This window comes from Durio zibethinus, chromosome 22 (assembly GCF_047325235.1).
Source record: "Durio zibethinus cultivar Kanyao isolate XHJ-2024 chromosome 22, ASM4732523v1, whole genome shotgun sequence".
In the NCBI taxonomy this organism is placed as follows: domain Eukaryota; kingdom Viridiplantae; phylum Streptophyta; class Magnoliopsida; order Malvales; family Malvaceae; genus Durio; species Durio zibethinus.
The window spans coordinates 21,501,311-21,573,209 of NC_143183.1; the positions used below are offsets into that span (position 1 = coordinate 21,501,311).

Here is a 71,899-nt window from a genome sequence, read left to right on the forward strand (position 1 = left end):
CAAATGTTCCTTACATGATGTAAATGCATGCCCCAACCATGATAGAAATACAATTATCAAGGATTTAAATACAATGTAAACACAATGTATGTAATGCAGATGTTAATACATCAATGCCATGAAATTCCAATTGTAGTAACAAGGTTCTCAAAACTCCCACATTCATTTATTTATCATTATTCTAATACATGACAAATATAATACATTTTCTCAATTCATCTAGGGGATGCAAACTTCGTAAAGAATAAGGAAAATGAGTATTCATTAAAGAAAATTTAGTCAAAAACAAATCAAGGATGAATAAAAGTAAAATATTACGAAAATAGAGTATTAACATCTAGAATAATGATTATTCAAATAATTTTAAACTCTAATTCAGAATTCTTTCTAAAAAACACATTCCATCGGTATTCTCAATCTGTAAGCCAATCATTATCCATATTCTTAGGATCCTCAAATGAAACTGTTTTCCCGAATCTCTATTTTTACTTAACTCACCCTTTTGAGTTTTTAGTTTAAGTTTTCCTTTTACCTCATTTTTTTTTTATTTTTGCACATCTTTTTTTTATTTATTTTTTCCCTTTATCCATTAGTGACACTTTGATCAAAATCTCAAACAATCTAATGGTAAACCTATTTTGGTTCAAATTATGATTCTCTAATTCGAGTATTCATATTTGATCAAAATGAATTTTTAAAAGACGTAATGTAGGTTAGGGTGAGGGGTTATGAAAGAAATGGATAAAATAAGCCGAAAATGTATTTGAAGGGTAATCAAACCAAGGATAATTTTTTTTTCATGTAAAACACCTTGATATTTTGCCCTATCAATTTCTTATTCTTTTTTTTTTCTTTTTTTATTTTTTCAATTTTCATCATTTTTCAAGAAAGATTTAAGCATCAAAAGGGTTTGCCCCTAAAATCACTAAGGATACCAACTTTTCAAGCTTATCAAACTGTGCCCTAGTGTAGGGTGATCCTTGTATAAGGTTCCTTGAAAGAAAATTTTAACAAAACTCAAATAGGGTAGCAAAGGATAATTTTACTCTTTTTGTGAATGATAGAAGAAATATGGTTATTTCTCATCTTAAATATGAATACTCATAATGAAAAACATTCATTGGCCAAAAACAAAGATTACATTTTGCATCAACTTCATCTTTCAATGAGCAAAATTCTTTGCTAATTTATCTTATTTTATTTAGCAATCCCAATGGATCAACAATCTTAATTTATCAATCATATCATCATGAATGAAGTTTTCAAAATCAAATCTTGAATTATTATCATGACTGTCTAAACATTCATTATTTGAAATCAAAGAATGGATATGAAAAAAAAAATGAGAAGGTAAAAGTATATAACAGTAATTTATACGAAATAGAAAATATCATGAAAATGCACCATATCTGTCATTTTTATTAAAATGATGAAAAAAAAGATAGAATTCAAATACATAAAAACAAATCATCATTATGAAGAAATGATGAGATAATATGCAGTTTCAATCAACCTTCTCAAAATTATGCCTCTGGGTGATCAAGCAAAAGACCTTTGTGGACATTTAGCTCTCCTAATTCATTTAAGCTCACCAAGATTGCTCGAATCAAACTTTACACTTTATGCTTGAAAACAGGGTAAGTTTTTATAGAGTGACCCATATTCCCATTATCGTAATCATATGTGGCATTAACATTATACTATATGGGATAGGGTGGCCTCAATGGTTCTAAAAGAATTAGAGATACTAAGTCATTCTTAACTAATTCTAAAAATAGCTCAGTACAAGTTATAAGGATAAGATCAATGTGAGCTTTCTCTTGGTTGCCCCTAGAGCTTCCTAAACTACTCACTTAATTGTTAGGCCTTGAAACTAGTGTATTAACAAAACTAAGCCCATATACTGGTGCTTGAAAAACTAGTTGATAAGGACTTGGGAAGATGTTATTCATGGTTGAGTAATGAGGCTAGTAAGAGACTTGTAAAATATTACTAATTGTCGAGTAGTAAACAGAATGAACATATGGTGGATATAAAGCATAACCTCTAAATTATTGCCCTTCAAAACTCATAACTTGGGTTTCAGCTTCTTTTTTTTATTTTTTTTTGGGCATCCCCCATTTTTTGGTATTACTGGCTTTTTTTTCTTCAGGTTTGCTACTCTTGACAATATTTTCAATAATCTCCCCTAAAATTACCATGTTAGTAAAGTTTTTAGTTTTGTTCCCTATCATCTTTTCATAATAGAGCAAATTCAAAGTACTCACAAATAGAACTGTTGTCTCTTTTTCAATCAATGGTGGTTAGACCTAAGCAATTATATCCTTCCACAATTGGGCATATTCTTTGAAAGACTCTGTTACTTTCTTCTTCATGCTTTGTAAAAAAAGGTGATTAGGGGGCTAAGTCAATGATGTGGTGACATTGGTTAATAAATAGCTGAGCAAGCTCATACCAAAAGCAAATGTGAGTTCGATCTAGCTAAACATATCACCTTACAACTGAGCCAATAAAGCTGTCTTGGAATACATGCATCAATAGCTTTTCATCATTGTTGTAGGTAGCTATTTTTCAATAGTACATGGTGACATGAATTGTCAGACACTTACTACTATTGTACTTCTCAAACTCTGAAACTTTAAAATTTGAAAGAATCAGAACATCTTAGACCAAACAAAGGTCGACAACATCTATGGAGCCATAAAAATCTATCACTTCAACAACTAGCAACCTCTCCTCAAACATGTTCATCTTGTAATCACCTTTTGAATCTACCAAAGCCTCAACCATTTTCAATTTCTCTTTTGGGACATCTAAATTAGGAACTTAGATCGGTGCAACTAACTTTCAACAAGGGCAAGGTTATTGTAGCTTTGGACATTCTCTTTGCTAGGTGTGGGCAGCATTTTTTAGCAAATATAGCCTATCGAAAATGCAAACTGTTGTGATAGAAAGCTTGGAGTGAATTGGGCCTGATATGGGCCATAACCTGGAGGATATAGAGGATCAACAATGTTATGTGAAATATCATCTCCTATCACCTTTCCTTTATTCAACTTGCCCAATACCTTAGGGATTTTGTTCAGCTCTCCCTTAATCCCAATGCAAAACATCAATTTCTCACAATTACAAATGTTCGAAGTAAAACTTTACTTATATAAAAGCTAATTTTTACACGATTAAAAAGAATTAAAAAAAATTACAATAATAATTTGAAATAAAAGTTTATGTAGTTATAAATCAATATATAAAATTTTATTTAAGTATAATAAAAATTATAAGAGTATCTTTAAATAAAATAATAAAATTTTAAAAAAACTTTAATATTTTAACCTTTAGACATCTACAAGGAAAAAAGAAAGGTTGGATCAACAAATAATTACATTTGACGATGTGGCCTTTAGTCATCAAAACAGACTGCAAAATTTCAATATATAATAAGATGAAGGCACATGTGCATTCCACATTGTATGATCATTAAAGCGGATGCTTTCTCAAATTCTTAATATTAGGATTTTTAGTAGGCATCAAGATTTGCCAAAAAGTAGGGTTCAATGGTCTTAAACATTCCCGAGGCCTTTTTTTTGCCTGCCTTGATTCCTTCTTCCTTGAGCTCAAAGTCTCCAATGGTGTAATACTTACTAGTAGTCTTACATATGGATCCCCTAGCTGCAAAGGGTTTTAATTTGGTCTCATAAGTTATTTTCTCAAGAGTGTTCATCAAAGCATTGCCTTCAATTATACTGTAACTATATACAAAATTTTCTTTGTCTAGTGCTTCTATCTTCTGCTTCGCATAATTGAATTGGCTTCCTGCAAGATGAAAGGAAAATATTAAGCTTTTGTTACACAAATAAAAAAATAAAAAAAGAGCTTTACTTGTAAGTTCTAATTCAATATATTATTCAAAGTATTTAGTTGCATGTATAAATTAACTAACCTTCTCCAAAAGTAACTTTCTTGATGCTCCCAGGCTCACCATTGCCTTCAATATACTCAACACTCTTAAAAGCCTGAGGAACAACCTCGGGAATGAGCTTGTCACCATCAAGGATACAAGCCTTAAACATCTTGGCTGGTGGGATTAAAGTAACAACCTCAGATTCATAAGTGAAAACACCCATATTTGATTAATAAAATATATTAAGTTAAATTATATTGAAATTTAAACTAGGATTTTGAAAATGTTCAAAATTAAACAATACAAAAGAGAGAAAAGAGGATGATGAACTTATTGTTTGAGGTGTGAGGAAGAAACTGAGAACTAGATGGTATTTATAAACTGCATTTGAGGTTGAAAATTTTAATTTCTTCATTTTTTTTGTTGGATATATCCAACTAGTCACTACTTTTCAAAGAATTTGCAATAGTCAAAAGAAGCATCCTGCATTAGAACTTTTCATAGTAAATCTCCAATTGGTCATTTTTGTTCCAATTCCTTTACTATGTATTTGCTTGATTTTTTTATTGAAAATTCTTACATATATGCGTAGAAAGAAAAATATAGGGAATAATCAAATGTGCTGATAGGGAACTTCGAATTTGACTAATTACATGGATAATATTGTTTAATTAAGTACTTTTATTTTTTCCTTAAACAAATAATCTATTAAATTTCTAGCATTTATGATATTAATTGGTTTAGACATGGCTAAAATGATAAAATATATATATCTTGAATTTTATCATTTTATTTAAATAAGCTCCTATATTTTTATTATACTCAAATAAATTTTTAACTTTTAATTTGTATTCAAATAAACTCTTAATATTTAATTTATACTTAAATTAGTCGTTAACATAATACATAATAATACAAGTAAGATGTTAGTTTCTCACTATAAAAAATGCTTGAAATAAAACCCTTACTTATATAAAAATTTAATTTTTACATGATTAAAGAGAACTAAAAAAAAAATTGCAATAGAAATTTGAAATAAAAGTTTATTTAACTGTAAATCAAAATATAAAAGTTTATTTAAGTAAAAGAAAATTTATAAGAGTTTATTTAAATAAAATAATAAAATTTAAGAATTTTTTCAATATTTTAATCTTTAGACATCTATAAGAAAAAAAAAGTGTTGGAATAGTGATTCAAATCTCATAACAGATTTGTTTGAGATTGATTAAATTTTGCTTAATGGATAAAAAGCTTACAGAAGAAGAATTCTAAAAAAAAAAAATCTTTGATAGGTAAGTTAATATGCTTATAAATATATGAAATTTTTATAGGTGTTATAATGTATAGATCTGTAGACCTATAGCTAGACCTAATCGTAGGAGTCACCATCAATATTTTTTATTAAGGTATTATTAGTCACCTAACTGAATTTATCTTTTTTTAAAGAGAAATCCCAAACTTAACTTAGATATCTTTAAAAAGTAGATTTTTTGTCTACGAAACTAAGACTAAATCCGAGAGTACAGTTATGTGTAAGGAAAATTATAGCATTCTCACAACACCTATCAAATGATGTAACAGTTTGATTCATATTATCCAAGCCTTAAAATATGTTTGTAATTTACTTAATAAATTTAATATTGAAAATTATTCTTAAAAGTACTCTAATCATTTGGTAGCAATTTAAGATAATTTTCTTACATAAGGAGTATTCATAAAGAATCATGTCTCACTCTGAAGAGGCTACATCATCGAATTTATTAATATATTTTCTAAGAAATCATTTTTTTGAAATCAATCAATAAAATATTCCAATTGTTTGGTAAGATTTATAACAATGCATATCCCACAATCGTTTGGTGAGATTTTTGTTGAAAATCTATTTATGAAAATTTTTTAAAAAAAAGTTATTAAATTCTCTAATAATTTGATAAAATTTAGCAAAAATTTGAATCCCTCAATTATTTGGTAAGATTATAAATAATTTTTTTCTTAAAATTCATCAAGAAATTCTCCAATCGTTTAGTAGAATTCATAATTAAAAATTAAAATCCTCCAATCAATCGGTAGGATTAAAAAAATATTTTTCTTTTTTTAAAATAAATAAATAAATAGAATTTACAAGTAAAATAAAAAAATCCAATTATAAATTAAAAAAATAATTGAAATTTAAATAAATAACTTAAGATAAAAATAAAAAATAAAATAATTACCAAAGAGGAAAGCTTGGATCGGCTTAGCTTAGAGGATGCAGCCCAAGACATAGAGGATCGCTTGAAGGCCACAGCTCCAAGCTTGGCTCGACTCCACATCACAGTTCAACACCTGCAACTAGAATAGATCATATGCTATGAGTTTGGTTGGCACACAAATCTTGAAGGATTTTAATTGATCCAAACGACATCGTTTTCCTCCAATATAAAAGCCCAAATTTTCTTTTTTTCTTAGATTTCCTTCATCCCTTCTCTCTCTTCCCTATCTTTTGTCTGTCTCTCTCTCTAAGAAGCTATTGAATACCAGCTAGAAACCCCAACAAAACCTAAACCAGGGCAATTATTTCTAGAAAACGACGACAGAAACTTCAAAGTTTGTCGAGAAATTGATCAAAAACTTCAACAACCCAAAAAACTTCCTAGATTTTTTTAGAAACCTAGATTTTCCCTAAATTTGCCAAAAACCCATAGACTAAATTGATTCCCTTTTTTCTTGTTTTCCCTAAATCTAAACTCTCGTAAGTCTTTAGATTTCTTTTTTGCGTACTGCTTGATTTTTCTTTATATCCCTCTCTATTGAATCTAGGTTTGTATTTATAGAGTTTCAAATTATAAGAACTTTAAACTAAAAAGAGTTTCAATTTTTTTTTAATTCAAACTTCAAACTTTAATTTAATCTAAACTTTATAATTCAAAGAAACAGTCCCAGACATATTCAACCACCCCCAAACTTTCTTAATTTTTCCTTTTTCATTTTTTTATAATATTTACTAAAAAGAAAACATATCAAATAGTTACAACTCCAGACAAATTGTGATGTCTACAATAGAGTTAGGTATGAGAAAAATATGTAAGAAAATTATAGGGTTTTATAGGATAGACAACCCATAGGACTACTGGAAATTTATGTCTTATTGGTATGTATATTTAAATATTTGTGAGTGGACTCATGAAAACTGAGAGAGTGCACATTGATATGGTGCATTAGTGCAGTATGTATTTATTTGTATTGAGAATACTCCATATAAGTAAAGGAAATTGAGAGGGTCTATGAGTATTAATAGTAAGTGAGAAAGATTTGATGTATATTTGTAATTCTTTATAACTATTAAATCTTTTCTCTCATCCATGGACGTAAGTTAGTTGGATTGAACCACGTTAAATTATTATTTCTTATATGGTTGATTAATCGTTTGATTTTACTTCTGCTGACTTAATTGGATTAGAACTTTTTGCCTAACATAAAGAAAGGTTGGATCAAGAAATAATTACATTTGACGGTGTGGCCTTTGATCATCAAAACAGACTGCAAATTTTCAATATAATAAGACAAAGGCAATTTTTTTTTAACAAAAGCAGTCGCAGTAAAAATATAAGGAAAAATATACGAAATTTAAAATTTAAATTTATAGAATGTTAAAAATAATTATATAAATTAAGTTAGTTAAACTCTGATTTTAACGAAGGCAACTTTGATTTTCTAGTTTATTATCCTAAGTGAAAAGAAAAACTAAAAGAATATGTGTATATATATATTCCTGCCATTCTAAATTATTTTAGTGTTATTAATTTTCATGGAATTAAGAAAGTTTTGAATTTAGTGTATTTAATATTAAAATTTAAATTTAAATTTCATTCAAGTATCCTGAAAAGCAAAAGGGAAAAGGAAAACAAACGAAACATAAAGTCAAGTTACGGCACAAGATTGGACGTCAATATTTATTGCCTTGTTCATACTACCTGGCATTCAAACAAAGAATTTTTATTAATCGATCTCGTAAAAGTTATCATGTAATTTTAATTTCAATTTAACTACAATCACGAATTTCTAACTTTCCGGACAAAATGTCCAAAAAGAACTACTTTACGCGTCAGAATTAGTCTCACATTTCTTCTAAAACTTGACTTTGTTATGTTCAGGATATATAACTAGTAAATCTTGAAAGATGAAGATAATGCACTCATCATTTTCAATGGATAGCTTGATCGCAAAACAACTTTTAATTTAAAGCTAAACACATTCGATACTCCTTTATTTATTACTGGCAGTTGACATTTTCAGTTCAAGCTTCCTGGTAGTCAGGACAAACTGTGAACTCTTATTAGCAATATGAAGGTCATATGGACCAACAACTGCTAAAACTAGAAACTTAAAAAAAAAAAGGTACATATGCATTCCACATTGTATGATCATTGAAGTGGACGCTATCTCAAATTCTCAATATTGGGATTTTTAGTAGGCTTCAGGATTTGCCAAGAGGTAGGCTTCAATAGCCTTGAACATTCCCGAGGCCTTTTCTTTGCCTGCCTTGATTTCCTCTTCCTTGAGCTGTAAGTCTCCAATGGTGTAATACTTACTAGTAGTCTTACATATGGATCCCCCAGCTGCAGAGGGTTCTAATTTGGTTTCGTAAGTGATTTTCTCAAGAGTGTTCATCAAAGCATCTCCTTCGATTATACTATAACTATACACAAAATTTTCTTTGTCTAGTGCTTCTATCTTCTGCTTTACGTGATTGAATTGGCTTCCTGCATATAGAAAGGCAAATATTAAGCTTTTGTTTCACAAATTAAAAAAAAAAAAGGGAACTTTACTTGTAAGTTCTAATTCAATATATTATCCAAAGTATTTAGTTGCAAGTATAAACTAACTAACCTTCTCCAAAAGTAACTTTCTTGATGCTGCCAGGCTCACCATTGCCTTCAATATACTCAACACTCTTAAATGCCTGAGGAACAACCTTGGGAATGAGCTTGTCACCGTCAAGGATACAAGCCTTAAACATCTTGGCTGCTGGGATTGAAGTAACAACCTCAGATTCATAAGTGAAAACACCCATGATTCTTGTGATTTGAGAAATGATCAGAGGAGGGGTGAAAATAGAATTGATTGATATTTTGCAAGGAGATTTTTGAGGTGTGGAGATGCGAACCTGAAGCCATTGTATTTGTAGAGTAAGAATGAAGACTAATCTAGAAATTAAGCACCTAAAAAAACTTGCACTTGATTCTGGTTTTTGTACTGATCTTACATATTCTTCAATATGCAACAGACAAGCTTACTATAAGAACAAATTTATGGATCTTGAAAGCAGTCAACATCAGAAGACGATTAAAAGGAAAGAACTGTAATATTTTAAGCACAGAAGACCTTGGATTCAAGTGCTTGGACTGTTAGGGACTCGTAGGTATGTGGTAAATTGTAATTATAACGATTAAATAATCAGTTAATATTCTCTAAAAGGCAATAAAGATGTCTTTGTCAACTCAAAAGATTAATGAAAGAAAATATAATTTGCAAAATGTTGCAGGAAAACTGCAAAATGAATCCCAATATCAAGTACAACCTTGATTTCTAGTATATGTTTTTCCTTTCATATATATGAGATAATAAACTCAAACTTATCTTTTTATTACAGTGAAAACACAGATGATCATAGCCAGAGACCACCACTCTCACTACCCAAAGTGAAATACCAAAATCACACCATTAAAACTTAGCTGACATGAAGAACAGCAAGCTGGAGCTGATAGTAACCTAGTTGTAGAGATGAGGATTTGCCAAGAGGTAATCGTCATAATGTATAGATTTGTGGATTTATAGTTAGATATAGACTAAAGGAGTCACCACCAATCTTTTGTTTTAAGGTGTGAGTGGTTACTAGACAGAATCTGTCACATTTAAAGAGGAATCTCAAGATTAACTTAGTTATTTTTAAATAGTAAATTCTTATTCACGAAACCAAAATTTAGGTCCGAAAGTATGGTTATACATGAGGAAGGTTATAGCATCCTCATAGCACCTATCCAAAAAATGGTACCAGTTTGATTTCAAGTTATCCAAATCTTAAAATATATTAAAAATTTATCAAATAATATAATATTTAAAATTTTTCTTAAATTACTCCAATATATTGGTAATAATTTAAAAATATTCCTTCATCTTAGGAGTATTCAAGGAGATTATTTGTTATACTTTGAAGAGGATTTGTCGTCAGATTCATTTAATTTTACTCATAGAAATAAATATTTATAAACCGAATTTATGACAAAAAATATCATCCAATCTGTTGGTAAGACTTTTTGTTGAAAATTATCCTCCACTCTGATGAGAGGATTTTTATGTAAAATAAAACAGGAAATCTTTTATTTTTTAAACTTGATTTTTTTGAAAATTATAAGACTCTCTAATATGTTGGTAAAACTTTATTTTGGAAAAATATTGGCCATCCAATTTGTAGATAAAACTTTTTTTTAAATAAAAAAAAGTTATAAGTTTTCTAATATGTTGGTAAAACTATATTTAAAAAAAAAATTGATTCCCTTCCAATATGTTGATAAGGCTTTTATTTTAATATTTTTTTAAAAAAATATATTTAAAAATAATAAAGAATCAAATAAATAAATAAAATAGCTAAATAAAAAAAAAACTTAAAGTAGTCTCAGCTAAGTGGCTGGGCTGCATGGCTTACTAGAATAAATCCTCACAATTCTAGATTCTACAAAGAATTCCACAAAAAAACTTATTGCCAAAAATCATATCTTTTTTCTAAATGATGTTTCTTTCCTTTTTTTCTCAAGAGTTTTTGCATAATCATTTTCTCCATCCTTGTTCTTTGTCTGCCTTAGAACAATTTATAAGGATTTTCTAGTAAAAAATTTTAGGGTTCCATTGATTGTCAAGAATTTTTAAAAAGTTTTAAAATCTCTTTAATTTAAGTAAAATCAATTTAACAAAAGCCCTAGCTTCGATGCTCTATGATCCTTTTTTATTTGATTTCTTATTTCATGCCGGTTAAAAAAAATCCAAAAATTCCTCTTTGCTCAATTCTTGTGCAAGATTTTCAAAAAATTTTGTTTGATTTTCTTTTTTATTTATTTAGTTTTTATAAAAGAATAAATGAACAAATAAAAATAAAAATATTTGTTGGGGCGAAGCCCATATCAAAATAACATACATTGGGTTCAAAGCCCAACAATCTCAACAAAATTTAAATCAAGAATTTGGATGCACACCCCGAATGAAATGAGATGTCTACAGTTGCCCTCTTTGCACATTTTCACAAAACAGAAATGATGTAAAGATATAAACAACCATTGAGTATGGTTCAACTTAAGCAATTTTAAAAGAATGCGATTTTTAAAAAAATTTAAAAGGTTCCTCTAAACAAAGGCATAAAGCTTAAAAATTTTGATAACTCTTCTAAACAGAGGTTCAACAAATTAAACTCCTCTATATAGAGGCAAAGAAATCTAAATTAAGAAATGTGCTCTTCTATACATAGGCTAAACAACTTTAAAATAAGAAATGGGCTCCTTTATACAGAGACTGAGCAACTTTCAAATTAAGAAATGAGCTTCTCTATATAAAAGCTAAAACAACTTTAAATTAAAAAATGGGTTCCTTTATATAGAGGTTAAACAATTTTAAAAACTTTAAATAGAAAATGTTAAAACACATCCATTCACCCAAGTCTAGAAAAATTTTAGCTTGAAATCCAAATATTCATAACTTGAAAATTCAAGGGTCCACAAACTACAAAGATTCATAAGGTTCCATAAAAAATTTTGAAAAATTCCAATTCTCCAAAATTTGTAAAAAATTCGCAATGATTTCAAAATTCACTAAAAGTCAAGATTTGCAAAGGTTTGCAAGAATTTTAAGTTTCACAAAGATTCCAATAGTTTGTAAATGATTCAAGATTCTCAGAGATTCTAAATTCACAAAGATTTCAAGTTTCGTATAGGTTCCAGATTCGTAAACATTCCATATTCACAAAATTTTTTAGATTTTCAGACGTTCTAGATTCGTAAAAGTTTTATTTTTTGCATAGGTTCCAGATTCGTAAGAATTTCAATTTTTTAGAGGTTTCAAGTTTCGTAGAGATTCTAAATTCGTAATGTAGGCACCAATTTTGTTCTTCTTATTTTATTATTATATAATTCTATTTATTATTATTATTATTAATCTTTAAAACAAAAAAAAAGTAAACAAAAAAAGTCTTTGATTTCAACTCTAGCAGTTGAAATCAAGCTACCAAAGTGGTCCAAATTTCTTCCTAACACTGCTTAACATGGCAGCATGAAATCTGGTGACCAAAAGTCACCGGATGACACCTAAATTTTCCATAAAAGGATCCCAAAATATCTGGGATCTTGAATCTCAAAAGCTCTATAAATAGAGCTAATCTTTGTAAGGAACGGATAAAAAAAAAAAACAATAAAAGGGAACACACACAATTATGAAAAAAAAAACAACAACAAACAAAAAAAAAATTTCGAGAATGAAATTCTCGATCTAGGAAGTTGTAGATTTTTTTTTTTTGAAAAATCTGGGCATGGAAAGGTGTTTAGAAAGCAAAAAGGATCATTGGGGGAACTTTTGAAAAAAATTTTGGGTCACCGAAAACTGAAAAAGTTTGAATTTTTTGACGACCATTGAATTTTTCGGCACCAGAATTTGAAAAGTTTGAACTTTTCGGTTATCATTGAATTTTTCGACCACTGAAATCTGGGAATCTTTCAATTTTTCGACGTCGTTGAAGTTTTCGGCCATCGGTGCAAGACGGCAACCGATCGAAAACTAGGCTCCAAGGTGACCGGCATAGGGGCTGGGTTTTTTAGAGAGAAAAGCTCTGGGTAAAGAGAGAAAAGGGAAAGGAGAAAATAAAAAACAAAAACCAGAAACAGGCCTTTTATAGGCCCTTCAAAACGACGTCGTTTTGGACGTCTGGACTAAACTCGACCCGCGCAGGATCCCCATGCCAACCTGACCCATTTCATAGGTTTTTCCTTTTCTTTTTCTTTTTATTTTCCATTTTGATTTTTACTTTTATTTTTTTATGTTATTTTTTATGATGCTATTATTATTATTATTATTATTGTTATTGTTATTTTATATTATTACTTATAATAATTTAAAAAAAATAAATAGAATTAAACATGAAAAAACTATAATATTTCTTAATAAATTTTTTAAAAACTAAATAAATATATGAAAAAACTTTTTAAAAAATTAAACGTGATCGTGTCAGATACATACCCGTATCTGACATACAACAATTACCAATAACATAGTATAATATTTCTCAAAAGAAAATGAAAAGGAACTAACCATCATCAAAGGTAACCTTCTTGATACTTCCAGGTCCACCATCTCCTTTAAGGAGCTCACCGCTCTTAATTGCCTGAGGCACAACCTTGGGGAAAAGGTTGTCAAAATCAAGAACAAAGGCCTTGAATATCTTAGCTGGGGGGATTGGGGTAGCAACCTCCATTTCATAAGTGAAAATACCCATGATTCTATACTAGGAAAAAATTGAAATTAAATAAGATAAACAGAGAGAAAATAGGATGATTGACTGACTGTTTGAGGTGTGTGAAGAAATGAGAACTAAGATTGTATTTATAGACTGAACTTAAGCTTAACCAATTAATTTCTTTAATTTTTAATGTGAAACATCCAATATAGTTACTAATTATTTTCAAAGAATTTGGACTAGTAAAAAAAAGCACCCCGCATGAGGATTCATAGTAAATTAATGACCAATTGATCATATTATATTTTGTTCCAATTTCAATATTTATTGAAAATGTTTATATATATATGTGAAAAGAAACTTATAGGGAATAATTAATTGCATGATGAAGGCATGAAGCTTAACATAGAATTTTTCTGCATCTTCCAAACAAATTTTTACTACCATTTATGATATTAAAAGGTATAAACAACTTGAATGAAAAAGAAAGGTAGGATCATGAGATAATTAAATTAGACCATTGGGCCTTTTGGCATCAAAACATGTTACAAAATTTCAATACAATAAAAGCAAATTGGATTAAAATTGCAGAAAGAAGAATCTCCACCAATCGGACAAAAGTCAAGTTGTTAAGATGAAGACAACTTTGATTTCATTATCATCATAAGTAAGAAATGAAAAAATCTAAAGAAAAATAAATACAGTCAAATGCTTGAGAAGACTTGGACTTTCTAGAAAACAAGTAGCTTAGTGAAGGAGGTAATTGCTGAGAAAAATTCAATGTCAATATATGCCATGTTACTCATATATATATATATATATATATATATATTGTAGATACCCAATTTGTCCAGGCCTGGATCAATTGGGCCTGGTCCAAATGGGTAGGCCCATTTTGTTTTTGTTTTTTTATTTTGTATTTTGTATTTGTATTTTATATTTTATGTTTTTATTTTCTTTGTATCTTATGTATTACTTATTTATTTATTTATTATTACATTTATTAATATATATTTATTTATTTTTTGTGTTAATAGATATATTTATTATTACTTAGCTATTTATATATTATTATATATATGTATTTATTATTATTTATCTATTTATCTATTATAATTTATCTATTATTTATTTTTATTTATCTGTTAATATTTTGATTTATCTTATTATTTTCTTTTAATTATCTATTAATATTTTTATTTGATTTTTATTTTTTTTCTTTTTTTTCGGTGGAGATTGGAATTATTTTTGGAGAATCCTACCGTGAATGGGGATTCAATCAGAGTTCATATTGGATTCAATGATTGAATCCCAATCCAAAGAGGAGTTGGGATTGATCAGAAACTCTTTTGATTAATCCCTATAAATAGATCTAAGGGTCAAAGGACTAAAATGGAGAAAAAAAGGAGACATTGGCTGGGAGAGAGTACACAGAGGAGAAACAGAAGCTAAAAAAGGTTTTGGTGCATTAGGACAGCTTTAGGAATCAGTGGGAATTTTTTGGAGAATTTTTTACGAATTGTTTCTGGAAATTTCTGGAAAATTTCCAGATTCTGATTGAATTTTTTGACTACGTTTGAATTTTACGGTGACTTTTTCGACTAAGTTTGAATTTTTCGGCCAACTTCCTAGTTTCCGAAGACTTTTCAGAAACTGATCTGTTTTTCGATGAACTTTCGATGAAAAACCCAGATTCTGATGAAAATTTTTAAAATTCGACGAGAATTCAATCGAAGTTCTTCACGGTTTAGAGAGAAGGCAAAGGAAAAGAAGGGAAGAGAGAGAGGAAAGCTTGGTCTGCTGAAAAAACAGAGGGATTAGCCTTTTTATACCCAGTGAAAACGACGTCGTTTTGGCATTAGTAAACCCAGAGGATTCGCGCGTTATGTTAAGATCCGACCCAACCCGAGCACCAACCCGCTTTTGACTTGCATGCGACCCGTATCTCCGAGTCGACACCCCCAAGCCTCGTCTTCGAGCCATTTTTCTTCCTCAAGCCAAGCCGAGCCAAGCCGCTAAACCGAGCCGTTTTTAATTTTTTTTTCATTTTTCATTTTACCATGTTAGTAAAGTTTGTAGTTGCATTCTTTATCACCTTTTTCATAATAGAGCAACTTCAAAGTACTCACAAATAGAACTATTATCTCTTTTTCGATTAATGGTGGTTGAACCTAAGTAGCTATGTCCTTCCACTTCAGGGCATATTCTTTGAAGACTATGTTGCCTTCTTCTCCATGCTTTGTAAAGAAAAGTGATTAGGGGCCAAGTCAATGATGTGGTGATGTTGGTTAATAAATGCCCGAGTGAGCTCATACCAAGAATGGATGTGAGTGCGATCTAGCTGAACATACCGCCTTACAACTGAGCCAAGAAGGCTATCTTGGAATACATCCATCAATAGCTTTTCATCACTGTTGTAAGTAGCTATTTTTTGATAATACACGGTGACATGAGTTATTGGACACTTACGATCATCGTACTTCTTAACTCTGAAACTTTAAATTTTGAATGAATCACAACATCTAAGACCAAACAAAGGCCGGCAACATTCATGGAGCCATAAAAATCTATCCTTTCAACAACTAGCAGTCTCTCCTCGAACATGCTCATCTTGTAATCAACTTTTGAATCTTCCAAAGCCTCAACCATTTTCAATTTCTCTTTTAGGATGGCTAAATTAGGAACTTGGATCGATTTAACTAACTTTTTAGCAAGGGCAAGGTTGTTGTAGCTTTGGATATTCTCTTTGCTAGGTGCAGGTAGCATTTCTATAGTCTGTCGAAAATGAAAACTATTGTGATTGAAAGCTTGGAGTGAATTGGGTCTGATATGGGCTATAACCCAGAAGATATAGAAGATCACCAACGTCACGTGAAATATCTTATCCTATCACCTTTCTTTTATTCAACTTGCCCAATGCTTCAAAGATTTTGTTCAACTTTCCCTTAATCTCAATGTAAGATGTCTATTTCTTACTATTACAAATGCTTGAAGTAAAACCTTTACTTATATAAAAGCTAATTTTTACACGATTAAAGAGAACTAGAAAAAAAATTGCAATAGTTACTTGAAATAAAAGTTTATTTAGTTATAAATCAAAATATAAAAATTTATTTAAGTACAATAAAAATTATAAGAGTCTCTTTTAAATAAAATAATAAAATTTTAAATTTTTTTTAATATTTTAACCTTTAGACATCTATAAGGAAAAAAGAAAGGTTGGATCATGAAATAATTAAATTCGATGATATGGCCTTTGGTCATCAAAACAGACTGCAAAATTTCAATATATAATAAGATGAAGGCAATTTTTTTCTTAAACAAACAGTCGCAGTAAAAGGACAAGGAAAAATATCTTAAATTTAAATTTTAAATTTATTAAATATTAAAAATGATTATATAAATTAATTTAGTTAAACTTTAATTTTGATGAAGACAGCTTTGATTTTTTAGTTTATTATCATAAGTGAGAAAAGAAAAACCAAAAGAGTATAAATATAAATATATATATATATATATTCCCTTTGTCCTAAATTATTTGAGTGTTATATATTGATTTTCATGGAATTAGTGTAATTTTAATTTCAATTTAACTACAACCATAAAATTCTAACTTCCGGACAAAATGTCCGAAAGGAACTAATGTACGTGTCAGAATTAGTCTCACATTTCTTCTGAAACTTGACTTTGTTATGTTCAAGATATGTAACTAGTAAATCTTAAAAGATGAAGATAATGCACTCATCATTTTCAATGGATAGCTTTATCAAAAAACAACTTTTAATTTAAAGCTTAAACACATTCGATGCTCCTTTATTTATCGCTGGCAGTTGACAATTTCAGTTCAAGATTCCTGGTAGTCAGGACAAACTGTGAACTCTTATTAGCAATATGAAGATCATATGGACCAACAACTGCAAAAACAAGAAAGTTAAAAAAAACAAAAGGCACATATGCATTCCACAGTGTATGAAGTGGATGCTTTCTCAAATTCTCAATATTGGGATTTTTAGTAGGCATCAGGATTTGCCAAGAGGTAGGCTTCAATGGCCTTGAACATCTCCGACGCCTTTTCTTTGCCTGCCTTGATTCCCTCTTCCTTGAGCTCAAAGTCTCCAATGGTGTAATACTTACTAGTAGTCTTACATACAGATCCCCCACCTGCTGAGGGTTCTAATTTGGTCTCGTAAGTGATTTTCTCAAGAGTGTTCATCAAAGCATCGCCTTCAATTATACTGTAACTATATACAAAATTTTCATTGTCTAGTGCTTCTATCTTCTGCTTCACATAATTGAATTGGCTTCCTGCATGAGGAAAGGAAAATATTAAGCTTTTGTTCCACAAATAAAAAAAAAAAAGGAACTTTACTTGTAAGTTCTAATTCAATATATTATTCAAAGTATTTAGTTGCATGTATAAACTAACTAACCTTCTCCAAAAGTAACTTTCTTGATGCTCCCAGGCTCCCCATTGCCTTCAATATACTCAACACTCCTAAAAGCCTGAGGAACAACCTTGGGAATGAGCTTGTCACCATCAAGGATACAAGCCTTAAACATCTTGGCTGGTGGGATTGAAGTAACAACCTCAGATTCATAAGTGAAAACACCCATGATTTTTTAATTTGGAAATGATCAAAGGAGGAGTGAAAATAGAATTGATTGATATTTTGCAAAGGGATTTTTTAGGTGTGGAGATGTGAACCTGAAGCTGTAGTATTTATAGAGAAAGAATGAAGATTAATCCAGAAATTAAGCACCTAAAAAAACTTAAAATTGATTCTGGTTTGTGTACTGATCTTACATATTCTTCAATATGCAACAGCCAAGCTTACCATAAAGAACAAATTTATGGATCTTGAAAGCAGTCAACATCAGAAAAGGATTAAAAGGAAAGAACTCTAATATTTTAAGCACAGAAGACCTTGCATTCAAATGCTTGGCCAATTAGGAACTCATAGGTATGTGGTAAATTGTAATTATAATGATTAATAAAAGATTTTTAAAGTTAGATTCATTTGCAGCTTTTAGCCATTAGGTATTCATTCAGTTAATTTGATTAATTTTGAATCGAATTATCTAAAACCGAATTAACCAAATTATATTATTTTATTTTTATTAATCAAATTGAATTTTTTTTTATTTCAAAAATTAACCAACTCAAATTAATTCGGTTAGTTAGGTTAATTTTTTAGTTAACTGAATAATAAAATATATTAAGTTAAATTATATTGAAATTTAAACTAGGATTTTGAAAATGTTCAAAATTAAACAATACAGAAAGAGAGAAAAGAGGATGATGAACTTATTGTTTGAGGTGTGGGGAAGAAACAGAGAACTAGATGGTATTTATAGACTGCATTTGAAGCTGAAAATTTTAATTTCTTCATTTTTTTTTTTTTTTTGGATATATCCAACATAGTCACTGCTTTTCAAAGAATTTGCAAGAGTCAAAGGAAGCATCCTGCATGAGAACTTTTCATAGTAAATCTCCAATTGGTCATTTTTGTTCCAATTCCTTTGCTATGTATTTGCTAGATTTTTTTATTGAAAATTCTTACATCTATGTAGAAAGAAAATTATAGGGAATAATCAAATGTGCTGACAAGGAACTTCAAATTTGACTAATTGCATGGATAATAATGCTTAATTAAGTACTTCTATTTTTTCCCTAAACAAATAATCAATCAAATTTCTAGCATTTATGATACTAATTGGTTTAGATATGGCTAAAATGATAAAAAAAAATCGAATTTTATCACTCTATTTAAATAAACTCCTATACTTTTATTATACTCAAATAAATTTTTAACTTTTAATTTGTATTTAAATAAACTCTTAATATTTAATTTATACTTAAATTAGTCGTTAACATATACATAATAATACATGTATGACATTAGTTTCTCACCATCACAAATGTTTGAAATAAAACCTTTACTTATATAAAAAGTTAATTTTTACATGATTAAAGAGAACTAAAAAAAATGTTTGCAATAGAAATTTGAAATAAAAGTTTATTTGGCAGTATGGCAAAATATAAAAGTTTATTTAAGTACAAGAAAAATTATAAGAGTCAATTTAAATAAAATAATAAAATTTAAGAATTTTTTCAATATTTTAACCTTTAGACATCTATAAGAAAAAAAGTGTTCAGAATAGTGATTCAAATCTCATAACAGATTTGTTTGATATTGATTAAATATTGCTTGAAGGATAAAAAACTTACAAAAGAAAAATTCCAAAAAAAACAAGGATATTTGATAGGTAAGTTAATATGCTTATAAATATGTGAAATCTCTATAGATGTTATAACGTATAGATCTATAGACCTATAGCTAGACCTGACTTTAGGAGTTACTACCAATCTTTTTTATTAATGTATGATTGACCACCTAACTAAATTTGTCTCTTTTTAAAGAGAAATCCCAAACTTAACTTAGATATCTTTAAAAGGTAAATTTTTTATTTACGAAATCAAGACTAGATCCGAGTGTATGATTACGTGTGAAAAAGGTTATAGCATTCTCACAACGCCCATCAAATTATGGTACCTGTTTAATTTCATATTATCCAAACCTGTTTGTAATTTACGTAATAAATTTAATATTGAAAATTATTCTTGAAATTACTCTAATAATTTGGTAGCAATTTTAGATAATTTTTTTACATCAGGAGTATTCATGAAGAATCCTATCCCACTTTGAAAAGGCTCCATTATCGGATTCATTAACATATTTTCTAAAAAATTATGTTTTTGAAATTAATCAATAAAATCTTTCAATTGTTTGATAAGATTTATATCAACGCATATCCCTCAATCATTTGGTGAGATTTTTGTTGAAAATCTATTTAAGAAAATTTAAAAAGAAAAAACAAAGTTATTAAATTCTCCAATAATTTAGTAAAATTTAGCAAAAATTTGAATCCCTCAATTATTTGGTAAGATTATAAATAATTTTTTTTATTAAAATTCATCATGAAATTCTCTAATCATTTGGTAAAATTCATAATTGAAAATTAAAATCCTACAATCAATTGGTAAGATTAAAAAAATATTTTTTTCTTTTTTTAAATAAATAAATAAAATTTACAAGTAAAATAAAAAATCCAATTATAAATTAAAAAATCATTTGAAATTTAAATAAATAACATAATATAAAAATTAAAATTAAAATAAAATAATTACCAAAGAGGAAGGCTTGGATCGGCTTAGCTTAAAGGATGTGGCTTAAGGCATTAAGGATCGCTTGAGGGGCATGGCTACAAGCTCGGCTCGGCTCTACGTCATGGCTCAACACTTGCAACTAAAACAAATCGTACGCTATGAGTTGGGTTGGCATGCGGATCTTGAAGGATTTTAATTGATCCAAATGACATCGTTTTCCTCTAATATAAAAGCCCAAATTTTCTTTTTTCCTCAGATTTTCTCGATCCCTTTCCTCTCTTCCCTTTCTTTTGTCTGTCTCTCTCTCTAAGAAGCTATTGAATACCGGCCAGAAACCCCAACAAAACCTAGACCAAGGCAATTATTTCTATAAAATGAGGACAAAAACTTCAAAGTTCGTCGAGAAATTGATCGAAAACTTCAACAACCCAAAAAACTTCCCAGATTTTTTCAGAAACCTAGATTTTCCCTAAATTTGCCAAAAAAACCCATAGACTAAATTGATTCCCCTTTTTCTTGTTTTCCCTAAATCTAAACTCTCGTAAGTCTTCAGATTTCTTTTCTACCTACTGCTTGATTTTTCTTTATATCCCTCTCTATTGAATTTGGGTTCGTATTTATAGAGTTTCAAATTATAAGAACCCTAAACTAAAACGAGTTTCAATTACCCTTTAATTCAAACTTCAAACTTTAATTTAACCTAAACTTTATAATTCAAAGAAATATTCCCAGACAAATTCGACCACCCCAAACTTCCTTAATTTTTTTTTTGTTTTTATAACATTTAATAAAAAGAAAACAAATCACACAGACAAATTTAAGTGTCTACAATAGAGTTAAGTATGAGAAAAATGTGCAAGAGAGTTGTAAAATTTTATGAGATAGACATCTCATAGAGCTACTGGATATTTATGTTTTATTGGTGTGTATATTTGAATATTTGTGAGTGAACTTGAGGAAATTGAGAGTGCACATTGATATGGTGTATTGGTGCAGTATGTATTTATTTGGTTTGAGAATACTCTATATGAGTAAAGGAGATTGAGAAGATCTATGAGTATTATAGCAAGTGAAATTGATTTGATATATATTTGTAATTCTCTATAACTATTAGATCTTTTTTCTCAGTCGTGGAAGTAGGTCAGTTGGGTCGAATTAAGTTAAATTATTATTTTTGATGTGATTGATTAATAATTTAATTTTATTTCCGCTAACTTAATTCGATTAAAACTTTTTGCCTAACAAAAAGAAAAGCTGGATCAAGAAATAATTACATTTGACGGTGTGGCCTTTTATCATCAAAACGGACTGCAAAATTTCAATACAATAAGACGAAGGCAATTTTTTTTTAAAAAAAAAAAAGCAGTTGCAGTAAAAAGAGAAGGAAAATGTATGAAATTTAAATTTTAAACTTATGAAATATTAAAAATAATTATATAAATTAATTTAGTTGAACTCTGATTTTAGCAAAGGCCACTTTGATTTTCTAGTTTATTATCCTTAGTGAAAAGAAAAACTAAAAGAATATGTGTATATATATATTCCTGCCATTCTAAATTATTTTAGTGTTATTAATTTTCATGGAATTAAGAAAAAAGTTTTGAATTTAGTGTGTTTAATATTAAAATTTAAATTTAAATTTCATTCAAGTATCCTGAAAAGCAAAAGGCAAAAGGAAAACAAACGAAACATAAAGTCAAGTTATGGTACAAGATTGGACGTCAATATTTATTGCCTTGTTCGTACTACCTGGCATTCAAACAAAGAATTTTTATTAATCGATCTCGTAAAAGTTATCATGTAATTTTAATTTCAATTTAACTACAATCACGAATTTCTAACTTTTCGGACAAAATGTCCAAAAAGAACTAGTTTACGCGTCCGAATTAGTCTCACATTTCTTCTAAAACTTGACTTTGTTATGTTCAGGATATATAACTAGTAAATCTTGAAAGATGAAGATAATGCACTCATCATTTTCAATGGATAGCTTGATCGCAAAACAACTTTTAATTTAAAGCTAAACACATTCGATGCTCCTTTATTTATTACTGGCAGTTGACATTTTCAGTTCAAGCTTCCTGGTAGTCAGGACAAACTGTGAACTCTTATTAGCAATATGAAGGTCATATGGACCAACAACTGCTAAAACTAGAAACTAAAAAAAAAAAGGTACATTTGCATTCCACATTGTATGATCATTGAAGTGGATGCTATCTCAAATTCTCAATATTGGGATTTCTAGTAGGCTTCAGGATTTGCCAAGAGGTAGGCTTCAATAGCCTTGAACATTCCCGAGGCCTTTTCTTTGCCTGCCTTGATTTCCTCTTCCTTGAGCTGTAAGTCGCCAATGTCGTAATATTTACTAGTAGTCTTACATATGGATCCCCCAGCTGCAGAGGGTTCTAATTTGGTTTCGTAAGTTATTTTCTCAAGAGTGTTCATCAAAGCATCTCCTTCGATTATACTATAACTATACACAAAATTTTCTTTGTCTAGTGCTTCTATCTTCTGCTTCACATAATTGAATTGGCTTCCTGCAAGAGGAAAGGAAAATATTAGGCTTTTGTTCCACAAATAAAGAAAAAAAGGAACTTTACTTGTAAGTTCTACTTCAATATATTATTCAAAGTATTTAGTTGCATGTAAAAATTAACAAACCTTCTCCAAAAGTAACTTTCTTGATGCTCCCAGGCTCACCATTGCCTTCAATATACTCAACACTCTTAAATGCCTGAGGAACAACCTTGGGAATGAGCTTGTCACCATCAAGGATACAAGCCTTAAACATCTTGGCTGGTGGGATTGAAGTAACAACCTCAGATTCATAACTGAAAACACCCATGATTACTTGTGATTTGGGAAATGATCAGAGGAGGGGTGAAAATAGAATTGATTGATATTTTGCAAGGAGATTTTTGAGGTGTGGAGATGTGAACTTGAAGCCGTTGTATTTATAGAGTAAGAATAAAGATTAATCTAGAAATTAAGCACCTAATAAAACTTGCAATTGATTCTGGATTTTGTACTGATCTTACATATTCTTCAATATACAACAGACAAGGTTACTATAAAGAACAAATTTATGGATCTTGATAGCGGTCAACATCAAAAGAGGATTAAAAGGAAAGAACTCTAATATTTTAAGCACAGAAGGCCTTGGATTCAAGTACTTGGTCTATTAGGGACTCGTTGGTATGTAGTAAATTGTAATTATAACGATTAAACAATCAGTTAATATTCTCTAAAAGCAACAAAGATGTGTTTGTCAACTCAAAAGATTTATGAAAGAAAAGAAAATTTGCAAAATCTTGTAGGAAAACTGCAAATTGAATACCAATATCAAGTACAACCTTGATTTCTAGTACATGTTTTTCATTTCATATATCAGATATAATGCAACTCAAACTTATCTTTTTATTACAGTGAAAACACAGAAGATCATAGCGAGAGACCACCACTCTTATTACCCAAAGTGAAATACGAAAATCACAACATTAAAACTTAGCTGCCATGAAGAACAGCAAGTAGGAGCTAATAGCAACCTAGTTGTAGAGATGAGGATTTGATGAGAGGTAATTGTCATAACGTATATATCTGTGACCTACAACTAGACACAAATTAAAAATATCGTCACTAATCTTTTTTGTTAAGGTATGATTTGTCACCTGACAGAATCTATCCCATTTAAAAAAGAGTCTCAATATTAACTTAGATATCTCTAAATAGTAGGTCCTAGTTCACAAAACCAAAATTTAGGTTCGGAAGTACGATTATACGTGAAAAAAGTTATAGCATCCTTATAACACCCATCCAAAAGATGGTACCAACTTGATTTTAAAATTATCCAAACATTAAAACATATTTAAAATTTACCAAATAATTTAATATTGAAAATTTTCCCTAAATTACTCCAATATGTTTGTAATAATTTAAGAATATTTCTTTATCTCAAGGAAACTATTTATCACGCTTTGAAGAGGCTTCATCGTCGGATTCATTTAATTTTGCTTTAGAAATAAATATCTATAAATCGAGTTTATAGTAAAAAATGTCATCCAATATATTGATAAGACTTTTTGTTGAAAATTATCCTCCGATCTATTGGTAGGATTTTATGCAAAATAAAATAGGAAATCTTTAGTTAAAAAAAAAAAAAAACTTGATTTTTTTGTAAATTATAAGGCTCTCAAATATGTTAGTAAAACCTTATTTTGAGAAAATATTAGCCCTCTAATTTGTTGATAAGGCCTTTTATTTTTATTTTTTTAAATAAAAAGAAAGTTATAATGTTTTCCAGTATGTTGGTAAAACTCTATTTTTAAAAAAATTGATTTCCTTCTAATATGTTGGTAAGGCTTTTATTTAAATATGTTTTTATAAAAATATATTTAAAAAATAATAGATAATTAATCAAATAAATAAATAAAAAGTTAAACAAATAAAAATAAAAAAAATACTACATGACTTACTAGAATAAATTCTCACAATTTCACAATTCCAGATTGGAAAGAATTATAAGGCTATATTGAACAGCTTACTAGAATAAATCCTTACAATTTCAGATTCTGCAAAGAATTAAAAAAAAAAAATACTACTAGAAATCGTTCTTTTTTTCTGAATGATTTTTCTTTCTTTTTTTCTTAAGAGTTTTCGTAAAATCTTTTTCTCCATCCCTATTCTTTGTCTGCCTTAGAACAATTTATAAGGATTTTATAGTAAAAAATTTTAGGGTTTTATTAATTGTCAAAGATTTTCAAAAAATTTTTAAAGCTCTTTAATTTAGGTAAAATTAATTTAACAAAAACCCTAGCTTTGATGCTCTATAATCCTTTTTTATTTGATTTTCTAATTCATGCAAGGTAAGAAAAAATTCCAAAAATTTCTTTTTGCCTGATTCTTGTAATTCTCTTTGATTTTCTTTTTTTCCTTTTTTTATTTATTTAGTTTTTGATTAAAAAAAAAACAAACAAGCAAAAAGAAAAATAAAATATTTGTTAGGGCAAAGCCTACATCAAAGTAACATACATTAGGCTCAATACCTGACAATCTCAACAAAATTGAAACCAAGAAATTGGATGCATGCCCTAAACGAAATGAGGTGTCTACAGTTATCTCTCTTTACACATTCCTATGAAACAAATATAACTCAAAAACATAGACAACAAATATAATGCAAAAACATAGACAACTATTGAGTCCGATTCAACTCAAGCAATTTTAAAAGAGTGGGATTTTCGAAAAATTTTAAAATGTTCCTCTAAATAGAGGTTAAACAAATTAAACTCCTCTATATAGAGGCAAACAAATTTAAACTAAGAAATTGGCTCCTCTATATAGAGGCTAAATAAATTTAAACTAGGAAATGAGCTTATCTATTCAGAGGCAAAACAACTTTAAAATAGGAAATGGGCTCCTCTATATAGAGGCTAAACAATTTTAAAATTAAGAAATGAGCTCTTTTATACAGAGACTAAACAACTTTAAATTAAGAAACGGATTCCTCTATACAGAGGTTAAACAACTTTAAAAACTTTAAATATGAAATGTCAAAAGACATCCATTCACCCAGGTCCAAAAAAATTTTAGCTTGAAAACCAAAGATTTACAATTTGGAAATTCAAAGGACCACAAACTACAAAAATTCACAAGGTTCCATAACAAATTTTGAAAAATTCAAATACTCCAAGATTCGCAAAAAATTCGTAATGATTTCAAAATTCGCCAAAAGTTAAGATTTGTAAAGGTTTGCAAAAATTTTGAGTTTCACAAAGATTCTGAAAGTTTGTAAATGATTCAAAATTCTCAAAGGTTCCAGATTCACAAAGATTCTAAGTTTCGTAGAGATTCCAGATTTACAAAGATTTCAAGTTTCATAGAGATTCCAGAGTCGTAAAGGTTTTAGATTCATAAGATTTTTTAAATTTTCAAAGGTTCTAGATGTAGACACCCAGTTTGGTCCAGGCTCGGATCAATTGGGCCTGGTCTAAATGGGGCAGATTGCCTAATTTTATTTTTTATTTTCATTTTTATTTTCGTTTTTATTTTTTATTTTCTTGGTTTCTTTGTTCTAAATTTTGTTTTAATTTTTATATATAATTTTTTTCTTTTCTTCTAGAATATGATGAAAAATTATCAAAAATTTTGGGTGGTAGGGTTGGACTGGGATTCAAGGATCGATAATCTTGAATCCCAATCAAAGAAGAAATTGGCATTGATCAGAAACTCTTCTGATCAATGCCTATAAATATAGGCTTGAACATAACAAAGGATACACACAACACAAAGAAAATAGAAGCAAAAAAAAGGGTTCTGTAGAGTAGAAACAATTTGAGGATTTTTAGGATTTTTTTTTGAATTTTTGGTTTTTTTTTTGGAAATTTTTGAAAATTTTCCAAAATTCAATCAATTTTCCAGTAACTTTTTCGACCAACTTTGAATTTTCTGATGAGATTTTTCAGTTTTCGATTTTTTGTTTCTAGATTTCGATAGAAATTCAACCGGATTCTAAAATTTTCTAGAGAGAAAAAAGAGAGAAAAGAAAGAAGAGAGAGAAAAAAAAAGAGAAATCTGAAGAAAGATTGAATTTTAGCCTTATATACCAACGTAAAACGATGACGTTTTGGACGTTAGTAAATACCCAGGATTCGCACATTTTTGTCTAAGCTAACCCGACCCGATCACGACTCGATTTGTTAACCCGTGTTTCAGCCAATCCACTCCAGCCAAGTCGAGCTGAGCTCAGTCTTTGAGTCGCACTTTTGAGTTGTTTTTTCTACCTTAAACCGAGCCGTATTCCAATCGAGCCGAGCCATTTCTTTTTGGTATTTTTTTAATTAATTTTTTTAATTTTTTTATTTTATTTATGTGTTTATTTTTTTAGTATTTTTGCAAGATTTAATTTAATAAAATAATAATAAAAATAAAAATTTTGTGAATAAATATTAATTATCCAATGATGAAATTTATAAAAATTTCAAATGGTAAATTTTTATAAAATTCTTAGTGAGAAATTTGTCTAAATTTGGCCCAAATGGTAGAATAATTTAGATAAAGTTTCAATAACAATAATTAATATTTATTTTCAAACCAAAAAAATTAAAAATATAAAAAACATAAAAATATAAAAAATTTTGGAATTAAATACGAATTACCCAATGATGATATTCTTAGAAATTTCAAATGGTAAGTTCCTAAGAAATCTCTAAGTGAGAAATAGTTTTCTAAATTTGGTCCAAATGGTGAAATAATTTAGATGAAATTTCAATATAAGTAATTGTATTCTTTTCCAAATAAAAATTTTGATTGAAAATATTTGATAATTATCCAAGGATGAAAATCTTATAAATTTCAAATGGTAAATTTTTTAAGAAATCTCTAGGTGAGAAATTTCTTTAAATTTGTTCCAAATGGTGGAATAATTTAAATGAAATTCAATAGTTGTCATATTATTTTTTTTCTAAGAAAAAAAATAATAAAATAGAAGAATTTTTAAATAGGCCCAAATAATGAAAAATTTAGAAATTTCAAAAAAAAAAATATTTCTAATTTGGCCTAAATGGTGGAATAATTATATATATTTTCAACAAAAAAATAACACTAACAAAAATTTTTTCGACGACGAAGCCTCTTCAAGATATCAAATGGGATTCTTGAATACTCTTGAGGTGATGAAGTATTTTTTTTTAAATTCTACCATATTGATGGAGAATCTTAAAAATTATTTTCAATATTTAACATAAATTTGAAACCATTAGACTCAAGATCCTAGGATAAATTTAAAAAAAAATGGTACCATCCTTTGGATGGGCATGTAGGGGTGCTATAACCATCTTCACATGTAACCGACTCCCAAACCCTGTTCTGGTTAATAGACCCAAACATATTTTTTACGGACCCTTAGTCAAGCTTAAGAGTTCCTTAAAATAATAGATTCCTCAGGTGGCCAATCACACCTAGTAAAAAAGATTAGTGGTGATTCCATTCATTTGTTAAGTCCAGCTATTGATTTTCAAATCTATATGTTATAACAATTTGGCGACTCCGCTGGGGATGCTAGAGAGTCAAGCCATAATTTTTGAATTTATTTTACTCTTTGGTCTAATGGTTTTAATGATTAGTGTTTATTAACATCTTTCCTTTTTTATCTTTTATTTGATTTTGGGGCATGAACTTATGTGTTCCTTCACACACAATATCAAATGCATTTGCATTACATGAGTTCTACACCCGAGCTCCGTCCCTCCTATGAGGGAGTAAAGTACCTACGCTCTCGTGAGATGATAATCTCCGTAATGGCTAGCGAAATACTTCCATTCAAATTGAATCTTTTTCATTAGTAGCCTATGATGGGTGAGGATTAGACTGCCTTACTAGTCTATGATGGACGATGATGTAAGGAACAATTTATGAACCTTTAGTGGTCAAAATCACCTAACCTTCCATATAGTTCATCTTTAAGTGGCTAGCCTTAAGATAGAGCCATTCTTACCATTAATAAATATAACCCAAAATTATGATACAATAAGGAATAATTTGTATATTAGTTATCTAACCTATTTGTTTGTTTGATTCTGTGCATCTGTAACGTTTCCATATCATTTCATTCTATTATCATTTCATTATATGCATCATTCTCATATTTATATTTTAACATTATCATTTGCATCATTCTCATATAGGAAATATTTGTCACATATCAGTTATTGATAAGCCAGATCTTACATTTACATCCATGGAAAGCCAAATGCAATTAAAGTTCACATCAGTTCATTATGAGTCTGCTCATCAATTGAAAATCAAGTTAAAAAAGGGTAAAAAAAAATAAAAAAATTGTTTGCCTGAAGGGTTTATCTCGTCATTGCCTGAAAGAGTTCATCTCGAGCTATAACAAAATGATCTAGTCGACCTAAGTAGTATCTAGGGATGCATGAGTAGGACAAGGCAAGATGCATTTGAGAGCATATATGAAGACATACTTCCTTGCTCCAAGTGGATGCAGACAATAATCTGATTAAAGCCATCATTCAATTATGGGTCCTTCTTATAGATGTTTTATCTTCAATGAAGCAAATATGGTGGCACAATTGAAGAGTATATGATCTTACTTTGCTTTGACTTGCCAAACCCAAACAAGATCTACTGGTCAAATAAGGTGGGCTATCATAAAAAGCTAGTGCAAATGCTTGGACTTAGCTTACCTCAAGTTGATGCATGTGTCAAGATAAAAGGTGAAAGTAAGGCTATCCCATGAAGTTTTCTACGTGGTTTCATCCAAGGGCATATAGATGATGATTAAAGGTTAGTGGCTATGGCTATAGCTCTGTATAGGCTGGTGATCTTCCCAAAAGCCATCGAGTATGCCAATGTCACAGTGATAGACTTTGTTGATCAGTTAGCATACCAGGTCAATGCAGCACCAACCATTTTAGCAGAAACCACTCGTTCTCTAAACTTTTGCCACATAAATGGTAAAGGTCGATTCAATGGGTGCCTACAGTTACTGTATGTATAGATGAAGAGTCACATTGAATGCAAAAAAGGTCAATTTCGTAAACCATACCTTCGTTCCAGCATCAAGGAGTTTTGTTGCAAAACATGGCCTCAAGCAAAGTCAAAAGAATAATGGGTTTCTTACTTTTGAGCCCTTGATATTTAAGGGATTGTTTGGAGAGCACCTTGGATGCGTCATGATACAGTGTTATACAGTTATGAAGATCAGCCATGGGTGTTTTTATTAGGCTTATGGGGTGCTATTACTTATACCCCAACTTTGGTGAGAAGATAATCCAGATGTGAACAATTCATTTTAGAAACTTATGGACTTAATCGGTGAGAATTTTTTTTCACTGATAAAAGGGCATATGGAATGGTCGAAAGAATAAAAAAGGCATGGAAGCAAACCATTAGGGTTAATCAATGGAGGCTTACTTATGATGTCACCCTAGAATATAGTGTGTGGCATACGATTAGGGAAAAAGACATTGTGCTTCCTAGTGAACAATTAAGGCATCCCCCAAAACCCATTCTTCAAGATCCTCTACTTAAAATGGAAATAGTTAAGAGAAAACTCCAATCGAAGAAGAACAAGTTAGAACAAGAAAATAAGCAATTGAAGCTAGAAATAAAAGAGAGTTTGAAGTTTCAAGAACTGAAGATCCAGAGCCTGACAAAGCAAAATGATCAGTGAAGAGCCTTATTTAATGATCTAGACATGACACATTCATCAGTTACACCCGAGCTTGCTCGACTTTTAAAGGAAAATGAATTACTAAAAGTAAGGGTAGAGGAAAAACAAAAGGCCACTACTATGGCATATAGACATAGCCAAATGTTACAAGAGATAGTGGATCGACACACAATACAAGTAGAAACCTTGTCTGATGAATGTAGAAGACAAGCTCAACAGAGTGAGCTATGGAAAGACATGTGCACAAAAAAACAAAGGCACTTAAGGCATTTGTTCGATCAGATATGCATTGCTGCAGAAAAAGCATCAGAAATGGAAGAAAAAATAAAAAGTTTGAAGGCTATGGTGCAACTAGTAGGAGCTCATGGGCGACAATTGCTTGATTTCCTAGACGAGGCACAAAGTCATTAACAACAAGCTAGGAAATTTATAGTGAGGCGTTAGAAATAAAAGATGATGTTTAGGACTTTAGAATATTACTTTGACTTTATTAGGATGTAATTTTGAAATTTTATTAAATAAAGTTTCAAATAGAGATTTCTTTTATCAATAATGGTGATGTGGCAAATATTAGTATATTTCATGCATACATTTACATATCATATATAGAATAAATAATTTTTAATAATCATACAATTATGGTACTCAAGGTTCAAGGATAGCTCCATCCACTAGAAACCTCACTCATTGATACAATACAAGAGCCAGAACTAGACAAATGGAGCAAAAAAATTCTCATCGACTTAAAAAGATAGAAAAAGCCCAGGAACAATTTAAAAGTAAGTTGAGTAAGATTCTGGATACTCTCAACAAGTTAAACAAAGGAAATGGGATAGAAGAGAACACAAGCCAATAAGATCCTCCATCATAAGAAGTGACTAACCCCTTATATCCACCTGATTTTGGTCCACCTCAAGCCCAATCTACATAAGAGGTCACACCACAGCAGTTCACATATCTTACATATCCTAGAATGCCATCAGCCTCTAATCCAGGGCATTGTCATAGCTATGTGAATCATATCTTTACTGAAAAGATAGTAAAATTGATCTAAGTTTTTTATCTAGATGAAATGAAAGAAAAAAAGGAAGAAAAGGTAAAAGTAGAATCTCAGGAAGACTTAAAGATTAGTATGCTAGAACAAAGGTTATGGGCTGTGGAAGGAATTGGTTTTTATGATTCTGTCGATGTTGCTGGGCTTTGCTTAGTCCTAGATGTGGTTTTTCCTCCAAAGTTTAAAGTACCAAAGTTTGATAAGTATGATGGTACAAAGTGCCTAAAGACCCATATTACCATGTATTGTCGGAAGATGGTAGCCTATGCTCACACTGAAAAACTACTAATGCATGTGTTTCAGGATAGCCTTATTGGCTCTGCTACTAAGTGGTATGTTCAATTAGACAGAACTTACATCTGTTCTTGAAGTGATATGGCTCATGATTTTATCAGTCAATATCGGTATATCGTAAATTTGACCCTTGATCGTTTATTTTTGTAGAATATGAAGAAAAAGGCAAATGAATCCTTTAAAGAATACGCCCAGAAGTGGATAGATGTAGCCTCTCAAGTGCAACCTTCTCTAATTAAAAAAAAAACTACAGTGTTGTTTGTCAGCATCTTGAAATCTTCTTATTATGAAAAGATGATAGGGAATGCAACAAAAAATTTTACTAACATGGTGATCTCTGGTAAAATTATTAAGAGTGCCATCAAGAATGGCAAGTTAGAAAGAGGGGAGGCATCCACTAAAAGAGCCCCAAATAAAGAAAAAACTAAAGCTCAAGCTGTAAGCTTTGATGGACAATAGTTTAGGGGTCATCAACCCTATACACCATAGGGTTACTCCCCAAATTATTCCACTGTGAATAATGCTTCTTTGTATCTATACCAACCAAATCCACAGCCATCCTACCATCAGACTTACCAACCCTCTTTCAGGCCTCTGGCTACCACATACAATTCCAATGTTCAACCTCCCTTGAGACCTCAAACTTATCCTGCCAGCCTAATGGGTGGTTCACAAGAGCAACGAACTACTTACGAAAAACTCATATTTGATCCAATTCTCATGACTTATATGAAGTTATATCGTAAGTTCTATAATAATCATCTAATTGCTTCTAATCGAGTAGACCCACCCAAGCCATCATACCCCAAATGATATGATCCCACGGCCCATTGTAACTATCATTATGAGATTGTTGGCCATTCCACTGAGAATTGCACTGCCCTGAAATACAAAGTGTAATAATTGATCAAGGATGGAATGATCAATTTTGATACAAGAGGGGTAACTACACCAAACATTAGTGGCAATCATTTATCAAATCATAATGTGAATGCTCTAAGTAAGGAGTGGGATCGTCAACTAAAAATAAAGTGATAAAAATTAAGACCTTTCTCGGCCAGCTATTTGATGCTTTATGGAAAGTCGATATGATATAACCAGTCAGTCCATATACTTATCATAGAGCATATATAGTAGGTGAAAATTGTAAATACCATAGTGAGGCATCTGGTCACTCTATTGAAACCTATGAACAATTTTACCAAGAAGTACAAAAGCTTATAGATTCATACCAGATTGAATTTTATGAGGAAAGGGACAATTCAAAAAATGTTGAACATCTATGACCGACCAGCCATCTAAACCATTTTCAAAACTGTTAACAATTTACTATAGGGATAGGCCAAAATCAACCATAGACAAGTTCACTCCCAGGCCAATAACTTTTAAAGTCCCTGCTTCATTCCCTTACAAGAGCAATAGGGCTGTACCATGGAAATACAATTGTGACACAATAGTTTAAGGGTAAGAAAAGAATGTCTCTAAACTTGATGCTACCAATATAACTAGTGTGGGGGGCATCACTCAAAGTGAAAGATGCTATACTCTAAAAATATTGGAGAAGGCTAGAAAAGAAAAGACCAAGGTAGGTAAAAAATGGAATAACCCAAAAGTGGTACTTGAAAGGATTGCCCGAAGTCGGTGTCGAAAAAAAAAACTTGTGAATTCTTGAAACTAATAAAACACATTGAATATTCAGTGGTGGAACAATTAAATAAGATGGCAGCATGAATCTCATTATTATCACTACTATTGAATTCAGAACCACATTGGAATGCCCTGCTGAAAGTGCTGAACCAGGCATACATGACACACAATATGTCTGTTGAGTATGTGAATCACCTAGCTAGAAACCTGGTCATGCCAAATTACATATCCTTTAGTGATGATAAGATTCTTCCAGAAGGAAAAGGAAGCATAAAGGCTCTTCATATCACTATCAAGTGTAAGAGCCATATTATAGCCAAGGTCATCATTGACAATGGTTCTGCTATTAACGTCATGCCTATGTCAACTTTGGTAAGGTTACTTATTGATTACTCATTTATGAAGGATAGCCAAATAGTTGTCCAAGCATTTGATGAGACTAGACAAGAAGTTTTAAGAGACATAGAGATGCCCTTGTAAATTAGGCCATGCACTTTCAATGTAAAGTTTCAAGTAATAGATATCTCTTCATCTTATAGTTGTTTGCTGGAAAAGCCATGGATTCACATGACAGGGGTTGTTCCTTCTATCTTGCACCAAAATATTAAGTTCAATGTGGAAGGTCAGTTAGTGGTAGTGTTTGGAGAAGAAGACATGTTGGTAACTCAACCTTTGAATACTCCATATGTAAAAGCTACTGAAGAAGCAATGTAATGCTCTTACCAATCCTTTGAGTTAGTCAACTCTGTGGTGAGGGACCTAAAAGCCAACAATGTTCAAAGATAGTGATGTGTCAGATCATTAATAAAGGTTGGTATCCTAGAGTAGGACTGGGTAAAAATTTACAAGGGATAAGGGAGCCTCTGATAATAATGGACAATAGGGAGAGATTGGGTCTTGGTTATGAAATAGAAGACTGGGAAATTAAGGGAAGACAAGCCAACAATATATGATACATGCTCTATCATATATATGCTCTATCATACCACCTGGCTCATAGCAAAATTGGATCCAATTAAATACATCTTTGAGAAATCTTCTCTGTCTAAAAGAATTGCTAGATGATAAGTAATGCTCTTAGAGTATGATATCATAAATATAAGCCAGAAAGTAATAAAATAGAGTGCCATAGTTGAGTTTCTCATAGATCGTGTTGTTGAGGATTATGAGCCAATGAGATTGAAATTTTTTTATGAAGATTTGATGACTATTTCCCAACTGAAAAAAGAAGGGCATGAAGAGAACCATTGGAAGATGTATTTTGATAGAGCTATTAATACCTTGGGACATAGAATTGGGATAATCTTGATTTTTTCAAAAGAACAATACTATCTTATAACAGCGAGGTTAAATTTCAATTACATAAATAACATCACTGACTATGAGGCATGTGTCATGGGTTTACAAGCTGCTATATACAGAAAAGTTAAAATACTAAAAATGTTTGGAGACTCAGCTCTAGTTATATATCAATTGAAAAGAGATAGGAGACGAGAGATTTGAAACTCATTCTATACCACAAGTATATCCTAGAGTTGATCAAGCAATTTGAAGATATTCAATTTGATCATTTACCTTGGGAAGAGAATTTGATTGCTGATGCCTTAGCTACTTTACCAATAATTGTTGAAATTAATGATAGTGCTGACATTCAACCTATTCGGTTAGATGTCAAGGACATACCGGCTCACTGCTCTAATGTAGAAGAGGAAAATGATGAAAAACCCTGGTATTATGATATCTTATAGTACATTAAAAATCGATAATACCCTATCTAGGCAACTGAAAATGATAAAAAGATCATCTAAAGACTAGCTATGAGTTTCTTCTTGGATAAAGATGTTCTCTACAAAAGAAGCCATAACCAAGTATTGTTAAGGTGTGTAAATAAGGCCGAAGCTAAAAAAATTATTGAGAAGGTGCATGATGAAATATATAAGACAGATGCCAATGAACATATGATGGTAAGACAGATTATAAGAGCAGGGTATTATTGGTTGACAATGGAGAGCGACTGTATTGACTACACTAAAAAATGTCATAAATGCCAGATTTATGTTGATAAGATTCATGCTTTGCCATTTGCTTTACATGTTTTGGCACTACTCTAACCATTCTCTATGTGGGGCATGGATGTTATTGGTCTTCTTACCCCAAAAGCTTCTAATGGGCATAGGTTTATTTTCGTGATGATAGATTACTTCACGAAATGGGTGAAAGCAGCATCATTTGGAAGTGTGACACGATCTATAGTCTGTAAGTTTATAAAGAGAGAAATCATTTATAGTTACAGATTTTCAAAGAGAATCATTTCAAATAATACCAAATTTTTGAATAGCAAGATGATGCAAGAAATATGTGCTCAGTATAAGATCAAGCACCATAATTCGGTGCCATACCATTCAAAAATGAATGGGACAGTTGAGGCAACTAATAAGAATATAAAAAAAATTCTTGAGAAGATGACTGATACTTATAAGGACTGGCATGAAAGTTACCATTTGCACTGTATACATATCGAACGTCAGTGCATACCTCTACTAGAGCAACTCTATTTTCTTTGGTTTATGGGATGGAAGCTGTATTGCTAGTAGAAGTAGAGATCCCATCTTTGAGGATCCCATCTTTGAGGATCCCATTTTTGAGGATTCTAAAGGAAGTTGAACTAGAATAGCCTAAATGGATTCGAGAGCACTATGAACAGTTAAATCTCATCAAAGAAAAGAGATTGATAGCATTGTGCCATGATCAACTATATCAAAGAAAAATGATGAGGGCTCATGATAAAAAGATTTGACCTCATTGTTTTCAAGAAAGGGAGTTAGTCTTGAAAAGAATTTCTCAGGTCAACATGATAATAGAGAAAAATGGACTCCGAATTGGGAAGGGCAATATGTCGTGAAACGAGCTTTCTCTAGTAAAACGTTGATATTGACTGAGATGGATGAAAATGGTCTATCTCATCCTATAAATTCTGATGCTGTGAAGAAGTATTATGCTTGAGAAAAAATAAAAAAATAAAATAAAAAAAGAAAAAAAAAGACTCAAGGCGAAAACCCTAAAAGGGCGGTTTGAGTCAAAAAGGGGTTTATCTAAGTTGAAAACCTGAAAAGGTAGCTTAGATAAAGAGAATACAACATCAAATTTGAAAGTTCATTAGCAAAAAAACTAGCATGTTTTGAGAAGCTCTAAGTTGTTGAGTGCATTGGGTGGTTGAATTTTTGGAAAAAGACTTCAAGATATGTTATCATGATGTCGAATTGTTTATTTTTTGGGCTTTGATGCCATATACACTTTGTAATTCTTTTTCCAACTGGCCAAGTTTGCTAATAAAAGACATTTCATTTTATTCTTTGTGTGTCTCTTTTGTTAATTATTTCCTAGCCATTCTTATTCTTTCTTTTCAATACCTTATAATGGAGGAAATGTGTGCAGGCATTCATGCTTTTTGAGATTGAAATAATAATTGATAAATGAATAATAGCATGAAAGATTTTTACATTACATTGGAAAGGTTGAGAGTGATAAAGGCAAATTTGAAATGTTTAGTTCTTGATAAGGACATTGAATTTGGAAAGAGATTTCTTGAAAAAGAGAAGATGAGAATTAAATGAGGAAAATGATTAAAAGTTACATTGATTTAGTCCTAGTACTTGAATATTGAGGGATTTGGGGCCCAAGAAAAGAGCTTGAGAAACTTGAGTACCACAATTGAATGAGAATTAATTAACCAACATTTACATAGCATGCATTGCATTTTTAAATGTCTAGTGCATAGCGTACACTGCACTTGAAAAGGTATGGCACAGGGATGTTCCAAGATCCCACGTGAAGAAGATAAATATGAAAACTTTTTTATGAAAGAGCTTCTAATCCTCAAAAAGCTTGCAAGGTAAGATTTTAATCCTTGAAATAGGATATTTTTCAATATTAGGAATGATTTGTAAGACCTTCGAGCATAATCTTCTAAAATTCCTTCAAACATGATTTATAACTCCTTTGGACATGAGTGTCAAAGAGCAATTTATTTTCCCAAAGTTCTGTTGCCTCTATTTAGAGGAGCAATTTATTTTTCTCCAAGTCATTGAGCCTCTGTTTAGAGGAGCTTTGTTTACTTTTTCAAAAAAAAAAATCATGAATTTGTTGGGATGATCACGTTGCAAGGTGTCTACGTCTTTGCACAATTCCTATTTCACAAAAAATATGTAAAGAAGGGTAGCTGTAGACACCCAGTTTGGTCCAGGCCTGAATCAATTGGGCCTAGTCCAAATGGGGTAGATTGAATAATTTTTTTATTTTCATTTTTATTTTTTATTTTCTTGGTTTCTTTGTTCTGAATTTTGTTTTCATTTTTTATATATAATTTTTTTTCTTTTCTTCTAGAAGATGATGAAAAATTATCAAAAATTTGGGGTGGTAGGGTTGGACTGGGATTCAAGGATTGATAATCTTAAATCCCAATCAAAAAAGGAATTAGCATTGATCAGAAACTCTTTTGATAAATGCCTATAAATATAAGCTTGAATAGAACAAAAGGATACACATGATACAAAGAAAACAGAAACAAAAAGGGTTTTAAATAGTATAAATAGTTTAAGGATTTTTAGGAATTTTTTTTGAATTGTTGGTTTTTTTTTTCTAGAAAATTTTTGGAAAAATTCCAGAATCCAATCAATTTTTCGGTAACCTTTTCGGCCAACTTTGAATTTTTCGGGGAGATTTTTCAGTTTTTGATATTTTTTCAGATTTTGGTAGAAATTCAACCGAATTCTATAATTTTATAGAGAAAAGAAAGAGAGAAAAAAAGGAAGAGAGAGAGAAAGAAGGGATAAATCTGAAGAAAGATCAAATTTTAGCCTTATATACCAACGTAAAACAATGACATTTTGGACGTTAGTAGATATCCAAGATCCACGCATTTATGTCTGGCTAACCCGACCCAATCGTGACCCAATTTGTTAACCTGGGTTTCAGCCAATCCATTCCAGTCGAGTCGAGCTGAGCCGAGTCTTTGAGTCATGCTTCTGAGCCATTTCTTCTACCTTGAGCCAAGCCGTTTCTTTTTTGTATTTTTTTAATTAATTTTTTTAATTTTTTTCTTTTATTTATGTGTTTATTTTTTTAGTATTTTTGCATGATTTAATTTAACAAAAAAATAATAAAAATAAAAATTTTGAGAATAAATATTAATTATCCAATGATGGAATTTATAAAAACTTAAAATGATAAATTTTTATAAAATTCTTAGATGAAAATTTTGTCTAAATTTGGCCCAAATGGTGGAATAATTTAGATAAAGTTTCAATAACAATGATTAATATTTATTTTTAAACCAAAAAAATTAAAAAATATAAAAAACATAAAAGTATAAAAAACTTTGAAATTAAATACGAATTACCCAAAGATGATATTTTTAGAAATTTCAAATGATAAGTTCCTAAGAAATCTCTAGGTGAGAAATTTTCTCTAAATTTGGCCAAAATTGTGGAATAATTTAGATGAAATTTCAATATAAGTAATTTTATTCTTTTCCAAATAAAAATTTTGATTGAAAATATTTGATAATTATCCAAGGATGAGAATCTTAGAAATTTCAAATGATAAATTTTCTAAGAAATCTCTAGGTGAGAAATTTCTTTAAATTTGTCCCAAATGATGGAATAATTTAAATGAAATTTCAAAAAAAATAATTTTCATATTATTTTCTTTCTAAGAAAAAAAGAGAAATAATAAAAAAAAAAAAAGAATTTCTACATAGGCCCAAATTGTGGAAAATTTAGAAATTTTCAAAAAAAATATATATTTCTAATTTAGCCCAAATTGTGGAATAATTAGATATATTTTCAACAAAAAAATAAATTAACAAAAATTTTTCCAATGACAGAGCCTTTTCAAGATATCAAATGGGATTCTTGAATACTCTCAAGGTGATGAAGTATTTTTTTTAAGAGTTATACCAGATTGATGGATAATTTTAAAAATTATTTCCAATATTTAACATAAATTTGAAACCATTAGACTCAAGATCCTAGGATAAATTTAAAATAAAATGATATCATCTTTAGGATGGGCATTTGGGGGGTGCTATAACCTTCCTCACATGCAACCGACTCCTAAACCCTGTTCTAGTTAGTAAACCTGAACCTGTTCTTTTAGGGACTTTTAGTCAAGCTTAGGAGTTCCTTAAAACGATAGATTCCTCAGGTGGCCAATTACACCTAGTAAAAAATATTAGTGGCGACTTCATTCATTTGTTAAGTCCAGTTATAGATTTTTGGATCTATATGTTATGACACCAGATTCGAAAAGCTTTCAAGTTTCGCAGAGGTTCTATATTTGCAAGAATTTTAGTTTTTAGAGGTTCCAAATTCACAAAGGTACCAAGTTTCACAAAGGTTCTAGATTCGTAAAACTTTTAGATTCACAAGGAACTAAGTTTTGCAAGAACTTCAAGTTCGTAAAGGCTTCAAGTTCACAAGAGTTTCAAGTTCTCAAGAATTTCAGGTTAGCAAGAACTTCAGGTTTGCAAGAATTTAATATTCGCAAGAATCTAAGGTTTGCAAGAATTTTCAAATTCGTAAAAAATTCAACTTCGTCATTGTAAAGATTACCAAACTGTAATGCAAGATTCAAATATTCACATTCAAAGAATTTTTGTTAGTGAGTCACATCCAAAATTCAAATTTTCATATTTGAAAAATTTACGGATTCACATTAAAGGTTTTAAGGCTCACCTCTAGAATTCAAAAATTCTCATTTGAAAATTTTCAGGATTTTACATCCAATTTTTCAAAGATTCATTCAAAAAATTTTAGAGATTCATATCCAAGGTTTCAAAGGTTCTTTTTCAAAAACTTTATGGCTTCATATTCAAGGATTCTCATTCGAAAAAATTTTAAGGTTTCACATCCAAAATTTCAAAGACTCACATTCGAAAAGCTCCTTTCAACAAAGGCTTTATAACTTTATAAGTTTGGAAAGTTTTCTTTATCCAAAAATCTCAACATGAAAGATCTTCCTAATTCGAGGAATCAAAAGTCAAATATTTTCTCCCAACAATGACAAATGTCATGCAAATAATGCAAATGCCTTCTAAATGATGCAAATGCAACAACCCTTATTCTCACTGAATGATACAAATACAAATGTCATACAATAATTCAAATGTTCCTTACATGATGTAAATGCATGCCCCAACCATGATAGAAATACAATTATCAAGGATTTAAATACAATGTAAACACAATGTATGTAATGCAGATGTTAATACATCAATGCCATGAAATTCCAATTGTAGTAACAAGGTTCTCAAAACTCCCACATTCATTTATTTATCATTATTCTAATACATGACAAATATAATACATTTTCTCAATTCATCTAGGGGATGCAAACTTCGTAAAGAATAAGGAAAATGAGTATTCATTAAAGAAAATTTAGTCAAAAACAAATCAAGGATGAATAAAAGTAAAATATTACGAAAATAGAGTATTAACATCTAGAATAATGATTATTCAAATAATTCTAAACTCTAATTCAGAATTCTTTCTAAAAAACACATTCCATCGGTATTCTCAATCTGTAAGCCAATCATTATCCATATTCTTAGGATCCTCAAATGAAACTGTTTTCCCGAATCTCTATTTTTACTTAACTCACCCTTTTGAGTTTTTAGTTTAAGTTTTCCTTTTACCTCATTTTTTTTTATTTTTGCACATCTTTTTTTTATTTATTTTTTCCCTTTATCCATTAGTGACACTTTGATCAAAATCTCAAACAATCTAATGGTAAACCTATTTTGGTTCAAATTATGATTCTCTAATTCGAGTATTCATATTTGATCAAAATGAATTTTTAAAAGACGTAATGTAGGTTAGGGTGAGGGGTTATGAAAGAAATGGATAAAATAAGCCGAAAATGTATTTGAAGGGTAATCAAACCAAGGATAATTTTTTTTTCATGTAAAACACCTTGATATTTTGCCCTATCAATTTCTTATTCTTTTTTTTTCTTTTTTTATTTTTTCAATTTTCATCATTTTTCAAGAAAGATTTAAGCATCAAAAGGGTTTGCCCCTAAAATCACTAAGGATACCAACTTTTCAAGCTTATCAAACTGTGCCCTAGTGTAGGGTGATCCTTGTATAAGGTTCCTTGAAAGAAAATTTTAACAAAACTCAAATAGGGTAGCAAAGGATAATTTTACTCTTTTTGTGAATGATAGAAGAAATATGGTTATTTCTCATCTTAAATATGAATACTCATAATGAAAAACATTCATTGGCCAAAAACAAAGATTACATTTTGCATCAACTTCATCTTTCAATGAGCAAAATTCTTTGCTAATTTATCTTATTTTATTTAGCAATCCCAATGGATCAACAATCTTAATTTATCAATCATATCATCATGAATGAAGTTTTCAAAATCAAATCTTGAATTATTATCATGACTGTCTAAACATTCATTATTTGAAATCAAAGAATGGATATGAAAAAAAAAATGAGAAGGTAAAAGTATATAACAGTAATTTATACGAAATAGAAAATATCATGAAAATGCACCATATCTGTCATTTTTATTAAAATGATGAAAAAAAAGATAGAATTCAAATACATAAAAACAAATCATCATTATGAAGAAATGATGAGATAATATGCAGTTTCAATCAACCTTCTCAAAATTATGCCTCTGGGTGATCAAGCAAAAGACCTTTGTGGACATTTAGCTCTCCTAATTCATTTAAGCTCACCAAGATTGCTCGAATCAAACTTTACACTTTATGCTTGAAAACAGGGTAAGTTTTTATAGAGTGACCCATATTCCCATTATCGTAATCATATGTGGCATTAACATTATACTATATGGGATAGGGTGGCCTCAATGGTTCTAAAAGAATTAGAGATACTAAGTCATTCTTAACTAATTCTAAAAATAGCTCAGTACAAGTTATAGGGATAAGATCAATGTGAGCTCTCTCTTGGTTGCCCCTAGAGCTTCCTGAACTACTCACTTAATTGTTAGGCCTTGAAACTGGTGTATTAACAAAACTAAGCCCATATACTGGTGCTTGAAAAACTAGTTGATAAGGACTTGGGAAGATGTTATTCATGGTTGAGTAATGAGGCTAGTAAGAGACTTGTAAAATATTACTAATTGTCGAGTAGTAAACAGAATGAACATATGGTGGATATAAAGCATAACCTCTAAATTATTGCCCTTCAAAACTCATAACTTGGGTTTCAGCTTCTTTTTTTTATTTTTTTTTGGGCATCCCCCATTTTTTGGTATTACTGGCTTTTTTTTCTTCAGGTTTGCTACTCTTGACAATATTTTCAATAATCTCCCCTAAAATTACCATGTTAGTAAAGTTTTTAGTTTTGTTCCCTATCATCTTTTCATAATAGAGCGAATTCAAAGTACTCACAAATAGAACTGTTGTCTCTTTTTCAATCAATGGTGGTTAGACCTAAGCAATTATATCCTTCCACGATTGGGCATATTCTTTGAAAGACTCTGTTACTTTCTTCTTCATGCTTTGTAAAAAAAGGTGATTAGGGGGCTAAGTCAATGATGTGGTGACATTGGTTAATAAATAGCTGAGCAAGCTCATACCAAAAGCAAATGTGAGTTCGATCTAGCTAAACATATCACCTTACAACTGAGCCAATAAAGCTGTCTTGGAATACATGCATCAATAGCTTTTCATCATTGTTGTAGGTAGCTATTTTTCAATAGTACATGGTGACATGAATTGTCAGACACTTACTACTATTGTACTTCTCAAACTCTGAAACTTTAAAATTTGAAAGAATCAGAACATCTTAGACCAAACAAAGGTCGACAACATCTATGGAGCCATAAAAATCTATCACTTCAACAACTAGCAACCTCTCCTCAAACATGTTCATCTTGTAATCACCTTTTGAATCTACCAAAGCCTCAACCATTTTCAATTTCTCTTTTGGGACATCTAAATTAGGAACTTAGATCGGTGCAACTAACTTTCAACAAGGGCAAGGTTATTGTAGCTTTGGACATTCTCTTTGCTAGGTGTGGGCAGCATTTTTTAGCAAATATAGCCTATCGAAAATGCAAACTGTTGTGATAGAAAGCTTGGAGTGAATTGGGCCTGATATGGGCCATAACCTGGAGGATATAGAGGATCAACAATGTTATGTGAAATATCATCTCCTATCACTTTTCCTTTATTCAACTTGCCCAATACCTTAGGGATTTTGTTCAGCTCTCCCTTAATCCCAATGCAAAACATCAATTTCTCACAATTACAAATGTTCGAAGTAAAACTTTACTTATATAAAAGCTAATTTTTACACGATTAAAAAGAATTAAAAAAAATTACAATAATAATTTGAAATAAAAGTTTATGTAGTTATAAATCAATATATAAAATTTTATTTAAGTATAATAAAAATTATAAGAGTATCTTTAAATAAAATAATAAAATTTTAAAAAAACTTTAATATTTTAACCTTTAGACATCTACAAGGAAAAAAGAAAGGTTGGATCAACAAATAATTACATTTGACGATGTGGCCTTTAGTCATCAAAACAGACTGCAAAATTTCAATATATAATAAGATGAAGGCACATGTGCATTCCACATTGTATGATCATTAAAGCGGATGCTTTCTCAAATTCTTAATATTAGGATTTTTAGTAGGCATCAAGATTTGCCAAAAAGTAGGGTTCAATGGTCTTAAACATTCCCGAGGCCTTTTTTTTGCCTGCCTTGATTCCTTCTTCCTTGAGCTCAAAGTCTCCAATGGTGTAATACTTACTAGTAGTCTTACATATGGATCCCCTAGCTGCAAAGGGTTTTAATTTGGTCTCATAAGTTATTTTCTCAAGAGTGTTCATCAAAGCATTGCCTTCAATTATACTGTAACTATATACAAAATTTTCTTTGTCTAGTGCTTCTATCTTCTGCTTCGCATAATTGAATTGGCTTCCTACAAGATGAAAGGAAAATATTAAGCTTTTGTTACACAAATAAAAAAATAAAAAAAGAGCTTTACTTGTAAGTTCTAATTCAATATATTATTCAAAGTATTTAGTTGCATGTATAAATTAACTAACCTTCTCCAAAAGTAACTTTCTTGATGCTCCCAGGCTCACCATTGCCTTCAATATACTCAACACTCTTAAAAGCCTGAGGAACAACCTCGGGAATGAGCTTGTCACCATCAAGGATACAAGCCTTAAACATCTTGGCTGGTGGGATTAAAGTAACAACCTCAGATTCATAAGTGAAAACACCCATATTTGATTAATAAAATATATTAAGTTAAATTATATTGAAATTTAAACTAGGATTTTGAAAATGTTCAAAATTAAACAATACAAAAGAGAGAAAAGAGGATGATGAACTTATTGTTTGAGGTGTGAGGAAGAAACTGAGAACTAGATGGTATTTATAAACTGCATTTGAGGTTGAAAATTTTAATTTCTTCATTTTTTTTGTTGGATATATCCAACTAGTCACTACTTTTCAAAGAATTTGCAATAGTCAAAAGAAGCATCCTGCATTAGAACTTTTCATAGTAAATCTCCAATTGGTCATTTTTGTTCCAATTCCTTTACTATGTATTTGCTTGATTTTTTTATTGAAAATTCTTACATATATGCGTAGAAAGAAAAATATAGGGAATAATCAAATGTGCTGATAGGGAACTTCGAATTTGACTAATTACATGGATAATATTGTTTAATTAAGTACTTTTATTTTTTCCTTAAACAAATAATCTATTAAATTTCTAGCATTTATGATATTAATTGGTTTAGACATGGCTAAAATGATAAAATATATATATCTTGAATTTTATCATTTTATTTAAATAAGCTCCTATATTTTTATTATACTCAAATAAATTTTTAACTTTTAATTTGTATTCAAATAAACTCTTAATATTTAATTTATACTTAAATTAGTCGTTAACATAATACATAATAATACAAGTAAGATGTTAGTTTCTCACTATAAAAAATGCTTGAAATAAAACCCTTACTTATATAAAAATTTAATTTTTACATGATTAAAGAGAACTAAAAAAAAAATTGCAATAGAAATTTGAAATAAAAGTTTATTTAACTGTAAATCAAAATATAAAAGTTTATTTAAGTAAAAGAAAATTTATAAGAGTTTATTTAAATAAAATAATAAAATTTAAGAATTTTTTCAATATTTTAATCTTTAGACATCTATAAGAAAAAAAAAGTGTTGGAATAGTGATTCAAATCTCATAACAGATTTGTTTGAGATTGATTAAATTTTGCTTAATGGATAAAAAGCTTACAGAAGAAGAATTCTAAAAAAAAAAAATCTTTGATAGGTAAGTTAATATGCTTATAAATATATGAAATTTTTATAGGTGTTATAATGTATAGATCTGTAGACCTATAGCTAGACCTAATCGTAGGAGTCACCATCAATATTTTTTATTAAGGTATTATTAGTCACCTAACTGAATTTATCTTTTTTTAAAGAGAAATCCCAAACTTAACTTAGATATCTTTAAAAAGTAGATTTTTTGTCTACGAAACTAAGACTAAATCCGAGAGTACAGTTATGTGTAAGGAAAATTATAGCATTCTCACAACACCTATCAAATGATGTAACAGTTTGATTCATATTATCCAAGCCTTAAAATATGTTTGTAATTTACTTAATAAATTTAATATTGAAAATTATTCTTAAAAGTACTCTAATCATTTGGTAGCAATTTAAGATAATTTTCTTACATAAGGAGTATTCATAAAGAATCATGTCTCACTCTGAAGAGGCTACATCATCGAATTTATTAATATATTTTCTAAGAAATCATTTTTTTGAAATCAATCAATAAAATATTCCAATTGTTTGGTAAGATTTATAACAATGCATATCCCACAATCGTTTGGTGAGATTTTTGTTGAAAATCTATTTATGAAAATTTTTTAAAAAAAAGTTATTAAATTCTCTAATAATTTGATAAAATTTAGCAAAAATTTGAATCCCTCAATTATTTGGTAAGATTATAAATAATTTTTTTCTTAAAATTCATCAAGAAATTCTCCAATCGTTTAGTAGAATTCATAATTAAAAATTAAAATCCTCCAATCAATCGGTAGGATTAAAAAAATATTTTTCTTTTTTTAAAATAAATAAATAAATAGAATTTACAAGTAAAATAAAAAAATCCAATTATAAATTAAAAAAATAATTGAAATTTAAATAAATAACTTAAGATAAAAATAAAAAATAAAATAATTACCAAAGAGGAAAGCTTGGATCGGCTTAGCTTAGAGGATGCAGCCCAAGACATAGAGGATCGCTTGAAGGCCACAGCTCCAAGCTTGGCTCGACTTCACATCACAGTTCAACACCTGCAACTAGAATAGATCATATGCTATGAGTTTGGTTGGCACACAAATCTTGAAGGATTTTAATTGATCCAAACGACATCGTTTTCCTCCAATATAAAAGCCCAAATTTTCTTTTTTTCTTAGATTTCCTTCATCCCTTCTCTCTCTTCCCTATCTTTTGTCTGTCTCTCTCTCTAAGAAGCTATTGAATACCAGCTAGAAACCCCAACAAAACCTAAACCAGGGCAATTATTTCTAGAAAACGACGACAGAAACTTCAAAGTTTGTCGAGAAATTGATCAAAAACTTCAACAACCCAAAAAACTTCCTAGATTTTTTTAGAAACCTAGATTTTCCCTAAATTTGCCAAAAACCCATAGACTAAATTGATTCCCTTTTTTCTTGTTTTCCCTAAATCTAAACTCTCGTAAGTCTTTAGATTTCTTTTTTGCGTACTGCTTGATTTTTCTTTATATCCCTCTCTATTGAATCTAGGTTTGTATTTATAGAGTTTCAAATTATAAGAACTTTAAACTAAAAAGAGTTTCAATTTTTTTTTAATTCAAACTTCAAACTTTAATTTAATCTAAACTTTATAATTCAAAGAAACAGTCCCAGACATATTCAACCACCCCCAAACTTTCTTAATTTTTCCTTTTTCATTTTTTTATAACATTTACTAAAAAGAAAACATATCAAATAGTTACAACTCCAGACAAATTGTGATGTCTACAATAGAGTTAGGTATGAGAAAAATATGTAAGAAAATTATAGGGTTTTATAGGATAGACAACCCATAGGACTACTGGAAATTTATGTCTTATTGGTATGTATATTTAAATATTTGTGAGTGGACTCATGAAAACTGAGAGAGTGCACATTGATATGGTGCATTAGTGCAGTATGTATTTATTTGTATTGAGAATACTCCATATAAGTAAAGGAAATTGAGAGGGTCTATGAGTATTAATAGTAAGTGAGAAAGATTTGATGTATATTTGTAATTCTTTATAACTATTAAATCTTTTCTCTCATCCATGGACGTAAGTTAGTTGGATTGAACCACGTTAAATTTTTATTTCTTATATGGTTGATTAATCGTTTGATTTTACTTCTGCTGACTTAATTGGATTAGAACTTTTTGCCTAACATAAAGAAAGGTTGGATCAAGAAATAATTACATTTGACGGTGTGGCCTTTGATCATCAAAACAGACTGCAAATTTTCAATATAATAAGACAAAGGCAATTTTTTTTTAACAAAAGCAGTCGCAGTAAAAATATAAGGAAAAATATACGAAATTTAAAATTTAAATTTATAGAATGTTAAAAATAATTATATAAATTAAGTTAGTTAAACTCTGATTTTAACGAAGGCAACTTTGATTTTCTAGTTTATTATCCTAAGTGAAAAGAAAAACTAAAAGAATATGTGTATATATATATTCCTGCCATTCTAAATTATTTTAGTGTTATTAATTTTCATGGAATTAAGAAAGTTTTGAATTTAGTGTATTTAATATTAAAATTTAAATTTAAATTTCATTCAAGTATCCTGAAAAGCAAAAGGGAAAAGGAAAACAAACGAAACATAAAGTCAAGTTACGGCACAAGATTGGACGTCAATATTTATTGCCTTGTTCATACTACCTGGCATTCAAACAAAGAATTTTTATTAATCGATCTCGTAAAAGTTATCATGTAATTTTAATTTCAATTTAACTACAATCACGAATTTCTAACTTTCCGGACAAAATGTCCAAAAAGAACTAGTTTACGCGTCAGAATTAGTCTCACATTTCTTCTAAAACTTGACTTTGTTATGTTCAGGATATATAACTAGTAAATCTTGAAAGATGAAGATAATGCACTCATCATTTTCAATGGATAGCTTGATCGCAAAACAACTTTTAATTTAAAGCTAAACACATTCGATACTCCTTTATTTATTACTGGCAGTTGACATTTTCAGTTCAAGCTTCCTGGTAGTCAGGACAAACTGTGAACTCTTATTAGCAATATGAAGGTCATATGGACCAACAACTGCTAAAACTAGAAACTTAAAAAAAAAAAGGTACATATGCATTCCACATTGTATGATCATTGAAGTGGACGCTATCTCAAATTCTCAATATTGGGATTTTTAGTAGGCTTCCGGATTTGCCAAGAGGTAGGCTTCAATAGCCTTGAACATTCCCGAGGCCTTTTCTTTGCCTGCCTTGATTTCCTCTTCCTTGAGCTGTAAGTCTCCAATGGTGTAATACTTACTAGTAGTCTTACATATGGATCCCCCAGCTGCAGAGGGTTCTAATTTGGTTTCGTAAGTGATTTTCTCAAGAGTGTTCATCAAAGCATCTCCTTCGATTATACTATAACTACACACAAAATTTTCTTTGTCTAGTGCTTCTATCTTCTGCTTTACGTGATTGAATTGGCTTCCTGCATATAGAAAGGCAAATATTAAGCTTTTGTTTCACAAATTAAAAAAAAAAAAGGGAACTTTACTTGTAAGTTCTAATTCAATATATTATCCAAAGTATTTAGTTGCAAGTATAAACTAACTAACCTTCTCCAAAAGTAACTTTCTTGATGCTGCCAGGCTCACCATTGCCTTCAATATACTCAACACTCTTAAATGCCTGAGGAACAACCTTGGGAATGAGCTTGTCACCGTCAAGGATACAAGCCTTAAACATCTTGGCTGCTGGGATTGAAGTAACAACCTCAGATTCATAAGTGAAAACACCCATGATTCTTGTGATTTGAGAAATGATCAGAGGAGGGGTGAAAATAGAATTGATTGATATTTTGCAAGGAGATTTTTGAGGTGTGGAGATGCGAACCTGAAGCCATTGTATTTGTAGAGTAAGAATGAAGACTAATCTAGAAATTAAGCACCTAAAAAAACTTGCACTTGATTCTGGTTTTTGTACTGATCTTACATATTCTTCAATATGCAACAGACAAGCTTACTATAAGAACAAATTTATGGATCTTGAAAGCAGTCAACATCAGAAGACGATTAAAAGGAAAGAACTGTAATATTTTAAGCACAGAAGACCTTGGATTCAAGTGCTTGGACTGTTAGGGACTCGTAGGTATGTGGTAAATTGTAATTATAACGATTAAATAATCAGTTAATATTCTCTAAAAGGCAATAAAGATGTCTTTGTCAACTCAAAAGATTAATGAAAGAAAATATAATTTGCAAAATGTTGCAGGAAAACTGCAAAATGAATCCCAATATCAAGTACAACCTTGATTTCTAGTATATGTTTTTCCTTTCATATATATGAGATAATAAACTCAAACTTATCTTTTTATTACAGTGAAAACACAGATGATCATAGCCAGAGACCACCACTCTCACTACGCAAAGTGAAATACCAAAATCACACCATTAAAACTTAGCTGACATGAAGAACAGCAAGCAGGAGCTGATAGTAACCTAGTTGTAGAGATGAGGATTTGCCAAGAGGTAATCGTCATAATGTATAGATTTGTGGATCTATAGTTAGATATAGACTAAAGGAGTCACCACCAATCTTTTGTTTTAAGGTGTGAGTGGTTACTAGACAGAATCTGTCACATTTAAAGAGGAATCTCAAGATTAACTTAGTTATTTTTAAATAGTAAATTCTTATTCACGAAACCAAAATTTAGGTCCGAAAGTATGGTTATACATGAGGAAGGTTATAGCATCCTCATAGCACCTATCCAAAAAATGGTACCAGTTTGATTTCAAGTTATCCAAATCTTAAAATATATTAAAAATTTATCAAATAATATAATATTTAAAATTTTTCTTAAATTACTCCAATATATTGGTAATAATTTAAAAATATTCCTTCATCTTAGGAGTATTCAAGGAGATTATTTGTTATACTTTGAAGAGGATTTGTCGTCAGATTCATTTAATTTTACTCATAGAAATAAAAATTTATAAACCGAATTTATGACAAAAAATATCATCCAATCTGTTGGTAAGACTTTTTGTTGAAAATTATCCTCCACTCTGATGAGAGGATTTTTATGTAAAATAAAACAGGAAATCTTTTATTTTTTAAACTTGATTTTTTTGAAAATTATAAGACTCTCTAATATGTTAGTAAAACTTTATTTTGGAAAAATATTGGCCATCCAATTTGTAGATAAAACTTTTTTTAAAATAAAAAAAAGTTATAAGTTTTCTAATATGTTGGTAAAACTATATTTAAAAAAAAAATTGATTCCCTTCCAATATGTTGATAAGGCTTTTATTTTAATATTTTTTTAAAAAAATATATTTAAAAATAATAAAAAATCAAATAAATAAATAAAATAGCTAAATAAAAAAAAACTTAAAGTAGTCTCAGCTAAGTGGCTGGGCTGCATGGCTTACTAGAATAAATCCTCACAATTCTAGATTCTACAAAGAATTCCACAAAAAAACTTATTGCCAAAAATCATATCTTTTTTCTAAATGATGTTTCTTTCCTTTTTTTCTCAAGAGTTTTTGCATAATCATTTTCTCCATCCTTGTTCTTTGTCTGCCTTAGAACAATTTATAAGGATTTTCTAGTAAAAAATTTTAGGGTTCCATTGATTGTCAAGAATTTTTAAAAAATTTTAAAATCTCTTTAATTTAAGTAAAATCAATTTAACAAAAGCCCTAACGTCGATGCTCTATGATCCTTTTTTATTTGATTTCTTATTTCATGCCAGTTAAAAAAAATCCAAAAATTCCTCTTTGCTCAATTCTTGTGCAAGATTTTCAAAAAATTTTGTTTGATTTTCTTTTTTATTTATTTAGTTTTTATAAAAGAATAAATGAACAAATAAAAATAAAAATATTTGTTGGGGCGAAGCCCACATCAAAATAACATACATTGGGTTCAAAGCCCAACAATCTCAACAAAATTTAAATCAAGAATTTGGATGCACACCCCGAATGAAATGAGATGTCTACAGTTGCCCTCTTTGCACATTTTCACAAAACAGAAATGATGTAAAGATATAAACAACCATTGAGTATGGTTCAACTTAAGCAATTTTAAAAGAATGCGATTTTTAAAAAAATTTAAAAGGTTCCTCTAAACAAAGGCATAAAGCTTAAAAATTTTGATAACTCTTCTAAACAGAGGTTCAACAAATTAAACTCCTCTATATAGAGGCAAAGAAATCTAAATTAAGAAATGTGCTCTTCTATACATAGGCTAAACAACTTTAAAATAAGAAATGGGCTCCTTTATACAGAGACTGAGCAACTTTCAAATTAAGAAATGAGCTTCTCTATATAAAAGCTAAAACAACTTTAAATTAAAAAATGGGTTCCTTTATATAGAGGTTAAACAATTTTAAAAACTTTAAATAGAAAATGTTAAAACACATCCATTCACCCAAGTCTAGAAAAATTTTAGCTTGAAATCCAAATATTCATAACTTGAAAATTCAAGGGTCCACAAACTACAAAGATTCATAAGGTTCCATAAAAAATTTTGAAAAATTCCAATTCTCCAAAATTTGTAAAAAATTCGCAATGATTTCAAAATTCACTAAAAGTCAAGATTTGCAAAGGTTTGCAAGAATTTTAAGTTTCACAAAGATTCCAATAGTTTGTAAATGATTCAAGATTCTCAGAGATTCTAAATTCACAAAGATTTCAAGTTTCGTATAGGTTCCAGATTCGTAAACATTCCATATTCACAAAATTTTTTAGATTTTCAGACGTTCTAGATTCGTAAAAGTTTTATTTTTTGCATAGGTTCCAGATTCGTAAGAATTTCAATTTTTTAGAGGTTTCAAGTTTCGTAGAGATTCTAAATTCGTAATGTAGGCACCAATTTTGTTCTTCTTATTTTATTATTATATAATTCTATTTATTATTATTATTATTAATCTTTAAAACAAAAAAAAAGTAAACAAAAAAAGTCTTTGATTTCAACTCTAGCAGTTGAAATCAAGCTACCAAAGTGGTCCAAATTTCTTCCTAACACTGCTTAACATGGCAGCATGAAATCTGGTGACCAAAAGTCACCGGATGACACCTAAATTTTCCATAAAAGGATCCCAAAATATCTGGGATCTTGAATCTCAAAAGCTCTATAAATAGAGCTAATCTTTGTAAGGAACGGATAAAAAAAAAAAACAATAAAAGGGAACACACACAATTATGAAAAAAAAAACAACAACAAACAAAAAAAAAATTTCGAGAATGAAATTCTCGATCTAGGAAGTTGTAGATTTTTTTTTTTTGAAAAATCTGGGCATGGAAAGGTGTTTAGAAAGCAAAAAGGATCATTGGGGGAACTTTTGAAAAAAATTTTGGGTCACCGAAAACTGAAAAAGTTTGAATTTTTTGACGACCATTGAATTTTTCGGCACCAGAATTTGAAAAAGTTTGAACTTTTCGGTTATCATTGAATTTTTCGACCACTGAAATCTGGGAATCTTTCAATTTTTCGGCGTCGTTGAAGTTTTCGGCCATCGGTGCAAGACGGCAACCGATCGAAAACTAGGCTCCAAGGTGACCGGCATAGGGGCTGGGTTTTTTAGAGAGAAAAGCTCTGGGTAAAGAGAGAAAAGGGAAAGGAGAAAATAAAAAACAAAAACCAGAAACAGGCCTTTTATAGGCCCTTCAAAACGACGTCGTTTTGGACGTCTGGACTAAACTCGACCCGCGCAGGATCCCCATGCCAACCTGACCCATTTCATAGGTTTTTCCTTTTTTTTTTCTTTTTTTTTTCCATTTTGATTTTTACTTTTATTTTTTTATGTTATTTTTTATGATGCTATTATTATTATTATTATTATTGTTATTGTTATTTTATATTATTACTTATAATAATTTAAAAAAAATAAATAGAATTAAACATGAAAAAACTATAATATTTCTTAATAAATTTTTTAAAAACTAAATAAATATATGAAAAAACTTTTTAAAAAATTAAACGTGATCGTGTCAGATACATACCCGTATCTGACATACAACAATTACCAATAACATAGTATAATATTTCTCAAAAGAAAATGAAAAGGAACTAACCATCATCAAAGGTAACCTTCTTGATACTTCCAGGTCCACCATCTCCTTTAAGGAGCTCACCGCTCTTAATTGCCTGAGGCACAACCTTGGGGAAAAGGTTGTCAAAATCAAGAACAAAGGCCTTGAATATCTTAGCTGGGGGGATTGGGGTAGCAACCTCCATTTCATAAGTGAAAATACCCATGATTCTATACTAGGAAAAAATTGAAATTAAATAAGATAAACAGAGAGAAAATAGGATGATTGACTGACTGTTTGAGGTGTGTGAAGAAATGAGAACTAAGATTGTATTTATAGACTGAACTTAAGCTTAACCAATTAATTTCTTTAATTTTTAATGTGAAACATCCAATATAGTTACTAATTATTTTCAAAGAATTTGGACTAGTAAAAAAAAGCACCCCGCATGAGGATTCATAGTAAATTAATGACCAATTGATCATATTATATTTTGTTCCAATTTCAATATTTATTGAAAATGTTTATATATATATGTGAAAAGAAACTTATAGGGAATAATTAATTGCATGATGAAGGCATGAAGCTTAACATAGAATTTTTCTGCATCTTCCAAACAAATTTTTACTACCATTTATGATATTAAAAGGTATAAACAACTTGAATGAAAAAGAAAGGTAGGATCATGAGATAATTAAATTAGACCATTGGGCCTTTTGGCATCAAAACATGTTACAAAATTTCAATACAATAAAAGCAAATTGGATTAAAATTGCAGAAAGAAGAATCTCCACCAATCGGACAAAAGTCAAGTTGTTAAGATGAAGACAACTTTGATTTCATTATCATCATAAGTAAGAAATGAAAAAATCTAAAGAAAAATAAATACAGTCAAATGCTTGAGAAGACTTGGACTTTCTAGAAAACAAGTAGCTTAGTGAAGGAGGTAATTGCTGAGAAAAATTCAATGTCAATATATGCCATGTTACTCATATATATATATATATATATATTGTAGATACCCAATTTGTCCAGGCCTGGATCAATTGGGCCTGGTCCAAATGGGTAGGCCCATTTTGTTTTTGTTTTTTTATTTTGTATTTTGTATTTGTATTTTATATTTTATGTTTTTATTTTCTTTGTATCTTATGTATTACTTATTTATTTATTTATTATTACATTTATTAATATATATTTATTTATTTTTTGTGTTAATAGATATATTTATTATTACTTAGCTATTTATATATTATTATATATATGTATTTATTATTATTTATCTATTTATATATTATAATTTATCTATTATTTATTTTTATTTATCTGTTAATATTTTGATTTATCTTATTATTTTCTTTTAATTATCTATTAATATTTTTATTTGATTTTTATTTTTTTTCTTTTTTTTCGGTGGAGATTGGAATTATTTTTGGAGAATCCTACCATGAATGGGGATTCAATCAGAGTTCATATTGGATTCAATGATTGAATCCCAATCCAAAGAGGAGTTGAGATTGATCAGAAACTCTTTTGATTAATCCCTATAAATAGATCTAAGGGTCAAAGGACTAAAATGGAGAAAAAAAGGAGACATTGGCTGGGAGAGAGTACACAGAGGAGAAACAGAAGCTAAAAAAGGTTTTGGTGCATTAGGACAGCTTTAGGAATCAGTGGGAATTTTTTGGAGAATTTTTTACGAATTGTTTCTGGAAATTTCTGGAAAATTTCTAGATTCTGATTGAATTTTTTGACTACGTTTGAATTTTACGGTGACTTTTTCGACCAAGTTTGAATTTTTCGGCCAACTTCCTAGTTTTCGAAGACTTTTCAGAAACTGATCTGTTTTTCGATGAACTTTCGATGAAAAACCCAGATTCTGATGAAAATTTTTAAAATTCGACGAGAATTCAATCGAAGTTCTTCACGGTTTAGAGAGAAGGCAGAGGAAAAGAAGGGAAGAGAGAGAGGAAAGCTTGGTCTGCTGAAAAAACAGAGGGATTAGCCTTTTTATACCCAGTGAAAACGACGTCGTTTTGGCATTAGTAAACCCAGAGGATTCGCGCGTTATGTTAAGATCCGACCCAACCCGAGCACCAACCCGCTTTCGACTTGCATGCGACCCGTATCTCCGAGTCGACACCCCCAAGCCTCGTCTTCGAGCCATTTTTCTTCCTCAAGCCAAGCCGCTAAACCGAGCCGTTTTTAATTTTTTTTTCATTTTTCATTTTATTTTATATATATATATTATTACTATTTATTGATTAGATTAGAATTGTTTAATATTTTTTATTTTATTTTATTTTTATTATTTTATTTTCCTTAAATAAAATTCAAAAAAAATATTATTGAGGAAAAGTTGAAAGTATCAATTTTCCTTGAAAATAAGCTTTCTAAAAAAATATTTTTAGGGAAAAGTTGAAAGTATCAATTTTCCTTGAAAATAGTCTTTCTAAAAAAAAATATTTTTGGGGAATTTTCCTTGAAAATAAGCTTTTCAAAAAAAAAATTTTTGAGAAAAAGTTGAAAGTATCAATTTTCCTTAAAAATGAGTTTTCAAAAAATAGATTCTTGAGGAAAAGTTAAAAGTATTAATTTTCCTCGAAATTAAAATTTCTAAAAAATATTTTTGGGAAAAGTTGAAAGTATCAATTTTCCCTGCACAAAAGCAATCATTTTTTTCCTTCTTTTTTATTTTTTTGAATTTTCCTTTAATGTTAAATAATCCGATGATGGAGCCTCTGCAAGTGAAATAGTAGTTTTCTTGTATACTCTTGAGGTGAGAGGATTTTCTCAATTTTTTGCTAAAAGTATTAGAGTCAATTGAGAATAATTTCCAATAATTAATTACTTGATAAATTTTTAAGGCTTATTGGATAACACAAAATTAAGCTGGTACCATCTTTTGATGGGCGTTGTGAGGGTGCTATAACCTTTCTCACACGTAACTGAACTCTCGAACCATGTTCTGGTTAGTAGACCCAAACCTATTCTTTTAGGGACCTTAAACCTAGGTGTTCTCCCGAAAGGATAGATTCCTTAGGTGACCAATCGCACCTAGATAAAAAAGATTGGTGATGACTCCTTAAGTCAATGTCTAGAGATAGATCCCCGAATCTAGACATTATGATAGCTTGGTGACTCCACTAGGGGCATCTGAGAGTCAGGCCAGCAAATAAATTTGTGTTATCCAAAAACCTAATAAAATTGAACCTTTTGTATAGATTTTTTATTCATTCATGTTTATTTACTTTATTAATTATGTCATTCATATGCATATACATAATATGAGCTCTACACCCGAGCTCCGTCTCTCTAGGAGGGAGTAAAGTACCTATTGCTTCGTGAGGTTTAATGCCTCCGCAGTGGCTAGCGAAATACTCCCACTCAAATTAAACTTTTTTCGCTTGTAGCCCGTAATAGGTGAGGATTGTGGTGCCTTACTAGTTTGTTACGGACAATGATGTAAGAAGCAATTTGAGAACCTTTAGACTCTAACATCAAACCACATATAGTGAACATTAAGAGTGCTTAACCTATAGATAGAGCCATCACTCTTTCCTTTTTAGAATTAACCAAAAGCATAGGATTCATTCCTCTTATTCTGTGTGATGTTTTAATTTACTTAGTTATTTATTTATTTCTTTTTTATGGGCATACTAACCTTTTCTCTCATTCTTTTACATTGGTTCATGCTCATATCATAAAGTTGCATAAAAAACATTCACTTGAAAGACGGTTTTCAACAAAAATTTTTCATGGACTCAACAGAATGACTAGTTTGTTCTTCATCCGTATTAGCACCTTGTGAGATACCCAACGAAGTAAGGGTCCAGTAAGAAAAGATTCAATTGAAGATGGGGGATTTTTTACCAATCGGATATGATTCTACCTTGTCTCAAAAAACATCTATCCTCTTCAAATAGAACAATCTAGAAGATTTGGTTGATATATGGAAGAAAATGAGTCTGTCAAGACAAGAGCAGTTCTGCCAAAGACACGGGCATATAGCATACCTTCTAGCAGTAGTTGTCGATGATCAACTAATCAGAGCTGCAACACAATTCTGGGATCCTGCATATAAGTGCTTCATTTTTAATGAAGTTGATGTGACTCCAACCATCAAAGAATATTCGATTTTATTGGGTTTGCACCTCAAGGCTCCTGATAAGATATATGTCAAGAAACACAAGTCAAGATTTTGTAAGGGTTTAGCTCAACTCATGGGGATAGAGAAAAAAGTTATGGATTCTCATACAACGAAAAAACAAGAACAGGTTTGCTTACCTTGGAAGTTCTTTCATGAGTTTCTAGTGCAACATGCCAATGAAAAATGGGGGTTAGATATATTTACCTTAGCCATATACGGAATGGTGATCTTCTTAAAAGTTTTGGGTTATATTGAAATAACGGTGGTTGACTTCTTCGAGAGTGTGATCAATGGCTGTAATCCTTCAATGGTAATATTAGCAGAGATTATCAGATCTTTGAGTTACTATCATCGGAATGGAAGGCATTTTATAAGTTGCATACAGTTATTATACTTATGGATGAAAAGCCATTTCGAATGGGAAAAATGTGCTTTCTCGAAGCTTTATATTCGTAATCGAGCTTCGATCAAGAAATTCTATGAAAGTAGGTAGTCAAAACGAAAGTCTAAAAAGGAATGGATAACTTTTTTACAAAAGTTGACCAGTGTCGATGTAAGATGGTTGGCCCCATGGATGAATCGTGAGCCTATGTTGTATCAATGTGGGGATAATACAATGGTCTCACTTCTGGGTTTATAGGGAATGACAAATTATGCACCACTCTTAGTAAGAAAACGGTTTTTGAGAGAACAGTTTATTCCTATGACTTATGGGCTTTATCAGTTAGATTTATCTTACAGTGAGCCAAAAGCATTTCAGAGGATGAATGAGATGATTAAAGCATAGAAAAATCCTTGAAGAGTGAGTCCTGAACCGTTTATTGATAAAGTCACTCTAGGGTATTTGGTTTGGAGAACAAAATGAAGACAAGAAATGGTATTCACTTATGAAAGCTTTCAACCACCAACAGGAGAAAAACTTGAAGAGACACCATCAAAATTAGAGCTTGCAATAAAAGAATTTGAGTTTGAAAGGGGTAAGTTAAAGCAAGAAATCTAGAAGCTTCAAGAAAAAAAAGACTAATGGAAAGATAGAGCTGAAAGTCATGAAGCTAGAGTTCACAAGATTGCTAGAGAGCGTGATATAGTTGTTGAAGACTTAGCAGAGCTACACCAAGAGCATAAAAGGTTATGTGTGAGAGAAAGGCCTAAAAAAATAACCATTGTTGAGCTAACTGAGGAGAATGCAAGATTAAAGCAAGAGTATGTTGAATTAGAAGAAGAAAGTACCCAAGTACAGACAGAGAATAACATGTTAAATAGTTATCTGAGCAAGCTAAGATAAAAGTTGAATGAATAAGAAGGCCACATTGCTGCATTGGTTAGAGAGCATAGAGAGTTATCATACCAAGTCTGGTGTGGTAAAAGAGAGAGCTTAGGAAGACAAAAATACATTGAGCACCTAACGACCCAAATTATAAAGGGGTATGCAAGGCAAGAGAGATGGTGGAGGAGGCAGAGGTATTGAAACAAGTGGTGGCCCCAGTAAGAGAACATGGACAGTGTCCGTTAAACTTCATCGAAGAAGCCAAGGCCCAGTATGAACAGATCAAACAATTTTATGGTTATAATTCTAGGATGATAAACTCAATGTAAATAAAAATTTTTTGGAATAAATGAAATTTTTTAGTTAAATATCGTCTTTAAGGCAAATGTTCTTTGCATACATGCATTTTTCATTCATTGCATTCTCATTCATTACACTTAACAAAGTAACCATGTGATAGTCATGCAAATTTACTAATTCTAAGATATGATACTCAAGGTTTAAGGATAGCTCTATCTAGCGAGAACACTGTCCATCGATACAACACAAGGTCCAGAGCCAGACAAATGGAACAGAAAAATTCTCACAAATTTGAAAAGCTAGAAAAAGCACAGAAAAAGATCAAAAATGAGTTGAGCAAGATTCTAGATGCTCTCAATAAGCTGAACAAAGGAAAAGGAGTAAAAGAAAACACAAGCCAACAAGTTTCCCCATTACAAGAAGTGGCTGACCCTTTGTACCCTTCAAGTTTTAGTCCACTTCAAGCCCAGTTTGCACAAGAGGTTCCACCACAACATTTCGCATATCCTACATATCATAGAATGCCATCAGCTTCCAACCCAGGGCATTATCATAGCTATGTAAATCCTATCTTTACTAAAAAAATAGTATAACCGATTCCTGATCTAGATGATTTGAAAGAGAAGGAGAAAGAAAAGATAAGAGTGGAAACTCAGGAAAACTCTAAAATTAGTATGCTAGAACAAAGGTTACGGGCTATGGAAGGAATTGGTTTCTATGGTTCAGTTGATACTACTAGGCTTTGTTTAGTCCCTGATGTGGTCATTCCTCCTAAGTTTAAAGTACCAAAATTTGAAAAATATGATGGTACCAAGTGCCCAAAAACTCATATCACCATGTATTACCGGAAGATGGTAACCCATGCTCATGATGAAAAACTTCTGATGCATGTTTTTTAAGATAGCCTTACAGGCTCTGCTACCAAGTGATATGTTCAGCTGGATAGAATCTGCATCCGTTCTTAGAGTGATATGGCTCATGACTTCATCAGTCAATATCGACATATTATCGATTTGGCTCCTAATCGTTTGTCTTTACAGAACTTGAAGAAAAAGACAAACGAGTCTTTTAAAGAATACGCCCAAAGATTGAGGGATATAGCTTCTCAGGTACAACCTCTTCTAACTGAGAAAAAGAATATAGTGCTGTTTGTTAGCACTTTGAAATCTCCCTATTATGAAAAGATGATAGGGAATGCAATCAAAAATTTTGTTGATATGATAATTTTATGAGAAATTATCGAAAGTGCCATCAAGAATGACAAGTTGAAAGGAGGTGAAGCATCCAACAAAAAAGTCCTAAAGAAGAAAGAGACTGAAGCTTAGGCTGTGAGCTTTGATACACAGTAATTTGAGGGTTATTAACCCTACTCACCACAAGAATACCTGTCATATTACCCTACTGTAAATAACACTTCCCTTTACCCATACCAACCATTTGTACAGTTACATTATCCCCAAACATATCAACTTCCTCTTAGGCCTTAGAATACCACATATAGTCCTAACACTCAGCCTACCCCAAGACCTCAAACTCGTCTAACTAACCTAATGGGCTGTTCATGGGAGAAACGAACTACTCGTGAAAAACTTGTATTTGACCCAATCCCAATGACTTATACAAAATTATATAAGGAGCTTTACAATAGTCATTTGATTGCTCTTAGTAAGTTAGAACCCTTTAAACCACCTTACCCCAAGTGGTATGATCCTACAGGCCATTGTGACTACTATTATAGGATTGCTAGTCACTCCATCGAAAATTACACTGTCTTGAAACACAAAGTGTAACGATTAATCAAGGATGGAATGATTAGCTTTGATACATGAGGGGTGACTGCACCAAATGTTAGTGGCAATCCCTTGCCTAATCATAATGTGAATGCCTTAAGTGAAGAATATGAGCGCCATTTGCAAAAAGAAGTGGTAGAGATTAAGACATTTTTTAGTCAGCTGTTTGATATCTTGTGAAAAGCTGACATGATACAACTAGTGAGCTCACATAGTTATCATGGAGTATTTATAACCGATACTAGTTGTAAATATCATAGTGGAGCCATGGGCCACTCTATCAAAACTTGTGAACAGTTTTATCAAGAGGTATAAAAACTCTTGGATTCATACCAGATTGAGGTCTACGAAAGAAAAGAAGACTTAAAAGTATTGAGGTGTCTATGACTAATAAGCCTACAAAGCTATTTCCAAAGCTAGTGACAATTCATTGTAGGAACAAGCCAAAGTCAATCATAGACAAACTCATTCCCAGGCTGGTAACTTTTAAAGTTCTGACTCCTTTCCCGTACAAGAATGATAAAGATGTACCCTAAAGATATGGCTGTGATACAGTAGTTTAGGGGTAAGAAGAGGATGTCTCCAAAGTTGACGCTTCTAATATAACTGGTGTATGAGGTATTACCCGAAGTGAAAGGTGCTACACTCAAGATATGTTGGAAAAGGCTAGAAGAAAGAAGGCAAAAAAAAAAAAAGACAGAATAATCTTAAAGTATAACCCAAGAAAGATCGCCAGAAATCAGTATCAAAAAAAGAAGTTTGTGAATTCTTGAAGCTGATAAAACATAGTGAGTATTCAGTTGTTGAACAGTTGAATAAAATACCAGCTCGAATCTCATTACTATCACTGCTACTAAACTCAGAACCACATCAAAATGCCCTGCTGAAAGTGTTGAATCAAGCATACGTGGCACATAATGTATCTGTTGAATATGTGAATCACCTAGCTGAAAATCTAGTCATGCTGAATCATATTTCGTGCAACGATGATGAGATTACCTTAGAAGGAAAAAGAAATACCAAGGCTTTTGTATATCACGGTCAAGTGCAAGAGCCACATCATAGCTAAAGTCCTTATCGATAATGGCTCTGCTATCAATGTCATACCTATGTCAACTTTGGTAAGGTTACCCATTGATTACTCTCATATGAAGGATAGTCAGATGATTGTGAGAACTTTTGATGGGACCAAAAGAGAAGTCTTGAGGGATATCGAGATGCCCTTGCAAATTGGGCCATGCACTTTTAATGTAAAGTTTCAAGTGATGGATATCTCTATATCTTACAGCTATTTATTGAAAAGGCCATGGATTCACATGGCAGGAGCTGTGTCCTCTACCTTGCACCAAAAGATCAAGTTTAATGTAAAAGATCAACTAGTAGTGGTAGTTAGGGAGGAAGACATGCTAGTGACCCAACCATTGAATACTCCGTATGTAGAGGCTGTCGAAGAAGCATTAGAATGCTCCTACTGATCTTTTGAGCTAGTTAATTCTATAGGTGAGAGACTTAAAAATTAGCCTTTTTCAAGGATAGTGATGAGCCAAGTCATCAATAAGGGCTGGTATCCAAGATCAAGGCTGGGCAAAAACTTACATGGGATAAAAGAACCTCCAACAGTGATAAATAATAGTGAAAGGTTAGGCCTGGGCTATGAGGTAGCAGAATGAAAGATCAAGAGAAGGCCAACAGGAAAAACAGTAAGACTAATGGTCATCCTAAACTTATATGAGACTTTCAGACCTGGAGGATTCATGTACCCAAATACAGGAAAAAACATGGAAAAAGCTTTTGCCCAGTTAACCATTAATGTTATTGAAGATGAAGCGGGGCTTAATCAAGAGGGGTGGGTTCACCTTTGTTCGTCAGATTATGAGCTGAATAATTGGAGTGCCATCTAGATGCTTATGACTTTTGAAATTAATATAATGTAATTGTAACATCTTAATAGCTATTACCCAAGGCATTGGGGTTATCTTTCTTGTTTGGGCCATTTATCTTTTATTATTTTTAATAAAAATTAAGAAGGATGCATTTTCATTCATTTTTTTTGTGTCTTCATTATTGCCATCTTTCCAAACACATCTTGCCAACATATCCTATTTCATCCAATTTTAGGTCCTTAACTGAACATGAAGATAATTATGATAACAATCAACATGTTAGTTTTGAGAATTCAATTAACACTGATGAACTTGATAATGAAGAGAATTCTGAGGAATATGTTATGCCTCTAGACCTAATGAGATTGATTGAACAAGAAAATAAACTAATTGAGCCTTATCAAGAGATAGTTGACTTAGTGAATTTGAGAGATAAAAAGATTAAGAAAGATGTCAGCATTGGCATTTCATTTTCATTAGAAGATAGACAACGATTGGCAGACCTACTTCAAAAATTCATAGATGTATTTGCTTGGTCTTACTAGGATATGCCAAGGAGCACAGATTACCCTTAAAATCAGAATGTAAGCCAGTTCAATAGAAACTGAGATGAATGAAGCCTGAAATGCTACTAAAAATCAAAGAAAAAGTGAAGAAACAATTTGATGCAGGTTTTTTACAAGTGGCTAAGTATTTAGAGTGGGTAGCCACTATAGTACTAGTTCTTAAGAAAGATAGAAAGGTATGAATATATGTAGACTATCGTGATTTGAATAAGGCTAGTCTAAAGGATAACTTTTTTTTGCCTCATATCGACACACTGGTAGATTACACGACTAGGCATTCAATTTTCTTCTTTATGGATGGTTTTTCAGGGTATAATCAGATAAAAATAGTTACAGATGATATGAAAAAGACCACTTTCGTGACTATGTGAGGAGCCTTTTGCTACAAGGTCATACCTTTTGGGTTAAAGAATGCTGAAGTAACATATCAAAGGGCCATGGTAACACTCTTCCATGATATGATGCACAAAGAGATCGAGGTGTATGTAGATGATATGATTGTAAAATTTTGTGAGAATGAAGATCATGTCACTAGCCTCAGAAAGTTATTTGAGAGATTGAAAAGGTTTCAACTTAAGTTAAACCCAACCAAGTGCACCTTTGGGGTAAAGTCAGGGAAGTTACTAGGCTTTGTGGTCAATGAAAGAGGAATTGAAGTCAATCCAGATAAGATATGTGCTATTCAAAATTTGTCACCTCTAAGTACACCAAAAAAAGTTCAAAGTTTTCTGGGAAGATTGAATTACATTTCTTGGTTTATCTCTCAGCTTACCTATAAATGTGATCCTATATTTAAGCTTTTTCGCAAGAATAATCTTGAAAAATAGAATGAGGAATGTCAAGAGGCTTTTGATAAAATTAAGCAATACTTGTCAAACCCTTCAGTGTTAGTGCCACCTATTCTAGGGAAACATTTTATTATATACTTAACAGTATATGAAAATTTAATGGGATGTATGTTGGGGCAGCAAGATGAGTCTAGTCGAAAGGAGAGAGCTATTTACCATCTGAGTGAAAAGTTCACAAAGTACAAATCCAAGTATTCCTCATTGGAAAAAAAGTGTTGTGCATTAGCATGGACTGCCAAAAGACTCAAACAGTATATGCTTTATCATACCACATAGCTCATAGCAAAACTAGATCCAATTAAATATATCTTCGAGAAGCCTTCTTTGTCTGAAAGAATTGCTAGATGACAAATAATGCTCTCAGAGTATGATATTATATATGTGAGCCAAAATGTAATAAAAGAATGTACTATAACGGAGTTCCTTGCAGATCGTGCCACTAAAGAGTATGAACCAATGAGGTTGGAATTCCTTGATGAAGACCTAATGACTATTTCCCAATTAGAGAAAGAGAGGCATGGAAAAAAATATTGGAGAATGTATTTTGATAGAGCTACCAATGCCTTGGGACATAGAATTGGGGTAATTTTGATCTCTCCAGAAGAACAATATTACCCTGTAACAGCAAGGTTAAATTTTAATTGCACAAATAACATTACTGAATACAAGGCATGTGTCATGGGCTTACAAGTTGCTATAGATAGAAGAGTGAAATCATTAAAAGTGTTCGAGGACTCAGCTCTAGTTATATATCAATTGAAAGGAGAATAGGAGACGAGAGATTCAAAACTCATTCCATATCATAAGTATATTCTAGAGTTGATAAAACAATTTAAAGATGTCCAGTTTAATCACTTACCTCAAAAAGAAAATCTGATTGCTAATGCATTGGCTACTCTGGCTGCAATGATTCGAATTAATGAAAATATTGACATTCAGCCCATCAAGCTAGATGTTAAGGATATGCCAGCTCATTGCTCTAATGTAAAAGAGGAGGAAAATGGGAAACCTTGGTATTATGATATCTTACAGTTTTATTAAGAATCAACAATACCTGATTCAAGCAACAAAAACTGATAAAAGGGTCATCCGAAGATTGGCTATGAGTTTTTTCCTAGATAGGGATATTTTGTATAAAAGAAGTCGGGATCAAGTATTACTAAGGTACGTAAGTAAGGCTGAAGCAAGAAAAATCATTGAAGAGGTGCATGATGGAATATGTGGGGCACATACCAGTAGACATATGATGGTGAGACAGATAATAAAAATAAGATATTACTAGTTGATGATGGAGAATGATTGCATTGACTATGCTTGTAAATGTCATAAATGCCAGATATATGCTGATAAGATCCATGCTTCGTCATCTACTTTACATGTTATGGCACCACCTTGGTCATTCTCAATGTGGGGCATGGATGTCATTGGTCCTATCACCCCAAAGGCTTTTAATGGGCATATATTCATTTTTGTGATGATAGATTACTTCACAAAATGGGTAGAGGCAGTATCATATATAAGTGTAAAATGATCTGTGATTTGCAAGTTCATAAAGAGAGAGATCATCTGTAGATATAGATTTTTGAAGAAAATTATTTTAGACAATGTCAAGAATCTAAATAGTAAGATGATGCAAGAAATATGTGCTCAATACAAGATCAAACATCATAACTAGGCACCGTACCATCCGAAAATGAATAGGGTAGTTGAAGTAGCCAACAAGAACATAAAAAAGATTCTAGAGAAGATGACCGAGACTTATAAAGATTGGCATGAGAAGTTGCCATTTGTACTGCATGCATATCGAACATCAGTGCGCACCTCTACTGGGGTAACTTCATTTTCTTTGGTATATAGGATGGAAGCTGTACTACCAGTAGAAGTGAAGATCCCATCTTTGAAGGTTTTAAAAAAGGTTGGATTGAAAGAAGCTGAATGGATTCGAGAACACTATGAACAGTTAAATTTCATAGAAGAAAAGAGATTGACTGCACTGTGCCATGGTCAACTATATCAAAGAAGAATGATGAGGGCTCATGATAAAAAGATTTGACCCCGTTGCTTTCAAGAAGAAGAGTTGGTCTTGAAGAGAATCCTCCCAATCTAGCACGATAATAGAAGAAAATGGACTTCGAATTGGGAAGGGCCATATATGGTGAAACGGGCTTTGTCGGATGAAGCACTGATACTGACTGAGATAGATGAAAATGATTTACCCCATCCTATAAATTTTGATGCTGTGAAGAAATACTATGCTTGAAAAATAAGAAAAAAATAAAAAAAAGGAAAAATAAAAAAGTGAATGAAAAAGGAGGACTCAAGGCAAAAATCTTAAAAGGACGGTTTGAGTCATGGAGGGTTTATCTAAGTTCAAAACCTGAAAAGGCAGCTTAGATAAGGAGAATACAGCACCAAATTTGAAAATTCGAAGGAGCTCTAAGTTGTTAAATGCATCAGATGGTTGGATTTTTAGAAAAATCTTGAGATGTGTTATCATGATTATCCGATTGTTCATTTTTGGGCTTTGTCCCCCATACTTATCCTTGTAATTCTTTCTTGGCCAAAGTTTGCCAACATTTTGCTAATAAAAGACATTCCATTTCACTCTTTGTGTCATTTTTTCTGGTGACTGTTTCTCAACCATTCTTATTATTGTCTTCTTATTACCCTACAATTAAAGAAATGTGCAAATGCATTCTTACTTTTTGAATTTGAAATAATGATTGGTAAATGAATAATAGCATGAAAGATTTTTACATTACATTGAAGAAGTTAAGAATGATAAAGGCATAATTGAGATGTTCAGTTCCTAATAAGAACATTGAATTTGGAAAAAGATTTCTTACAGAAAGAATGTGAGTGGAAGAGATGACTGGGAGCTACATTGGCTAGATCTTATAAGAGCAGTGTAATTGGGTATTTGAAGAATCAAGGGTTTGGGGCCCAAGAAAAGAGCTTGAGAAATTTGAGTACCACAATTGAATAGGAATCAAGTAACCAACATTCGCATAGCATGCATTGAATTTCACATGCATTGCATAGCATATACTACATTTAAAAAAATATAGTGCATAAATTCAAGAAGCAGGGGTATTCCAAAATCCCACATGGAGAAGACAAAGGTGAAGACATTTTCAAATGTGAGAAAAAGCTTATCAGGTAAGTTTCTAATCTTTGAAATAGGATGTCTCTCGGTATCAGGGTTGATTTATAAGACCTTTGGGCATAATCTCCTGAAATTTCTTCAAACACGATTTTCAATTCCTTTGGACATGGTTGTCAAGGAACAATTTACTTTTCAAAGTTGTGAGCCTCTGATTAGATGAGCCATTTACTTTTCAAAAGTCGTTGAGCCTCTGATTAGAAGAGCTTTAGTTATTTTCAAAGTCGTTGAGCCTCTGGTTAGAGGAGCTTTGTTCATGTTTTTCAAAGTCGTTGAGCCTCTAATTAAAGGAGTTTTATTTATTTTCAAAGTTGTTGAGCCTCTGATTAGAGGAGCATTATTTATGTTTTTCAAAGTCGTTGAGCTTCTGTTTAGAGGAGTTTTGATCAAATCTTTAACACAAAAAAATGAAAAAAAGAGGTCGAGTTGAGTCTTGAATGGGTGTCTACGTCTTTACGCAATTTCTATTTCATAAAAAATATGCAAAGAGGGACAACTGTAGACACTCAATTTGGTCCAGGCCCAGATCAATTGGGCCTGGTCCAAATGGATAGGCCCATTTTTTTTTGTTTTTTTATTTTGTATTTTATATTTTTATATTTAGTTTATATTTTATATATTTTTTTCTTTGTATCTTATGTATTATTATTATTACTATTTATTAATATATATATTTATTTATTTATTTTTGTGTTAATATATATATTTATTACTTAGCTATTTATATATTATTATATATATGTATTTATTATTATTTATCTATTTATATATTATAATTTATCTATTATTTATTTTTATTTATCTGTTAATATTTTGATTTATCTTATTATTTTTTTTAATTATCTATTAATATTTTTATTTGATTTTTATTTTCTTTTTCTTTTTTTTCGGTAGAGATTGGAATTATTTTTGGAGAATCCTACCATGAATGGAGATACAATCAGAGTCCATATTGGATTCAATGATTGAATCCCAATCCAAGGAGGAGTTGGAATTGATCAGAAACTCTTTTGATCAATCCCTATAAATAGATCCACGGATCAAAGGACTGGAACAAAGAAAAAAAGGAGACACTGGCTGAAAGAGAGTACACAGAGGAGAAACAGAAGCTAAAAAAGGTTTTGGTACGTTAGAACAGCTTTAGGAATTGATGGGAATTTTTTGAAGAATTTTTTTACGAATTTTTTCTAGAAAGTTTTGGAAAATTTCCAGATTCCGGTTGAATTTTTCAGCCATGTTTGAATTTTTCGGTGACTTTTTCAGCTAAGTTTGATTTTCTGGCCATCTTTTCAGTTTCCAACGACTTTTCCAAAAGTCGATTTGTTTTTTGACGAACTTCCGGTGAAAACCCAAATTTCGACAAAAATTTCCAAAATCTGACTAGAATTCAACCGGAGTTTTTCACGGTTTAGAGAGAAGACAGAGGAAAAAAAGGAAAGAGAGAGAGAAGAAGGCTCGGTCTGCTGAAAAAAATAGGGATTAGCCTTTTATACCCAGTGAAAACAACGTCGTTTTGGCGTTAGTAAACCTAGAGGATTTGCGCGTTTTGCCAAGATCGACCTGACCCGAGCGTCAACCCACTTTCGACCCGCGTGCGACCCGCATCTCCTAGCCGTTAGCCGAGCTGAGCCGACACCCTCGAGCCGCATCTTCGAGCCATTTTTTTTCCTCGAACCGAGCCGAGTTGCTAAGCCGAGCCGTTTTCAAGTTTTTTTTATTTATTTTTTATATATTTATTTATTTATTATTATTATTATTTATTGATTAGATTAGAATTGTTTAATATTTTTTATTTTATTTTTATTTTTATTTTTATTCTTTTATTTTCCTTAAATAAAATTCAAAAAAAATATTTTTGAGGAAAAGTTGAAAGTATCAATTTTTCTTGAAAATAAGCTTTCCAAAAATAATATTTTCGGAAAAAAGTTGAAAGTATCAATTTTCCTTAAAAATAAGTTTTCAAAAAATGGATTCTTGAGGAAAAGTTGAAAGTATCAATTTTTCCTGCACAAAAGCAATCATTTTTTTCTTTCTTTTTTATTTTCTTGAATTTTCCTTTAATGTTAAATAATCCGACGATGGAGCCTCTGGAAGTGAAACAATAGTTTTCTTGTATACTCTTGTGGTGAGGAAATTTTCTCAATTTTTTGCTAAAGTATTGGAGTCAATTGAGAATAATTTTCAATAATTAATTACTAGGTAAATTTTTAAGACTTATTGGATAACACAAAATTAAGCTGGTACCATCTTTTGATGGGCGTTGTGAGGGTGCTATAACCTTCCTCACTCATAATTGAACTCTTGAACCTTGTTATCTTTAGTAGACCCGAACCTATTCTTTTAGGGACCCTCAAACCTAAGTGTTCCCTCGAAAGGGTAGATTCCTTAGGTAGCCAATCGCACCTAGATAAAAAAGATTGGTGGCGACTCTTTAAGTCAATGTCTAGTAATAGATCCCCGGATCTAGACGTTATGACATATATATATATATACACACACACACACACACACACATATATATATATATATGCAATATACTGCATGATCTTTCAAACTTATCTAGGTTTTACTTGACTTTTTCATGTTTTTGTTTGTTATCCCTTTTCCCATTTGCTTTTCAGGATACTTGATGAAATGCAAGAAAGTTATAGCACAAGATTGGACCTCAACATCCATTGCCTTGTTTATACTCCCTGCTTTTCAAACAAAGAATTTTGATTAATCGATCTCGTAACAGTTATCATGTAATTTTAATTTCAATTTTATAATCACAAAATTCCAACTTTTTGGACAAAATGTCCGAAAAGCACTAGTGTGTCAGAATTAGTTTCTTCCGAAACTTGACTTTGTTATGTTCAAGATATGTAAATCTTGAAAGAGGAAGATAATGCACTCATCATTTTCAATGGATAGCTTGATCACAAAACAACTTTTAATTTAAAGCTTAAACAGATTCGGTGCTCCGTTATTTATCACTGGCAGTTGACATTTTCAGTTCAAGCTTCCTGGTAGTGAGGACAAACTGTCAACTCTTATTAGCAATATGAAGGTCATATGGACCAACAACTTCAAAAACTAGAAAGTAAAAAAAATATAAAAAGCAATTATGCATTCCACATTGTATGATCAAAGAAGTGGATGCTATCTCAAATTCTCAATATTGGGATTTTTAGTAGGCATCAGGATTTGCCAAGAGGTAGGCTTCAATGGCCTTGAACATTCCCGAGGCCTTTTCTTTGCCTGCCTTGATTCCCTCTTCCTTGATCTCAAAGTCACCCTTGGTGTAATACTTACTAGTAGTCTTACAAACGGATCCCCCAGTTGATGAGGGTTCTAATTTGGTCTCATAAGTGATTTTCTCAAGAGTATTCATCAAAGCATCGCCTTCAATTATACTATAACCATACATAAAATTTTCTTTGTCTAGTGTTTCTATCTTCTGTTTCACGTAATTGAATTGGCTTCCTGCATATGGAAAGGAAAATATTAAGCTTTTGTTTCACAAATAAAAAAAAAGGAACTTTACTTGTAAGTTCTAATTCAATATATTATTCAAAGTATTTAGTTGCATGTATAAATTAACTAACCTTCTCCAAAAGTAACTTTCTTGATGCTCCCAGGCTCACCATTGCCTTCAACATACTCAACACTCTTAAAAGCCTGAGGAACAACCTTGGGAATGAGCTTGTCACCGTCAAGGATACAAGCCTTAAACATCTTGGCTGCTGGGATTGAAGTAACAACCTCAGATTCATAAGTGAAAACACCCATGATTTTGTAATTTGGAAATGATCAAAGGAGGAGTGAAAATAGAATTGATTGATATTTTGCAAAGAGATTTTTGAGGTGTGGAGAAGTGAACCTG

General features: G+C 30.8%; 7 protein-coding genes across 7 annotated transcripts in view; all 7 read right to left on the reverse strand.

Annotated features, from left to right (window-relative positions):
* Positions 1 to 3,517: 3,517 nt before the first annotated feature.
* On the reverse strand, positions 3,518 to 4,124 carry LOC111307496 (major allergen Pru av 1-like). Its single transcript, XM_089751170.1, has 2 exons — positions 3,941 to 4,124; positions 3,518 to 3,813 (listed from the first exon to the last, which is right to left on the reverse strand). The coding sequence occupies exons 1-2, from the start codon at positions 4,122 to 4,124 to the stop codon at positions 3,518 to 3,520; spliced, it is 480 nt and encodes a 159-aa protein (XP_089607296.1).
* Positions 4,125 to 8,347: 4,223 nt separating this feature from the next.
* On the reverse strand, positions 8,348 to 8,954 carry LOC149512695 (major strawberry allergen Fra a 1-2-like). Its single transcript, XM_089751619.1, has 2 exons — positions 8,771 to 8,954; positions 8,348 to 8,643 (listed from the first exon to the last, which is right to left on the reverse strand). The coding sequence occupies exons 1-2, from the start codon at positions 8,952 to 8,954 to the stop codon at positions 8,348 to 8,350; spliced, it is 480 nt and encodes a 159-aa protein (XP_089607745.1).
* An 8,232-nt stretch (positions 8,955 to 17,186) lies between these two features.
* LOC111307493 (major allergen Pru av 1-like) lies at positions 17,187 to 17,987 on the reverse strand. The gene is made up of 3 exons (XM_089751488.1): positions 17,804 to 17,987; positions 17,454 to 17,678; positions 17,187 to 17,287 (listed from the first exon to the last, which is right to left on the reverse strand). The coding sequence occupies exons 1-3, from the start codon at positions 17,985 to 17,987 to the stop codon at positions 17,187 to 17,189; spliced, it is 510 nt and encodes a 169-aa protein (XP_089607614.1).
* A 4,772-nt stretch (positions 17,988 to 22,759) lies between these two features.
* LOC111307552 (major allergen Pru av 1-like) lies at positions 22,760 to 23,640 on the reverse strand. Its single transcript, XM_022905577.2, has 2 exons — positions 23,203 to 23,640; positions 22,760 to 23,078 (listed from the first exon to the last, which is right to left on the reverse strand). Exons 1-2 carry the CDS (start codon positions 23,384 to 23,386, stop codon positions 22,783 to 22,785), a joined length of 480 nt encoding a protein of 159 aa, XP_022761312.2. The 5' UTR covers positions 23,387 to 23,640; the 3' UTR covers positions 22,760 to 22,782.
* Positions 23,641 to 44,401: 20,761 nt separating this feature from the next.
* LOC149512696 (major allergen Pru av 1-like) lies at positions 44,402 to 45,008 on the reverse strand. Its single transcript, XM_089751169.1, has 2 exons — positions 44,825 to 45,008; positions 44,402 to 44,697 (listed from the first exon to the last, which is right to left on the reverse strand). Exons 1-2 carry the CDS (start codon positions 45,006 to 45,008, stop codon positions 44,402 to 44,404), a joined length of 480 nt encoding a protein of 159 aa, XP_089607295.1.
* A 4,223-nt stretch (positions 45,009 to 49,231) lies between these two features.
* On the reverse strand, positions 49,232 to 49,838 carry LOC149512697 (major strawberry allergen Fra a 1-2-like). Its single transcript, XM_089751788.1, has 2 exons — positions 49,655 to 49,838; positions 49,232 to 49,527 (listed from the first exon to the last, which is right to left on the reverse strand). The coding sequence occupies exons 1-2, from the start codon at positions 49,836 to 49,838 to the stop codon at positions 49,232 to 49,234; spliced, it is 480 nt and encodes a 159-aa protein (XP_089607914.1).
* A 21,365-nt stretch (positions 49,839 to 71,203) lies between these two features.
* LOC149512698 (major allergen Pru av 1-like) overlaps positions 71,204 to 71,899 on the reverse strand; it is a 755-nt gene continuing 59 nt past the window's right edge. Inside the window, exons 1-2 of the mRNA XM_089751528.1 lie at positions 71,622 to 71,899; positions 71,204 to 71,499 (exon numbers count right to left, since the gene is read on the reverse strand). The exon at positions 71,622 to 71,899 is cut by the window's right edge and continues 59 nt beyond it. Coding sequence (XP_089607654.1) covers positions 71,204 to 71,499; positions 71,622 to 71,805 — 480 coding nt within the window. The 5' untranslated portion in view covers positions 71,806 to 71,899. The remainder of the gene's footprint in view (positions 71,500 to 71,621) is intronic.

What these genes read in the sequence shown, in the direction of transcription:
- LOC111307496 (XM_089751170.1), bottom strand. Translation starts at nt 4,124, where the DNA reads ATGGGTGTTTTCACTTATGAATCTGAGGTTGTTACTTTAATCCCACCA. An exon ending in GAAAGTTACTTTTGGAGAAG is followed by an intron (nt 3,814 to 3,940) that starts GTTAGTTAATTT and finishes TTCATCTTGCAG; the next exon opens with GAAGCCAATTCAATTATGCG.
- LOC149512695 (XM_089751619.1), bottom strand. Translation starts at nt 8,954, where the DNA reads ATGGGTGTTTTCACTTATGAATCTGAGGTTGTTACTTCAATCCCAGCA. An exon ending in GAAAGTTACTTTTGGAGAAG is followed by an intron (nt 8,644 to 8,770) that starts GTTAGTTAGTTT and finishes TTCTATATGCAG; the next exon opens with GAAGCCAATTCAATCACGTA.
- LOC111307493 (XM_089751488.1), bottom strand. Translation starts at nt 17,987, where the DNA reads ATGGGTGTTTTCACTTATGAATCTGAGGTTGTTACTTCAATCCCACCA. An exon ending in GAAAGTTACTTTTGGAGAAG is followed by an intron (nt 17,679 to 17,803) that starts GTTAGTTAGTTT and finishes TTCCTCATGCAG; the next exon opens with GAAGCCAATTCAATTATGTG. An exon ending in GGAAGAGGGAATCAAGGCAG is followed by an intron (nt 17,288 to 17,453) that starts GCAAAGAAAAGG and finishes TTGTTTTTGCAG; the next exon opens with TTGTTGGTCCATATGATCTT.
- LOC111307552 (XM_022905577.2), bottom strand. Translation starts at nt 23,386, where the DNA reads ATGGGTGTTTTCAGTTATGAATCTGAGGTTGTTACTTCAATCCCACCA. An exon ending in GAAAGTTACTTTTGGAGAAG is followed by an intron (nt 23,079 to 23,202) that starts GTTTGTTAATTT and finishes TTCCTCTTGCAG; the next exon opens with GAAGCCAATTCAATTATGTG.
- LOC149512696 (XM_089751169.1), bottom strand. Translation starts at nt 45,008, where the DNA reads ATGGGTGTTTTCACTTATGAATCTGAGGTTGTTACTTTAATCCCACCA. An exon ending in GAAAGTTACTTTTGGAGAAG is followed by an intron (nt 44,698 to 44,824) that starts GTTAGTTAATTT and finishes TTCATCTTGTAG; the next exon opens with GAAGCCAATTCAATTATGCG.
- LOC149512697 (XM_089751788.1), bottom strand. Translation starts at nt 49,838, where the DNA reads ATGGGTGTTTTCACTTATGAATCTGAGGTTGTTACTTCAATCCCAGCA. An exon ending in GAAAGTTACTTTTGGAGAAG is followed by an intron (nt 49,528 to 49,654) that starts GTTAGTTAGTTT and finishes TTCTATATGCAG; the next exon opens with GAAGCCAATTCAATCACGTA.